Source organism: Lepisma saccharinum, chromosome 15 (genome assembly GCF_977018435.1).
Source record: "Lepisma saccharinum chromosome 15, izLepSacc3.1, whole genome shotgun sequence".
In the NCBI taxonomy this organism is placed as follows: Eukaryota; Metazoa; Arthropoda; class Insecta; order Zygentoma; family Lepismatidae; genus Lepisma; species Lepisma saccharinum.
The window spans coordinates 67,496,591-67,568,679 of NC_139243.1; the positions used below are offsets into that span (position 1 = coordinate 67,496,591).

Sequence of the window (72,089 nt, forward strand, 5' to 3'; positions counted from 1 at the left end):
TTTTACCTTAATCATACCAGCATAATTCCAATGTATCATATCTACTTTACCTTTGGATGGGTGACCAAGGAATTTCTGGAATAATAAGTTATCTATGCTGTCATTGTCTAAAAAGAATAAAGGTGCTGTGTTGTATACCTTTATCTTAAGATCATCGTGCAGTGACATCAAATATAGATTAAAGTTATTCCATGTTTGCCACAAATGTTCATGAGGGAACGACATATACTTAGGAAGTGGCGGCAAACATAGTATCGATATCTCAGCACATTTAGTTTTCAGTGTATCCATGAGTCTACTGAAGGATAATTGCATTTGTTCGAAGCTACGTTTCCTAATTAAGTCATTGGTGCCTATCATGACCCATATTTTGTCTGACATTTTCTTAGCATTTGATACACGCTTATGGAGATCATCAATGGTTTGACCCGATACACACAAACCTATGAATCTGGAAGCAGTTTCATTCATATTCCATCTGTAACCTAAAATACTGTTAGCATACCTAACCAACATACTGTCACCCAGTAATTGGTTATTACCTAACTTAGGAATTAACTCGTCCGAATCACAATGATGATCATTGTTAATTTCGCATGAGTGTGCATTATAATGAGCTTTGGAGAAAGGAGGATTTTCAACTGCTTTGATGCTCGAGACACCTCCCGTATCAGGAGCATCTAACAGTTTTCCTGCCTTGAACCAAAATTTACTTTTCTAGAAATTTTATCATTGTTTACCAATGTCCTATTATTATTATAGGATTTACGAGCAGATCCAACATCATTCTTATACCCTAAGTTTCCTAACTCACTTCGGTTAGACATACCTTTATCATTGTGCTCTTTAACCATAGTTACATTGGCTATTTTAGATTTGTTCTTCTGGTTTCCATAAACCTTACTAGAATCCATATACCTAACGGGATTGCTCTTTAAAGATTGAAAATTTTCTATAGCCTGTAACGTTTGTCTCAGCGTGTGAATATTATTCACCACCAAGTGTTCATTAATTTTATACGGTAACAACGAAGATAACTGAGCAATAAGATGTGCTTCTTCTGCATGTGGTTGTATAGATTTCAACGTTTTGTAACTCTTATTCGCAAATTGTAACAAATTCTCGTGGCTATCTTTGTTGTAAGGTGTATTTAGAATTTTGGTCAAATTTACAGATTTCCATCTATCATTTTGATAATGGGATAAGAAATCTTTCTTAAATTCTGAGTAAGACTTAAATTTTAATTTATTTTCAGCATACCAAGTACGTGCACAATCCGTGAGTAGCTTTGGTAAATAATTCAAATATTCACTTTCGTTTACATTATAAATTTCCAGGTTTTCCTCTACCTTTTCTATAAATTCAGATGGTATCACATCTGATGAAACACCATCAAAATGAGGAAAATGCCTCAAATCTTGTGGTTTAATTATTGGTTTACCCCTAGCCTTTAAAGTATCTGTCAATGGATCAACATCCGAATGTTTAACATTTGAAACATTTGTCGTTGGAGACACTTTAGAAGCATTGCTTACATGCCGTCCAACTCTACTGGTTGACTTGTCACCCTTTTGACTTGTTTCGCTTACTAGCAAGTCTAGTGTTACAATAAGGACCATCATCCACATTTGCCCCATAATGATCAGAGTTGATGTCGCAATCAGTTTCCGAATTAGTAATCGCATCTGAACTGTCTCTGTCATTACAAAAGTTGGGTGGAAGATAAGTAACACTAGGTCGACATTCACCTTCATAGCTTTTTACACCTACATTTACTTGTCTAGTACTAAGTTCGCGAAAAAACCCCTGCCTTAAATTTGCATTTTCATTGACCGATGCTTCATTCTCACCAACTGCAAGAGGAGTCAGTACATTATGGACCATAGTTGTTAAACTAGACTCCACTTGAGACAAAGCCCTTTTAATGTTATCATTTAAGTAAGAAACAGCATGATCCTTCAATATTTCACTATTTTGTACAATATTAGTGTCATGTAGGCAATCATGGATTTCGCTATTATTAGTAAAATTAGGTGAAGGTTTGGAAGACATGATAACGTGACATACATCATCGGAATCATAATCAACAACATACTTATTTTGCTGCTCACCCTTAGCTGTCATATTCGCAGATGGCCTAGTAACTTGCAATTGATCTAACGCAGTGTGTACATGTTCCAAATCCCTTTTGACATCACATATCGACAGATCATTATTTTCACAAGCTTTAAAACATCTATCAAGCTTCATGTCAAACAGCCTTGACAGATTCTTGATAGCAGTTTCAATTTTGTCATCAAAATCATCAGCTAACGATACTAAACCCAGATTTACTTTGTTGTCAAGCACCTGCATGTCTTTTACTACCTTTTCATTCCTGACCATACATTCATTTCTAAATTGACTTATTTCCATTTTGAGATCTTTAAGCTCCTTTGTGTGAGCTTTACTTGCATCTGCTTGTATCTGCAGAGCAGTCTCTAATTTGGTGTTGTGTGCATTCAAAATTCCCACAATGTCTGCGAGTGTGAAGTTCCCTTCGACAGTTTCAGTCATTGTTTATATATCAAGACAGACTTGTGAGTTAAATACAAATATACACAAATTCAAATATTTGACCCTCTAAGAATTAAAAGATAAAAATTAGCATCAGTAATCTAATTATGTGAGAGACAAGATGAGTCTCACTAATCTAATATAATCGTAAGTGAGACGATAAATACATTAAACAACAAGAGACAACATGAGACTCTTCAATCTAATATAATCGGTATCGATGTTTATGAGACAATAAACAGCAGCAAATTGAGTCTCAGTAATCTAATATATAACCGTAAGTGATCCTACAGGAGCCACAAAATGAGTCTCCATAATCTTATATAACACGACATTTTTCCTCGGCTATGAAATTCACAGTCGTAGTTATTTTTTATGTGAGAAGATTATTTAAAGAAAATAATATTTTATTTTTACATAAAACGTTGCCAAAAGTTCAAAACAAAAATTTATATGAATCAGCTTGCTGTACAAATAACTGTTTTAACTATCAATGAAATAAATGAAAATTACCACATATCAAGTATTAATGAACTATGTATTTTAAGAAAAATATTAACAATGTCGAAGCATATACTCTTACATATAATTCAGTAAACACACATATATCACGAAGCAATATCTTGCGTTAAATATCATATTACATCTTTCAAGTTTTTCTTCACTGTAATCACATCAAGTCAATTAATAACCATGTGTAAATACTTCCAATATTGCGAAGATTTTTACGAAATAATTTTCACGTAACACTCGACAATGACGAAGCACAATCCAAGACAATTTATATATATTTATAAGTTCAAGAAACTCTCCAAATTCAGAATAGACATTTTATGCTTATTAACAAACTAGGCCTTGCATTTTGTAGCTACATGCATGTCGACAATACTTATCTGAGAAGTTCATTATGTAGACAAGATGGCTGCCATTTCACGTCCTATGGACAGGTCACTTTTTAATGTCCTTTTGACCTTAAGTGCGCATTGCGGCTTATTTCAAGTTCGATAAGCAAACAAAATACTTGTTCGCAGATAAATATCACGTTTCACGGACAAATCTTCATGTTATATTGTAAATTGTTCCAACTTAAGCTTCCGAAAAATTTAGCGACTCCATCCTGTCAGTCGGTGATCTTATAGATGAGGAAGTGTATCAAAACTCACACTTTTACAACCATGAGCACAGAATACAAACTCGTTAATATTTTTCAAATGACAATTATGCAATTGTACAGAAATGATGCATGAAAATGATTGTAAAATGAAGTTGATACAATAAAACAGTTATTACAATATTTTATTACTTGTTTACTTATTTTCTTTTTACCATTTAAAGTTATTTTAAGTTTTATAATTTTGGTGGGAAAAAGGTTATTTACGCACACCTTGGATTTTTCCCTTTATGCGAGTTGGCTATGTTTCACAACTTTACAATTTTAGGATTACTCTTTAAGGCGCTCATTGCACCGAATCTTAATTTTATCGTTGAAAATCTACCAAAACTTATTTCAAATGGTTTGTACTTGTTGGTAATACGTAGGAAATACATGTACGTACCCATATACTTATGATAGACCAAGTAAAAGCTGCTAAAATCAAACTTATGTGCGTTTTTGCATTAAATGACAATCTACGGTATGTACTTTTCTGAACCAACACAAACTAAAATACATCGCTAACTTACAAAAATATTTTATATACTTGAAGTTTAAATATGTACTTCAATTAAAACAAATTCAAGGTGATGTAAAATTAAATTTGAGCAAATATAAACCTCAAAATACGAATTCAAATCGTACATTTCAACTGAAATAATTATTTCATATTTATATTATAATGGTACTCATTATGGTACCGTTATAATAGCATACACATGTATGATGCACACGGATTTCTATAAGAAATACAATTTCTATTATCGCGTACTCCACGAGTTGACGACACAACTCATACGGGGCGACCCAGTCCTGCAGGAACTGAAACGCATACAATCGGTCCTACTGAGGATGCACCACGAGCGAATGGCAGGTTTCGTGGTGAGAAGTCGTCTCCCAACAATTGACCCCCAAGAACAAGCCAGTATTGCCCATGTAAGCGCAGAACAGCGAAGTGGGAAAAGGAAACTCATAACGAGATTGCAACAAGGGAACGAATGCCTCACACAACCCTCAGACATTCGTGCATGCCTATATGAACACTATGCAGCACAATTTAAGGCACCCCAGGCGGAAGAAGAACACGTGACATACCCCGATATCCCCACGCTATCAGGGGAAGATGAAGCCATCTTAAACCAACCGTTCACTAAGGAAGAAGTGGAAGCGGCCATCCAACAAGCTCAAAAAGGAAAAACCCCGGGCATAGACGGACTACCAATTGAATTATTTCAAACATTTTGGCCTACCATGGCAGACCTGCTTATGCGGTGGCGCTGGAACATCGTGTGGAGAAACATAGCGGCGACCCACCTCCCCAATCGAGTGCGCTCCATACTTAACTGTACACGATGCTATCGTCACTAGAGTACGATTGCAGAGATACCTTATGGCAGACAACTCCCATTGTACCAAATGTGCACAGGACGACACCTTAGTGCATCGACTGACGACATGTGCGACAGTCGTGGAACATTGGAAACACCTTAAGAAGTTACTTGGAATCATATGCCGCCGTTCCCCGAATGACTTCACGGTGAACCATTTATTAACTCCAGAGTTTCAGTATTTTCCTCTCACAAGAACACGTGCAGTGCAATTTCTCATAGGACATTACGTCTATTATGTGCTTGGCAACCAACCTCATGTACAAAAACTGTCATTCAAATTCTATGCCAGTGAACAATATTATCACAATGATCAGATAACCTGTAAAGCCTTGTATGCAAATTTCCTACATGTGATCCTTTGAAATTCACGTCCAAATGTAAAATCTGTGTAAGTAGTAGCTTATTTCAATAAAGAAAATTTAAAAAGAAAAAAAAAGTCGGTAACGCGTCTGACTACCATGCTAAAGGTCCCGGGTTCGATCCCCGGCCGGTTTAAATCCGGGAACTTTTCTAACGTTGGAAGCGTCGAATAACATGGGTACCTGGGGGAAACCCTGGGGGGTAAAGGCGGTCAGGGGCGTGATGCTGATCACATCACCCCCACTCACGACCGGATCAAGAAAGTGTGGGGCGTTACCCCCACACCCCCTATACGCCTTCATGGCGTGGTACTAAGCACAGGGGAGCACTTTACCTTTTTACCATCTCACTCGATATATGCTTACCTGGGAATAATGGTGATAAAATTTCTCAATTTGAATTCTCCCTATTCAATTCAATTTTCAGAAGTGTGATTTTTATTAGCACAGATTATTGACCTAGAAGTAAAGAAAGATATCTGAAAACTTGCAAATATTCCTTCTTCTTCTTTTTTTATTGCAATCTGTGCAGTGTGTTGAATAGAAGGATAAAAATATTATTCAAACTCTTAAAATATGTTCAACTTATGGCTACTGTCAAAATCTTCCACATTTACACTGAGGTAATAATGTTCCCAGAAGCACAAACACACATCAAGTTTCGTTTGCATAGCCTACTCTGAAATACACGTTGTAGAAAACGAAAAACTACTGACTCCTAAAACAATTAAACAAGTCACTGGTTGGACTTGAATATTTATCACTCATTCTAATTGCTTGTGCACATAGCTAGATAAATGCAAATAATTTGTATACATGAAGGCTAAACAGATCTTTTGGCATGATCTGTAACATAATATTATACATTCGTTGCTTTATATTATCAGTGTCTTTCCTAAGGAGCAAAGGGTGGGGTGTATTGACGTTTTAATATGTAGACTGCTCTTTGACGTTTTAATATGTAGACTGCTCTTGCTATAGGCCCAAAGCTACACATGAGGATTTGACTGTTCGGTGGAGGGAAGGGACACAATTTGTTTCCAGTAACTATATTTTAAAGATGTTTACTCTGTACATCAAGTGATGATAATTGCTTATGTTTCTGCACATACAAACCTCAATAAAAACTTGTTTATATGTGCCGTCTTGCCTAATTTGTAAAGATGTAATTTTAAACCAGTTATGTTGTAAGTTAATTATTTATTGATTTTCTATAATTTACTTTGCTTTTTGTGCCACTAATTTTCAAAGATGGGGATGAGTGATGATTAGATGAAATTGATGAATGAACACTCACAAACATCCATGCCCAGGCCAGGATTCGAACCTGGGACCCCTGCCATCATAGCGCAATGTGCTAACCTCTCAGCCACGAGGGATGGCATGTTGTCAGTTTAAAATCGCTTGATAGTTTGTCATTGTAATTCCTAATCAATACATGTGCAGGGCCTCCCCAATGGCATAGCGGTAACATCGTTATCTCGGGTTCGATACTTGGTGGAGACACGTAGTGGTTCAGATCCCACTTTAATTTGTAATTCCAATCCACGATTAGAGTAAAATTACACGCATGTATTCATATTAACTTTACAGAAGTCATGGTAATTTATTTCAATGTTTTGAGAGAGAAATGGATTACGTCTCGGGGAAGCCCCGACCCCTCCACAAACATGTTATCACTCTTCTAAATGCCACTTAATATTACATGATTTTCATTAATTCTTTGTTGTGAATTGATGGACTGCGAACTTTACTTTTATTGCCTTTTAGGCCTCCCCGATGTTGCAGTTGTAGCATCGTTGGCTTGTAATCAAGGGGTCCTGGGTTCAATTCCCTGTGGAGGCCCATAGTAGTTTGGATACCACTTTAAACTGTAGCTCCAGTCCCGATTAGCCCTACTGTGCATAAAGTTTACTTTAAACACCAACTCAATCAATCAATCAATGGGGTAGGCTCTTTCCCTGGCATTCCTAGGGTGACCAGACGTCCTCTTTTATCCGGACATGTCCTCCTTTTTACGTGTCTGTCCGGCGTCCGGGTGGATTTTTTAGAAATCTGTAAATGTCCTCCTTTTTTGGAAAGAGTATAGCATCGACGAAAGCAAATGTCCTGCATAGAGAATGCTTCAACACATAACGATCATCATAACTAGTAATGTAAAGTGATATATTTAATCATTTCTCGTCGCTCAATACAATGTAAACAAAGAACAGCAGTTTCAACGACAAGTGTAGTCACATCGTTTATACAGCACGATTGGAGCACAATCGTTCGGCATGAATGCGTGTGCAGTGTGTTCGAAACCTGTTTCGAGGCAAGAACTTTTATCAAAAATACAGTGTAGCAACTGTGTTAATTGGTTTCATACGAAATGTGTTCAGCTGAAAGACGCAGATGTAGAATTTATAAATTCTACGAAACAAGTATGGTGGTGTAAAAATTGTGTAAAGGATAGACGCAGTAGTATATCTCTTGAAAGTGTTTCGGAACCAAGTGAAATTAGTCAGCCGTCTATAATGGATGTATACAAACTATTGCAAACGCTATCAAAGGAAGTGGAGGAACTGAGGAAGCAAAATAAAGAGACAGAGCGGGAATTGAGCAAATCATTGGATTATGCTCATCAAAAACTGGATGAAAGTGTTGATTTAATAAAAAAGCAATCCGAGACCATCGCCACATGTCTTGGACAGGTGGAACGGCTGCAAGAGGAGAACACTCAACTCAAGAAACAACTTCAGGAGACGCAGTTGCAACTTGATGAACTTGAACAATACGGGAGAAGAAATACAGTGGAAATTTTCGGCATTCCCGAAAACCCAAATGAAGATCCTTATGAAATTGTGAAAAATGTAACTTCTAAAATTTCAAAAACTCAGAAATATAGAAACTCACCAATAAATAGAATGTGTCACGGTTACAATATCCTTGTTGCAAACAATCAATGTGTGGATTTTTCACTTCCATTTGACAGATATAAAAGAATAATAGATTCAGTGCTATAGAAACTCTGATAGAATATAGATTGTTTAAAATAAATGTTACCATTTACAGTGTGCAATATTTGTGAATTACATATAAACCTCTTGCCTAAATGTATGTAGATAAGTATATATATATATCTCATGCGTTACGTATGTTGTATGTTGTATGTTGTATGTTATATGTATTGTACGTGAATGAATGAATATGTGTTTGTATATTTCCATGTAATTTCTATTGTATTAATCAAACACAGTGTGCGCCTTCTGTAATAGGGGGTTTAATCCTCTGTAGAAGTGCAAAGCATAAATAAATAAAAAAAAAATATATATCACTTGGGGCGCGTTAAGTATTTGAGCAATATTCACCTAGCATCTGGGAGCGGAACACGACCACTTTCCCGACTGAGTCATTCGTATTTATCTAACTCGTTGTTCGCCCTCCGAGCGCATTCCAGACTGCTGGAACGCATATAGTCTGTGCAGTTCCTTTTCGATCGATTGATTTGGTTTATTTTGCATCGCTTTTCTGCCACTTTTGGCTAATCGCGAAGATATTATGATTTAGATGGAGGAGCATTCACAAAAAACAACCATGCTCAGGCCAGGATTCGAACCCGGGACCCATGGTGTTGTGGCGGTGTGCTAATCACTTCACGGAGGTCGGCCAGTTCCTTTACGAGTTATACATAGGGACGTGAAGTTTTCGTTTTATTTTTCCCTAAATTTCGATGTTATTTTTTACTGCAATTCGGTGTAATTTTTCACGGTTTAGGGCAAAATTCGGTGTTATTAATTACTGTTCCTTTTTTGCTTACGATTTTCACATTGTCTTAGTTTTGGAAAATTGAGTCAAATTTTTGTTTTAATGATAAAAAAAATATGGCTGACCTTTGTAAGAAATTACCAATTTGCTTGTGTTTGGAAAACTATTTTATCTCATCAGCCAATAAATATGAAATGTTTATTGAATGATAACACCTAAATCTTTTTAACACAATCATACACATGACATTTCCCTAACAATGCCAGAAAATCCCTCTGCGACCTCATAATACAGTTTTGTGTACACACACGCGGGCCCTTCATCCCCAGAAGCACAACAGGTGCTTCTCCCTGAAAATTTTCCTTCTGGGAAGACCCCCCCAAGCGAATTCTATTTCAGGACGAGGTTAAACACTGTCAGTCGTGTCTGCGCCAAACTACAATAAATGAAGCGTGATAATCTCTTTTGAATCGAGCTATCCCCTGCTAGACTACAAAGAAGAGTTATCCCCAGTTTATATTCAATATTTTGCGGCGTTTTTCGCGTTAATGTGTAAAATTCAGTGTTACTCTGAAAAATGGAACAATTCGCGTTATTTCGCGAAAACTTGCCTCCTTTATCTACCCAAATACATTTTAAAAACTTTATTTTGCTTTCCTAAACTTTTCGGTGTTATTGTTAAAACGAAAACTTCACGTCCCTAGTTGTACATAATATGTGATACAGTAGCCGCGGTGGCTCAGTCGGTAACGCGTTTGACTACCATGCTAAAGGTCCCGGGTTCGATCCCCGGCCGGTTCAAATCCGGGAACTTTTCTAAAGATGGAAGCGGCCCCGGCGCCCACCCAGCGTCGAATAACATGGGTACCTGGCGGTCAGGGGCGTGATGCTGATCACATCACCCCCACTCACGACCGGATCAAGAAAGTGTGGGGCGTTACCCCCACACCCCCTATACGCCTTCATGGCGTGGTGCTATGCACAGGGGAGCACTTTACTTTTTTTATGTGATACAGAAACGTGTAGTGAGAATTTTGATTAAGTAATACTTACTTTTATGAAATAACGAAACGAAAGTGTAAATTCAACAATCATCTTCCAAGAAAATATCCAGCATTTAAAGGATGGAAGACACGAATATGAGGTAAAGTGTAAGGTGGCTGTCACTTTCCTCTGCTGTTGAAAGAGTGCTGGAAATGTTCGTGGCATTAAAATCATATTTCTTGACCAAATCTAAACTACCTAAAATTTTTATTAGTTTTTTTTTTTTTTTTGGAAATACGTTAAAGCGAAGCTTACTTGTTACATTTGCATTTTTATAGGGATATTTCATTCTAATATCCAAGACTTGGAAATGGAGTAAAATTCTGTGCTTCAAATTATAGCTATTCGTAGTTATGATTGCCATGTGTTAAATAATAGATTAGGAGATTGCTTTTGTTGCTTAAAGGTAAGAGCAAATTATTGAAAAAGATCATCGGAGAAGAATCTGTGAGCAAAGTGTTGGTGAGATTTCTACAAGTATATTGATTAAATTATGAGTAATGGCAAATATTTTACCATTTTTTGAGGTGTCCTCTTTTTCATGGCTTTGTCCTCCTTTTTCCCTATTCTCTGTCCTCTTTTTTGAATGTGTATGTCTGGTCACCCTAGGCATTCCTTACTTTTGATTTTCCACTAACAATGGAAAATTATACTTTGATATGATGACAGGAATAAAGAATTGATAAGGCAAAAATGGGAGATGATACCAAAGACACTTTTCGCTTGGTCACAATTATACGAGGGTCACTATTTATATTTTGAGCCTAACAATGAAAAAACAGGAATTTGGCATTGAAAACTGCTTTATTGTTTTTCGAAGTATTCTCCTTTATGGTCAATACACTTTTGCATCCGTTCGAACCATTTGTCAAAGCAGTTTTTCCAATCTTCTTGAGACACCTCCATAATATGGTTTTTGAACGCATCAACGGCGTCTTCCGCCGACGAAAATCGTTGTCCACGCAATTTATTCTTGACATTCGGGAACAAGAAGAAGTCATTGGGTGCCAAATCAGAACTGTACGGTGGATGACCCATCAATTCGATTTTTTGACTGTTCATAAAGTCGGTTGTTAGACGAGATGTGTGACAGCTGGCATTGTCTTGATGAAGAATGATCCGACGGCGTTTGTTTATTTTCCGTATTTGACCGAAGACCTCTGGCAAACAAATTGTTGTGTACCATTCAGAGTTGACCGTTCTACGTTCCTCTAAAGGCACAGTTGCCACATGACCAGTTTTCCCGAAAAAACAGGCGACCATTTGTTTCGATGTGCTTCGAGCGCGAACAAATTTTGTTGGATTGGGTTCATCTTGAAACACCCATACAGTCGACTGCTGTTTACGTTCTGGCTCACATGCATATATCCATGATTCGTCACCTGTTACAATCTTATATACGTCTTTTGAAGCACCACGATTGTATTTATTGAGCATTTGTTTGCACCAATTGACGCGAGCGTCTTTTTGAGTTTTTGTCAAATTGTGTGGGATCCAACGAGAACATACCTTTCTCACAGCTAAATGATCATGTAATATTTTATATATGCTGGTGGAACTAATGCCTATGGTTGCCTCAATCTCACAGTATGTCACATGACGATCTTGCAGTATTAGGTTTTGCACTTTTGCACAGCATCAATGTTTTCTTGAACAACAACTGATTTTGGACGACCTTCGCGAATCTCGTCGGTGAGCGAATGGCGGCCACGATTAAATTCGTTATACCAGCGTTTCACAGTGGCAAAGGATGGGGCTTCATCGCCAAATGTGGAAGTAAGTTGATCGATGCACTCTTGTCTTGATAATCCACGTTGAAAATCGTAAAAAATCATCGCACGAAAATGTTCACGAGTTAGGCAACATAAACAACACAAATGAAGCTATTGACAAAACATTTCAAGTACGTTATGGTCAATAATGCCAGACGATTCCGTGCAAACGTTAAATCGCGCCTAACTTCAATCAGTGTTGCCAAGACTCAAAATATATCCGATTCAAACCCGCCCATAGTTTGAACCAGAGACTAGTTCAATATGTCCTTAATGACATTATAGATTGTGATTGATGGTAGAAACATGATTGATTATTGCAAACCGAAATCTGGTTAGCTTATTAGTGTAGAAAGCATAAAAAGTTTGTGTCATAAATTTTATTTATTAGAATAATAATACGTAAATGACAAGAACATGTTGCACTCTATCTTCTCTACATTTCTTTAAATAAATTATATTATGAGCTAGGAGAGGCATTCAAGTTAAACCGGGAGTTTTGCTTTTTTAGAATAAGGGAACACATTTGGATGTATAGAAAATACTTTTATTTATCATGTAATCCTGCTCTAAACTAATGCACTCATTACAGCGTTTCACGGGCACTTGGATACCAACAACGTAGAAAGGTATGTCAATGAATATTTCTCGGTCATGATCAAACTGCTTGCTTCTTCATAACACATGGCAAAGAAATTCATTGACAAATATATATATATATATATATATATATATATATATATATATATATATATATATATATATATTCTGTGCATCAAACATGTGAAGTGTATTTTCCAAAATTCTGTTAGTTAGACTTTAAAGTGTGCCAATAGCTAACCATCCTTCGGAGTTTCCAACTTCTATAACAATTCCAGCTAAAAGGATCTACATTTGTTGCAGTGATCATGGACACACAATTGGTGACGTCATCTTAGCATCACGCGCCCCATCTAAATTATGCACTATATTTATTCCATATTTTAAACCCTCTTGTGAGTCTCCGTCTCTAAGCTCCTCAGGAATCTAACCTACGCAGTGTTTGAAAATGTCCAAACTGACCAAAATTTATAGCTATGTGTGTGAAGGTTTGTTGGCAGAAATTTGCTCCCAGCAAAGCAAATTCAGTCAGGATTTTAAAGTAACGAAAGTAGTTACTTTGTGAAACAATAAACTGTGCCTCAGGTTACATTTTCGGGTAAGGAACATGGGCGTCGGGAGGGGTTTGTGGACTTAAAACAACAATTCAATTCTATATTATTTCGACTATAGATGGCCTCAGCCCTCCCCCATTCCCTCTCTGTCACAAAAAAATTCTGGCTACGCCCATGGTAAGAAGTTCAATTGATTTACTCAAAGTTTTTTTTTTTTTTTTTAAGTTAATAGTTATGTGTATACATTTGCAATGTGGGTTATTTTGGATGATGTGGTTTTTCAGGTTCACTATCAATTTCGTGTCTATTTTCATGTGAGTTTATTATAATTTTTGAAAATGAATGTTCACTGTTGAGGATAAAGACGAGGAAAGGCTGTCTTCAGTTCAAGCATGTTACATGTTCTACGAGGTTTAGCTTATATGCAAATAACATCGTTACTCTTTAAAGTAATGGTAAACTATGCAAATCAGTTACACTCCATAAAATGTAACTGTCTTAGTCACATTGTGGGCAAAATACTACAACTGGCTTTCTTTTACAAAGTAATTTTACAAAGTCTGAATGCAAAAAGCACTTGATCTGTCTGTAATCTGTCTATACGTGGGAGAGGACATTTTCAGATCAGTTTTCAATAATTCATTTTCATTTCTGTCACACGCTTGGAAAATAGTTAACTGCATTAAAATTTATACGTAAAAATAGTCGTCCAGTGAGAATCGAACTTTTAACGAATCATGTTGATGAGTTAATAGCTCAAAATTTTGCATTTAGCAAATTTGATGAGTTATATTACGGGCATATGCTTAATGTATACTTTCTTAGCTTTGTGTTTATACTATTGATAATAAAATACTTGGGACAATAATGGAAATTAACAAGTGCTTCTCAAGTTGCCACTCCTTCCCTCCTCTTACATGGAAGGTAATTGTGTAAATTACTGTGTCGTGTAATCTGTAACCTTCCTTTCTAAACATAAAAACAAATTGATGATATTGAATATAAAGGATCATTTTCAGAAGATTCAAACTCAAGAACGAACACCTGTTTGGTCTACTGGCAGATGAGTTATCATCTTGACCTGACATTGCGCACTGTGGTGAAGATTTATTATTGTATATATATATTTTTAAAAAAAATAATCACATGTGCTTTAAAAGTAATAAATACTTCACTCGTCTCGAAACACTTACGAATGAATTACTCCCTATATATTTCCTTTGGAGAATGCTGTTAGAGGAGTGTTGTGAGCATGCAAAAACTGGTTTTGCAGCTTGCCTGTGATTAGAAGTGCACCAGGTGGGGGTGGGGAGAGGCTGTTCATTGCCGACACCACTTGGCTCGTACCCAGCGACAGCGTCCTACCTGTCTGCAAGGAAAAACTTCCCCACTGTCTGGGAATACAAATGATTCCCACTGTACAGGTTAAAGAGCCTGTTATGACAGCTTCCATCTCTGTTTTGTTCCTTGGATAAGGAATAAGCATAAAAATTGGTTTGTCAGTTAAAAATCAAATATCGGTATTATCTTTCAACTACTGGTGGCATGTTTGAAAGCATGGATGAGATCCCTGCTGGACATAGAGATGTTCCTCCTGATGTGCAGACAATTGATTCTGAAATGCAGATGTCAAAATCCTGAAGCATGTGAGATGTGCACAGAGTCAAGAGATTTCTATTTAAAAATCCATTTAGAAATACCGATGTTTGCAAAACTTCCTTAATGAATTCTGTTTGGTGTGTAATCTCCTCACATGCATAATAACTTTATGTTTGCAGACAAAATATTTGGTAACAGTAGGGTAAGCCGGAGACACTTAATACTCGGTTGTTTTCAAATAAAACTCATTGCTACTTACCTCATATGCATAGTGGGAGATTTTTCAAGCTGGCAATAACTTTTTTTCCATGAAAAACACGTTAATTTTAACATTATAATCATTTATTGGTCGTTGCTAATTCTGCGGGCAAATTTTGACTCACGTTGTCTGTCGTCAGCAGATATGCAGTATTGTCAGATGATGTGCAGTGTTGCCAAACGTATGAACCTATAAATGTCGCACAGGCTATTCACAAAAGGTTTTTAAGCGAAAATTGAGGCTAAACTGTACTTTACGTCCTTATCTGCATGGTGATTGCTTCTTTGCGTTCGCGGTGTGCCGATAAATGCCGTACAAACTATTCACAAAAGGTTTTTAACCGAAAATTGAGGCTAAACTGTACTTTACGTCCTTATCTGCATGGTGATTGCTTCTTTGCGTTCGCGGTGCGCCGATAAATGCCGCACAAACTATTCACAAAAGGTTTTTAAGCGGAAATCGAGGCTAAACTCTACTTTACGTCCTTATCTGCATGGTGATTGCTTCTTTGCGTTCGCGGTGAGCGATCGTGGTGCGTCACCCGGCATCTCTCCGGGAAAGTACCTTTTTCTTTTTACACTTTCTTTTCACGATAGCCCCACTATCCATTCACGGGGTCGAGGTATGCCTACGAGGTTAGGTTAGGCCTGTTAGGTTAGGTTCCATTAGCACTCATTTCACCCCTAAATATGTGCTTCATTATCTAAAAAATTCCTTAGTACGTTCAATTACGCATATCCGGACAACATCGGTTTTTCTCGATTTACTCTTTCAGGAAATTTTTCCTACCTTTGGGATTTACGTTGTTCAATTCCTTATAAAATAAGCTTTCCAACGATATATGACACGTATTCCTTAGGAAAAGGACGTAAACTAGAGTGTTACCTTAAATTGGAACAAAAAACCCGCTCACACGTCATCTTGTAAAACTACCGCGTGGTTGCTACACTGTGAGGGGGTTACATAACCAAACGCACGGAACATTTGATTCACGTAGTCGACGGTAATGGCGGCACGAGCTATCACACAACGGAGATGCATGATTGACGAAAAATACCTTATTTACGGGCAAGAAACGTAGCACGATTCTAAAAAACAATACCTCCGGCTTCGGAAAGTCCTCAAGAACACAATTCCGTAAGTACTTTCTCGTCTTTTCTCCTGTAAATTTTAAGAAATCCGTCTCCGGCTTACCCTACCGTTACCAAATATTTGATTCAAATTAAACAATTAATAGATTTTGTTTCAAGTGTGTCCCCATATGTACCCTGAAGTTATCTTTACAGGAAAATCTTGTCATAAATACAGTTTCTCTTTGAGATGAAACATCCTCGTATGTCTCTATTAAACTTATCATTCCAGCCAAAACATTTGTTACAAATTGAACAATTGAAAAGCTTCTCTCTAGCATGAATGCACATATGCGAAATAAGACGTCCTTTATTCCCAAAACATTTGTTGCAAATTAAACATTTGAAATATTACTCTTGATTGTCAAGCTTCATGTGTACATTAAGTGTACACCTCCAGACAAAACATCTTAGCAAATTGAACATAGGAAAAGCTTCTTTGTATGCTCACATGCACATTAAGTCGGCTTTTAGGAGAAAAACCTTTGTTGTAAATTGAACAGTTAAAGGCTTCTCCTTTGAGTGAACATTCATATGTACACTAAGATCTCTTTTAGGGGCAAAATATTTATTGGAAATTGAACAATTAGAAGGGCCTCTCTTTATTGTGAACCTTCACATGGTCCCTAAGATGTTCTTTACGAGCAAAATCTTTGTTGTAAATTGAACAATTGAAAGGCTTCTGTCCAGTGTGACCCCTCACATGCTTATTAAGATAACCTTTAAGGGCAAAACTTTTGTTGCATATTGAACAATTGAAAGGCTTCTCTCCAGTATGACGTCTCACATGCTTATTAAGATGACCTTTAAGGGCAAAATCTTTGTTGCAAATTGAACATTTGAAAGGCTTCTCTTTCGTGTGAACAGTCATATGTACACTAAGTTCTCCTTTACGGGCAAAATTTTTATTGCAAATTGAACAATTGAAAGGCTTCTCTTTAGTGTGAACAGTCATATGTACACTAAGATCTCCTTTCCGGGCAAAATATTTATTGCAAATTGAACAATTGAAAGGCTTCTCTTTAGTGTGAACATTCATATGTATACTAAGATCTCCTCTACGGGCAAAATTTTTATTGCAAATTGAACAATTGAAAGGCTTCTCTTTAGTGTGAACAGTCATATGTACACTAAGATCTCCTTTACGGGCAAAATATTTATTGCAATTTGAACAATTGAAAGGCTTCTCTCCAGTATGACGTCTCACATGCTTATTAAGATGACCTTTAAGGGCAAAATCTTTGTTGCAAATTGAACATTTGAAAGGCTTCTCTTTCGTGTGAACAGTCATATGTACACTAAGTTCTCCTTTACGGGCAAAATTTTTATTGCAAATTGAACAATTGAAAGGCTTCTCTTTAGTGTGAACAGTCATATGTACACAAAGATCTCCTTTCCGGGCAAAATATTTATTGCAAATTGAACAATTGAAAGGCTTCTCTTTAGTGTGAACATTCATATGTATACTAAGATCTCCTCTACGGGCAAAATTTTTATTGCAAATTGAACAATTGAAAGGCTTCTCTTTAGTGTGAACAGTCATATGTACACTAAGAACTCCTTTACAGCCAAAATATTTATTGCAAATTGAACAATTGAAAGGCTTCTCTCCAGTGTGAACCTTGACATGCTCATTAAGATGAAACTTACGGGCAAAATACTTGTTGCAAATTGAACAACTAAAATGTCTCTCTTGTGTGGGAACACTCATAAATGTATTATGCTCAGCTTCATGGACAAAAGTTTTCTTGGAAACTGAATCCTTAAAAAAACATCTGTGGTTCATGGGTTATAAAATCACCTTTGTCAGGGAAAGTGTTGTTGGAAATGGGGGCTATACGTTGCTTTCTCCTGTTATTAGGCTTGGAACCTTCAACATGTGCCTTGCTTGCAAGGGTTTTTGTTGCAGGTTCAGCCTCTAATTTTTCATTTGTACTAATACATTCTGCAATTTCTTTTGGCTGCTCTTGTTCTCTTAAGTTTCCTGCAGACACTGGCAAATGTGGAGCTGACCTTGGGACATCTTTTACTTGTTCTTCCACGGTGTTCTTGATGACGTAGCTGAAAAAAATATGATACAAATGTAGTTTCACTTTCTGAGTAAATAATGAGAAAGACTGACATGTATAAATCAATGGAAAGAAAGGAGAGTAGAATAGACTGTTGAAGGTGACGTACATATTATTATGTAGAACTTTCAGCAAAAAAATGCAGGCTGGACCAGGATTCGAACCCAGGTCTCTGGCATTCAATGCCATTGTTCTACCACTGAGCTACTGAGCCGGCTTGACTTTGAATGAGTTTTCACTTAAAGTTCTATGTAGTAAATCTTTGTGTGCCTAATTTAATGTATATTACTCCTGCAAGAATAAATACATAATATTTTTTCTACTACTTAGTCAAAAAATATTCATATCTTTGCTTTAATTTTCATTAGGTTGGCCATAAAGCTTGGTACACATCAATAGTGTGACAATATGTTGTCATTGTCTCGCATAGTTACATTCATTCAATCTTCCTTTTCTTCTTTCTGTTGCGGGGTAAAAAAGAGTTACTACAACCATATCTACTTGTGACCTCCATTTGACTTAAGGCTGCCACTGCACAGTGTCAAAGCTCAAGGTCAACCTCCATCCTCACATGCCCTCAGCCTCTGAACTCCATCTAGGTCTCATCCCTCTCTCAGTGCTCAAGGTAGGCCCCTGGTCTTACATGAACTCACACTTGTAAGTCTCTTGCAGGCTGGGGACCAATCTCTGGAAGCTGTATATTTGCAAAAGTAAAACATTCACAGTAGTCCTAATTGGGTGATGGCTCAAGTATTTCAGAAAATGATTTAGGTGTTGTATTCAGTTGACATTTTCAGCCACACTATGTCCACTCCAATAAAATTTATTAGGCACAAGTACATGTTACCTTTCAACTTTCTCTTTTTTACAATGCTTCCAATTTTTTTTTTTTTTTTTTTTTTTTTTTTGATTTGGTGTTTTAAGTCCACTATATGCACAGTAAGGCTCACTGGGACTAAACCTAGAGTTTAAAGTGGGATATGAACCACTATGTGCCTCCACCGGACCCCTTGATTACAAGGCAACGATGCTACCACTGTGCCATTGGGGAGGCCTACAATGCTTGTAAAGGTGAATGCCACAGAAATTATCAATTGCTTCCAAAAATATTCTCTACATATTTACAGGTACAAGTATCCTGGGTAACTGTAACAACTTTTCTCATGGGATTTCGACCAGAGCATGGGACCATGGCCACTCACCATCGTGGGAAAATTGGGGAGCTATGAATAAGTAGCATAAACCAGTCATGGATACCTACAACAACGACTGGGGGTTTGTTGTGCTGACCACCTCTGCTGAGGCATATGGGAGTGAGACAGGCAGTCATTTGGTAGACCCTGAACCTTACGGGCTGTTGCACCACAGGTTGAAGGAGGAAAAAACAACTGCATTCAACGCAATTTTTATTGGATAAAAAAGTCCAAATTATATCATTTTGGAAGATATTATCAATGTACATTAATATTTCGATTTGGTATCTATTGCCACTGAGAGTCTCATGTTAATAATAATGGAACCTACTTTCTAGTAAGTACAAGTGCTAAGCAATTATTTTGAATATCCATATGGTTGGTTTATTTCTTATGCAGAAGTAGTAAAGTGGCCATTATCACATAGAAGGAAGTGTATTTTTGGTAAACATAGATGTAGCTGTAACAAAGTTACATTTTTGGAAGATTAACTGTAGCTGTAGAGAAGCTACTTTTAAAGTGTAGCCTTCTGATTACTGCTAATATATTTGCTCAATACTGGTACAGTACCAAAGCACAATGAAATGCTGTCTACTCTAACTTTTATATTATTGAGATACAAATAAATTATGTATATAAAAACTCATAAAAATGAAAAGTGTGCTGCATTTGATGAAAGGATGAACCTAGATTTATAGACCAGTGCAGGTGCGAGAGAAAATAAGAGCTTTAGCTTGGACAGTCAAAATTTGAGAGGCCAGACTCCAGACTTATTACTGAACATAAATACTGAAACCAAAAAGCCTTGGAATCTTGCCACCTTTTGGTATGGTGATACTCAACTTTAGGCTAGGAAGAAGTAAATGAGTCGCTTGGTGGGGTTTACTGCCTCTGTGTTCTCTAAAAATTGTTCTTAATATGCTGAACAGTGACATATGTTGAATTATGTAATCTGATGAAATATGATCATGTGTACAAACAACGGCAAAGGTAATAGTAGACCTCACGGCGAAGTGGTATAGAAATCCTGTATGCTTCAGGACAGCTTTGATAAGGCATCTGAATTGTCTCAAGCTGAACCAGGAAGATGGCGATCTTTAATCCTCAAGGCCATTCTGCAAAACGAATGCCAGAAGAGGTTAGTGTGTCGATTTGCTGGGTGATGATAAGTAGATATGTTCTTGTTTTCTGTTTTCGTTATTTTACGTTGCTTTGCTACTTCTGGAATTTGAATGACGAATAGAGTGATTTGATGAACTGAAAACCAACCCCGTGACAAATTGGTTAGCGTAATGCGCTTCAAAGTCCAATAGCTGGGTTTTGAACCTGGTCTTCATCCTGCCTCCACCTATCACATCTTTAATCTTCATCATCGCAATTAACGGAAACTGGTAGAACAATGGCGTGAAATAACAAAAATCTAAGTTTCGGTGTCCGCTTTTGAGCTTGAAGCATTGTTGTTTCGTCAATCAACAAACAGCAACGATAGATCGTGAGAGTGAAATGAAATAATTCTTATTTTCTAATGAATAGTAACAAGAGAAGAACGATAGGTATTCCTCGTATTATTCGCAAAAAAACTAATTTCCAATCTGTGGTGATAATGAACTTTATTTAGTGTCCGAAATATGTTTAAAATGAATTTACGTTAATCCATGCACATGTAACCCATTGCGGAGGGTCTTCAGGATGACGTAGTAATAACGTCAAGCCGTGTAATCAAGGGGCCCTGAATTCCATACCCGGTGGAGACATATAAAGGTTTGGATCCCACTTTATACCGATTAGCCTATCTGTGCATAAAATGGACTTGAAACAAAAGCCGAAACTAATTAAGAACTTATTGTAAAATGAAGAATATTTTAAGAGTATATCAAGAATGGTAACAACAAAAATTATTTCGAAAAGCAACAATACGCAAAGCACCTGAAATCCCCACTGGCTTACAACATGATACTATTCGTCATATAAGAATTATTATTTGAGAGTTCAAACTCTGACATTTGCAGAAATTTGCAGCCTTGAAATTCATTGCTACTCTCAATGATTAAGTGCTTTCTTAGCTTTGCATTGCTCTGGTTCGCTCAGTCGCTATCTTTGTGTGAGCTTAGATTAAATGTGATAGAAGCTTATAGTCAATCCTTCACACAACTTTGCTGTATGCTTGTCACAGGTTTGACATCTTAACATAACATTAGCGTCGCTTTTCTGCCAGTTTTTTTGAAATCGCGACGATGAAGATGAGTGAACATATGATAAATAGAAGATTCAAAAATAACACCAATGACCAGGCCGGTATTCGAACCTGGGACCCCTGACGTAAAAGCATCTAGTGCTACTACTCAATCAATTTTCACATAGAAACTTACACTTACACATCTCTTCCTTACATATGTATTTGTTTTACCTGCTGCACTTCTCTTATGGTGAATACTAACCCCTCTTTTCAGGTTTATCTCATGTTTATAGCTATTGCTTTGTAGTCGAGTTGATGTTTTAAGTCCACTTTATGCACAGTAAGGCTAATCTGGACTGGACCTACAGTTTAAAGTGGGATCCGAACCACTATGCGCCTCCAACGGGTATCGAACCCGGGACCTCTTGATTACAAGGCGACGACTCTACCACTGCGCCATCAGGGAGGCCCTATTGTTTTGTAGTGAATGATACTTAGTTCTATTAAGCCCTCGCGAATCTCATTCCGAAGAAAACCCTGTTAGAGGATTACATGTGCAGTGTTATTCATAATATATAATAAAGTCTGCTTTGGTCAGCATTTTTAGTGTATCTAATGAAAATTGCATTTTCATTTCGTGTTGAGGCACATTTTCGTCAGCCAGACTTTGCATTTAAAAAATGTAGGTCAAGTATATATTAGTCATTCTGAATTCGAGTCAATTAAAACATTTTGCGTTCCGAGATTATCCATTAGGATAAAATTTGGACGTAATGAATGTAAGTAGAGAAAATGCAACTTCAGGGTGGCTACAAACAAGCAGAAATGAAATTCCCTGACTTTTCCAGATTTTCCAGGACAAAATTTACATTTTCCCCTGACAATTACAAACTAAACTAAATTGATGTTTTTGCAAATGGAAATAATAAACTCATAGAGAGCCACGTATGGTTTTGTTAAGTACCAATATTATCTTCTATGAAATTGACTTAATTTCTTTATTCTCTATGATTTAAATTCAAACTGCAAAATAGTGAATTTGGAAAATTGTTACAATTCACAAGCTAGGGAAAGATTATGGAATTTTGTCATACGCAGTAAGTTTAAAATAAAATACTTGATTATTTTTTAAAGTTACGACTAAATTAGATAACAGAGAAGAGTGATTGTTTAAGATATACAATTTGTAATTTATCAGTCTCCTTATACATTCTCGGTATAATATGTTGATATTTCCAGTGTCCACTGAGATTTGGAACCCTCTGCTTGCAAGAACCGTGAGTGCGGACTCATTTTTCAATGCATAAAACTACTTCTCTCTTCTCTGTAAAGCAAACAACTTAACTCTTGCATATGAGTGAAACAACTGAATCGAACAAAATAAAGTGTCATATTTCCTTACATTATCAATGGGATTTCTGCTTCAGTACAGTATATCCAAATGAAGTACTGTGAAACTGGCAACAAGCAGTTATACCATTAATGCTGATGAAAAGGGTATATAGGTATTAGAAATTTAACACAAGGAATTTATAGAATTGCATTGTATAGGTACCTTATTTGGCTAACCACACATTAAAACAGGAACACTCTAATAATAATGGTCGGAGAGCGAGACACACACATGCAGGCAGGAAGAAGTGGCATGTAGCTGTAATCTGGTACAGTTGCAATGCAGCCGTTTTAGGACAGTTCTAGGTTAAAGATTGCAGCTCTCATACAGTCTCCCACCGACTGCGATGTAGCCTACATTGCATGCTCAGAATTTGCCACAGAGACACCAGCAATCGTGTGGTGTGCAGACCAGACGTCGTGAGTGATAGTATGGTCAGACGATGGTGCAGACAATTCACGGAAGGCCAATCGAATGTGCACAACCCCATACAGCTGTGTACACACGGGCCCTTTGCATCACTTCAGGTGAGAGATCTTGGACCACTCCCTGTACAGCCCTGGCCTTGAATGTACCAACTTTCATATCATTGTTTAACTGAAGAGGTTTCTGGCAGGGCAAGGATTTGACAGCTACGCTGCGGTAGATATAGTTGCAGTCTTTGCTGTCACACATATACCATGGGCATATAAAATTTAGTGCCATGCTACGACAAATGCCAGAACAACGGTGGTGATTATGCCGAAAATTAGGTTAGGAATCACTGTTACGAATGCAATAAATTACAACTGATATTCTTGTTTTATTTATGCCTAATCGGTAGGGACCTTGATATTTTGACTTTCTTTTTGAAATTGGTGTATTTTCTTACTTTTTTAATTTTTTACTATACGGTGTTATTTTTCCCAAAATTCACATTTTCATTTTAGCGCATTTTCTGGCAAATATCTGAAATTATACCTTCATGGTGTTTTAAAACTACTGTTTCAAATTGTAAGTCGCATGGCCTATGCCTCTTCGTGAGAGTTTCATATCTTGAAAGTGATTTTGGGAAAGTTATTTTCCATACCCCCTTTTAAATTTTAAGGACGGGTTTTAGATAATGGAATTTTCGACTTGTATACTGAAGGGTGCACAATGACCATAAGTGGCGACGCACCAAAAAAAAAAAAATCATTCAATCTCACGTGACAGATATCGATATATTATGGCACCAAAATTGGCATTATCTTTTTTTACTTGTTAGTGTTAAGTTTCCGAAAATTCGCGTTTTGGTTTTAGAACATTTATCTGCCAAATATACCAAAACTTAATACTCCATTGTGCATCTAAACTATTATTTTAAATTGCAGGTCACATGGTCTATGTATTTTCGTGACAGTTTGATATGTTGGAACAGATTCTTGAGGAAGTTAAAGTAAAGTACTCCCCTGCACTTTTCCATGAAGGGGTATAGGGGTGTGGAGTTAGGGCCCCACACTTTCTTGATCACGGCTGAAGGTGGGGTTGATGTGATCAGCACCATGCTCCTGGCTACCTTTATCCCTAAAGTTTCCTCAAGGTACCAGCTTCATATGATACTGGGTGGGTGCTGGAGCAGTTTGAATAGGTGGAAAACATCCCGGTTCTCCCCCGCAGGGGATCGACCACGGGTCTCTCACATAGTAGTCAGATGCCCTAACGACTGAGCTCCATTATTACTCGCTCGACAAATGCCGATGGTGTGCACTTAGCGTGGTAATTCAAAACATATCTTGTGTGACAAATACGAAGAAGTGGCTCCCGTGTGATGTTAGATATCTCTCGATCTCCTGTTAGAACCCTGCCACTTTGCTGTGTGATGGAAATGGTTTTGATAGAAGTTGAAAAAATCGTGGGAAATACATGATTTAATGTGGCTGTCGGAATTATTCCATGCACGTATAACTCTATAGTAAAATGTTGGAAAACTTGCATGTTCTATGTACACAAACATGGCCTAGAAAAGACAAGAATGTTGGATTTCATGGAATTCTTCGTTGTTATAGGGCATTTCTTTTTTAAAAAAATCGCTAAAAATGCCAACAATTCGCATTTTATGCCAAATTCGCATTACTTCGATATTTTGAACGCTAAAAATATGTCCAGACATCACTGGACATTCCTAAACATAACTTCGCAGCAATTGCTTTTTTCACGGTTTTGGCGTTTGCGAAAAATTAATGTCCCTACTATTCGGAAATTACTTTCTGACCACCCCTCGTATAAATCAGTAGATGGAAAGTGAAAATTTAGCAGGGCTGGCAGAGAAAAGTCAATTCTTGAAGAAAGTGATTTGCTTTTATGATTGAATGATTCGAGTAAATATGATATTAAAATATTTACGTATTTATTATTAGTAAAGGTTGCAGAAATTATTGGAAATAAGAAAACCTGAATATATTCAATAGAAGGCAAATTAAAATTTATTGTTAATAAGATAAATTAGAACAAAAATGAAAGTTACAGAAAACTACCAAAAAAAAAAAGAGAAAAGGAAATCTTACCAATATTTTTTTTAATATTGTTAACTGGTACTGGTGGGGTATATAAGCTGTCTAGTAGTGGGTGTTACCTCCCCTGGCATCAATTACAGCTTGTAACCGCCGTGGCATACTTCAAATAAGGTTGGTAATCACTTTTTGGTCCAATTGCTCCCATTCTTCTTGAATAGCAAGTCTTAGCTCTTCAATTGTTTCTGGAACTATTGCGCGGTTTCTGATATGTCGTTTCAGTTGATCCCAGACGTGCTCTATCGGATTTAGGTCTGGACTTTGTGGTGGCCATTCTAATCGCGTAATCGCAACTTCGTCCAAGTACTCTGTGACAATATTCGCAATGTGAGGACGCGCATTGTCATGCATAAAAACAAAGTCCGGTCCTATGAATGGTGCATATGGTACTACATGATCTTCCACACATTCTGTAATATATCTGCAAGCTGCCATTGCCCCATTCTCTACAAGAACCAACTCTGTACGTCCTTGTAAAGAGATATCTTCCCAGACCATGACACCACCGCCTCCAAAGGGTGATATTTCAAAGAAACAACATTGCGCTTAACGCTCATTAGGTCTTCTATACACGTGTTCACGCCCGTCTGATGAACGTAGATTGAATTTTGACTCATCGGAAAATAAAACCTTTTCCCACTGCTCCACATTCCAATGTAAGTGTTTTGTAGCAAATTCCAGTCTTTGCTTCCGGTGACGTGCTAACAACCTGGGACCTGTAACCGGCCTCCGAGATGATAAACCACTTTCATTCAGTCTTCTACGAACTGTTCGTGAAGAAACCACAGGTCTATGAACATTTCTCAAACGCTCTACCACAATATTTGAAGTCGTACGACGGTCTCTTAAGACTATGATACGCATTAAAAGATCTTTCCGTGCTGTTGTGCATCATTTCTGACCAGAACCCAGTCTTCTACCATAGGAACCAGTTGAATCATACCGTCTGAGAGCTTCATGGATAGTACTTTGTGCCATATTTAGCACCCTAGCAATACAGTGTACACTACGACCATCATCGCAAAGAACTACTGCTTTTACTATCTCTTCACGTCTCATTTTCAAGCTAGCAAACTTACAATACACTTGCAAGAAAAATACCAGCAATGACAATGTCAATAATATCTGTTACTATGGTTACTATGAACCAAAATTCATGGCTCTCTAGACATTAAACAAAATAACATCAACAGGAATTGAAAATCAATAACTTAAAACAAAATTTCATTAAATTGATTTTGAGCCTACTAGGTGTTCCAAATACGTAAATACGAGTAAATAAATAAATAAATAATAAACGGAAAAACTATGGAAAATGTTCAATAATGAATGTTCAATTGTTCAATACTTAACTGAGAGCGTAATTCATAAGTAATTGCAAAATAGATGTCAAATATTAAGGTGTCCGTTTTTTTTGTCCAGCAGTATATATCCCGTTTGGTTGGATTCTTCTTGATATCTAAGAATAGGGCAATGTCATTGTAAACGTATGTTAACTTGTGCAAAACCAGTAATATGTCAGGATGATGAAAGAAAACCTTCGTAAGCACTGCTACATTAAATAAGGTGAAGTGAGCCAGAAGAGTAATAAAATTCCAGCAGCATATTTGCAGTCTAAAGCTCTTCTTGTTTATGCATGCGATTTTTGTTGGATGTTGCAGTCCATGCAATTTCTGTCGCATGTTGTAGTGAGATACTTTGTCGGGTGGCGATATTCGACAAAAATCGTATGTATCAATGGAACCTATTTGTTTCCATGTTCCTTCAGTTTGACCAACAAAATTCCTTACTACGACGTCCGACATCTATCGGACGGCACCAACCGCTCTTATCCCCTCCATCTGTTGACAAGTCCCCTTACTACTCCCATACGGACAAGAAAAAATGATACTTCAATGCATTTTCCACGTAATATTTAGAGACTTGACCTTTACTCCCCCGATGATACCATACGGTATCATGGTGCTGATTACGAAATGAATGTGCTTTTTGGACCTTCATACTCTTATGTTTGGGTGGAAACTCAACACAGGTCTGGAGCAAGCCTGGGAAATTCATTGATGACCAACCTCCTCCCTCTCCGCAACATATCCATGCCATATTTCCGAACAGAGTTTCACATCTTGGCTCATTATTCAACTTGTATGGCACCCAGGAACATGAAACATATTTCAATCTCTTTGGAAACGTCCATTCTTTGAAAATAATACTAAAGTTCGCGCCTTCTCCCCAAATAGTGGAAGAAGAGGGGGGGGGCAATCTCCAGATTTTTGTTTTTTCCGTTGAAATTCGAGGGTCGCGCCCCCCAAACCCCCTTCATTGTTCGGCGTTCTGAATTGTACACGGTTGCATGCTCTGATGTTTTAGCTGCAAAACAAAACTTATCCGAAGTAGATTTCTCCCATAGTGCCCGAGTTATAACAATTTTCCTTTAAAAATGCAAATTACATATTTTTCGTAAGAAAAAAAATTCACATTTTCGCTCATTATTCAATTTGTATGGCACCCAAGAACATGAAACATGTTTCATTATCTTGAGAAATGTCCATTCTTTGAAAAGAATGCTAAAGTTCGCGCCTTCTCCCCAAAATAGCGGGAGAAGAGGAGGCAAACTCCAGATTTTTGTTTTTTTCCATTGAAATTCGGGGTACGTGCCCCCCCCCCAAGCCCCCCTTTCTCGGTCCGGTGTTCTGAATTGTACACGGTTGCATGTACTGATGTTTTACCTGCAAAACAAAAGTTATCCGAAGTAGATTGCTCCCATAGTGCCCAAGTTATAACAATTTTCCTCCAAAGAGTGTTCGAATTTAAAATTCCCGCCGAGAAGACCGGGCAAGAGATTCTCTCTCTCTCTCTCTCTCTCTCTCTCTCTCTCTCTCTCTCTCTCTCTCTCTCTCTCTCTCTCTCTCTCTCTCTCTATCTCCTCCTGCCATCACTGGTTTCTGGCGCCGTGGTTGTGTTGCGCATAAAAAGGACCTAAAAGTTGAGGCCGAAACTTACGAACGAGATTTCCTGTTCCTGTGCAGATATCAACAACGATATCTTTAAATAAATAAATAAAAAAAGTCAATGAAGACGATATTCCCTGACACTTCCCTGACTTTCTTTGACACCTCAAATTCCCTGACTTTTCCCGGTTTTCCAGGTCTGTCGCCACCCTGAACTTGTATATCGAAATTGACATGTCCAAATGATCTGTGAAAGTAGTATTTAGCATGTGCCTGCCACCGTGGCAGAGTGGTTAGCACATTGCGCTTCGATGCCAGGGGCCCCGGATTCGAATCCTGACCTGGGCATGAATGTTTGTGAGTGTCCATTCATCAATTTCATCATATCATCATTCTTAGCAAATCAGATAGAAGTGGCACAAGAAGCGAAGTAACAATCAATCAATTCAAGTATAGGCCATGATTGGATCTGGTAGCCTGTATGAACGAGATGTGACCCTCCTCTCAAACAATACGTGCCTTGTCCCCACTGAACGAAGTGTGGATTAATGTCAGTTGTAAATTAATTGTCCGAAAGCACGTATTAGGCATGAACAGAACAAAATATACTCCTGAGGAATTACAAATGTTATAAGCCAGTTCATGGCCGGGAGCATGCTGTCTGTCTATACAATTTCCTCAAAAAATGGGATAAAACCCGGAAGATTGAACCCAACATCGGTTTCCACGTCACTCCAGAAATTATCCAAGCTGCTCGAGAAGAACGAGAATTCACGTTGGATTTGTGACGTGACAGTGAGGGGGAAATAAGAAAATGAAGGGGAGAGGAAAGCGTTCCTGGAAGAGTGACCTTCACGTAGATTAGGAAACACAGTTCAGCAGGAAAAGCCGAACCTGCAAGTTGTACATAGTGATACATACTGGTTTTTAGTCTTTTAACATTCTTAACATGGGAATAGGGTAATTGTGCAAGTTTTTAGAGAACTACGAGTTTTTCAAATACGTCTAGAGGGGGTATATAATATCATAAATGTATCCACACCAACCCTTGTCCACTATCCTTTTATTACATTTCGACGTGGTACCATGTTATGTACCTAGTTTTTTATACGAACCTGAAGAAGGGGATAGTTAGTCACCGAAACGTAGTTCTAAAGAAAGGAAAATACGAACAACATACTTGCATACATAAGTACAGTTTTTAACGTTAATTTTTAACGTCTTTTTTATAACTATTAACTTAGTTAAACTAAAAATCCCTTGTTGTTCGTTATCCTAAAATAACATTTTGTTTCTTTACGCTAACAAGATTCTATGATTATTGAATGGGTTCATTTCATGTGTTAATTACGAGGCATTTTTAAGTCAAGTTACTAGAAGGGGTGATTTTGTGTTTCTCTTTCATTTAGTGTTTATGCCGAGGATTGTGCATGACTGGTGAATGGATGATTTCTGCGTGATTGAAAATTGACAAGTTGCATTAGAGAATTTGTTTTTGAGGGTACAGCAGTGGCATACATTTTCAATTGCCCCTATAGATTGTTTCTGGGTCTTGGTTCTCGTTAGAGACTGAAGCAACATGCAAAAGTGCATCATTAGCTTCCTACTTAGCGACTTTTGTGATTACTATACTGAAAACAACTCCAACCGGTGGCTGACCTTGAAGGCTATTTCTGGCCCTTTCTGTCCCCCAATCATTTTTGGGGGAGTGTGATCCAATGGGTGTCCACAAGCTCAGTTGCGAAGTAAAACTGAAGGTGACGTTGCCAAGTGTAGTTCTGATTTTGCCAGTTGTCTTTATATGACTGTGTGTCCGCCTGCATTCCAACCTGTGGGTGGTCCTTCCGGAAACTTCATCGCTCAGAACCGCGTGTTCAGTTCCATTATAAATTTATATTGCCCACTTAGAACATAACAATTTGCTTTTTTCAGTCATAAAGATATTGTGTGTACCCTGTAGAATCCCATAATAATTTACTACAAACAATATTTACGATCTGCTACAAATGGCCATGATTGGCTGCTGCTACACATTCATATGATGTATGATTTATTTAATTCTGTTGACCATTGTACAGTGGTTGTTTTCTACACATGGTATGGAACATGTCAGTACATAATTACAGTTAATAATCATGTTCAAATACGTACAAGTATATATGTGTGTGTAAAGATATTATACAACATTACTATATAATTGTTTGGTAGGTAGATCAGTGTCACCGATTGCTTGATGACTTACTTACTCCACCCACTACCCTACATATACCTGCACTGTGGCCACTGAAATCCTACTGGCCCCATTCCAGTCACACACAACAAACGAGAGACAAAAGATCAACATTACAACACCTCAAAGAGTAGACTAAAAATGAGCATGACAGTAAGAAATTAGGTTTGCTTTTATATTCAAGAGAGCTCTTCTAGCGTGCATGGACTGTTACAGTGTAAAATCTCACTAAGTGCTGTCTTCCTGGTTTGTTTATGATGAAAGGATGATACCAAATGCTTCTCAGTAATTATAACTCAGTCGGGCTTGGCAAAATTTACTGAGATTAAACAAAGAAAGCCAGCATTGAGGGGGAGAGGAGGAAGGGGGGTTGAGTTTTGATGCACAATCCATGCAGGTCACTCATAAAAATAATATCAACCTGAGGCAAATGTTGAAAAAAAAAAAATGTTTAGACATCATTTGACATATTATTTTTGTAATGCAGGGAGGGATCACGATCATCTATAATCCAAGGGAGGCCGGAGCCTTCAATTTGGCAACCCTGTAAACCATGACATCAGCCAGCCAATGTTACTCTCAAGAAAAATTAGAGAATGAACGTCCAAGCGTAAAAAAAGTAAAATTTTCTCCGTAATCACTTCATTCGCTCAAATTGTATTCGCTAGTTTATTCGTTATTTTGCATAAGTAAAGCAGTATGTTATTAAGTTGTTAAAAAAATGCATTAAAGTTTTTGAGATGCATTCCAGCATTTCACGGAGCATTCCGTACATTTCATATGTGGTGAATCATCAAATATAATAAATATCCAATCATTATGTCATTATGATTTTTAATTATGTGCAAAATAAATCAGCTACGTCAAAAAGCTATAACCGTGACATAGAGAATAATTTAAAACATGTTTATGCAAAAAGCAAATTCCACTCTGAGAAAAGTTGTGTGCATGAGGCACCACACGCTAAGCTTTAATGTTACTTATATTAAGTACAAGGCCGAAACTAGAACACCCATAAAACAACAATTCATATAACCTCTAAGAGCATAAAATTTAACAAGCCTAACCTATCGAAAACAGTATAACACAACACTCATTCCTTCACTGCAACATATCTCCACAAGACAAAAACAATGGAAATGTAAAACTAATTCCTAAACCATGCAAAATTATCCACTTTCTCTCTGAGAGTATTTAGCCACCAACATCAAAAATGCCACTTGTTTGAAAATATTTATTTTAAGCTAATTAATTTCGTGGAAGGCATTATTTTAGCCTGTACATATGTATGCATTAGGGTGATGACTTTTTCATTTTTTTCTCAAAAATTATTTCCTGTAGCACAAATGGATGAACTTTTGCCTATTAATGACTAAAATGAGGTATATTCCATTGAAATATTGAAAAAGGTCACGCACAAACCATTTTTAAATTTTATGTATGCCATTTTATCATTTCATAAATTTGTATTAACAATATTTATATATAATATAATTCAGCAAACGGAGTTATGTAATAATTGATGCACCAGAGAATTGTATCGAATATTCCAGAAAATCATAGAACGCTGTGCACCATCCGGCCGGACTGAGACGTCAAGGTGACGTAATTACTCGGGAAGCTTCTGTACAGTACTAAAATTTTCTTCAGCTGTTTCGCAGTGTGGTATAAACTGCTATATAAGCGAGGTGTTGAAAGCGGATAGTTGAGTTTTAATTAGATTAATTTGGTGTCAATATTATTATTGCCTTATTATAACTATTGTGCAATATCCAGAGTATATTATAAAGAAATCCTTGTATTATTTGGTGAGCTACATTGAACTCTCTCACTAATTATAATTGAGCATCTAATATATTATTAGTGTCTGTCTTTTTTTTATTTTCTATAATTCTTTTTTGCTTGTTTTTAAATAAAATATATGGAAACTCAATAACAGTTTCTTTAATTTGTTAAGAATTTAATATTTACATTAAGGCCTTTTCTATTTCAGTTGCTGAGTAGAAGACAACATGTCGTTCAAGAAGAGCTCTTCTAACATGGAGAAGAACAAGGAAACCTGGACAAAGAACTTAGTCCAGTTTCAAGTGCCATCAAGAAGAGGCAACGTGGCAATTTATGAAGCACCCTTGAGTGAGTCGCATGCCCCTGAAAAGCCACATCATTGGATGCTTCAAATTTCTAGAATCCACTGCCAAAAAACGGAGAGAGAGAGGATTGGTCTAATTGCTGTGGTTAAAGCCCTATGGAGCAAACATTGAACTTCCCGCATGTATCTGATCAAGCCATTTGTGCAAAACTAGCAAACCTTCTGAAAGACTACAGTATGAGCAATGCAGAAAGAAACAAAACTTTGATTCATTGAATGAACTGTTTGATGTGACCAAGGTGAAAGGCGAATGGATGTGCAAAGAGGATGAGAACCTCTACAAACTGCAAATTGAGAGCAAGGGCCAGGTTGGCTATTTCAGTTGCAAACGTGCTAGTGCAAAGACCATCCACCCATTCAAGCGAAAGAAGGCAATGGAAGCGACTGTGCCAACACTTACCAGCTCTGCGCCACCTAATTGTTCTGGCAGTTACACGGACTCATCTGACAACAGCAAAGACAGTCCTTGGGAGGATGAGAATGAAGCATCAACAAGCACAAGGAAGCATAACCCAACAGGCATTGCAAGACACCTTGTTACAAGCTCAAAGCTGTTGTTCCACGGAGCAGCAAAGGTGTGCCGCCAGCTTTCTGGTGAGGGCATTGAAATCCCAACCCATATGTCAGCAACCCACAAGTCTATCTACACAAGAGATGCTCAGATGAAGAAGCACTTGGTGAGCACGCTTCATCTGGAGAAGTGGAGCATACACTTTGACGGCAAACACATTGATGGCTTTGAATATCAGGCTGTGGTTCTCAAGAATGAAGCAAAATAAATTAAGTTGTCTGTACTCAAATTGAAAGATGGGAAAGCTCAAACAATCACAGAAGGACTCCAGGATTTGTTAGAGGAGTTCAACCTGTGGGGATCAGTTCTGACGATTGTTGCCGACACCAGAAGCATGAATACCGGCAAGAAGACAGGCATTGTTGTTCGGCTCCAGCAAATGTTCGAAGAGAAGGTCACCCCAAACCCAAGTTCATCAGTTGCCAGCACCATGTGCTGGATCGTGTTCCTCACGTTGTCATGGACGATGAGCTCCATGGCTCGATGAGCAATTATGATAAATTGACAGCAGCCTTCAGCAACGGCAAAACTGAGATTAAGGAAACAGGCGGCTGGAGAGACGACATGAAGTTTCTCTACCACCTCACTCGTGTCTTCCGTCACTTCACTGACAGGAATGAGATCCCCTTTGTGAAGTTTCAACAGATCCCAAACATCAGCAATGCACGGTGAAACTCTCGTGCCATTCTAGCCCTTCTTGCGTTTATTCTGATGCCTGAAACCCGGAACAGGGTACGTAAAATTTGTTCATTCATTTCCTGCTCATGGGCTGACCATTGGATCAGCAGTCAATTGTTCTGCGCTGAAGATTTTGAAGAACTATCTGCAGTTCTGAATGACTACCCAACAGGTCTCAAATGCTTGAAAACCCGATGGAAAACAGATGAATCTCCAATCAACATTGCCCGAAGCAACCAGTGCTGTGAGCATGCGATCAAAGTTATGCAAGATTTGCACGACTCCTACCGCAACAAGGACAACCTCCCACCGAGATTCATCCTGTCCAATGACATTATCGTGAATAATTGACTTCCTTGTGTGTTTGATGATCCTACATAATGCTGTATATATGTGGCTCTAAAGCTTGTGTTCAATTTTATATCTGCTTACAGTGACTTCAAAAAATGGGCAAAAAAACTCATAATTTTTTTTTTAAATCATTTTGTGCGTGAGGTTTTTTTATCTAATCACCTTGAAAGTAAGATTTTATCTTATCTTTAATGAAAGCTCATCAAATTATGATACAGGGAAATGAGGTTGTAAAAATGTCATCACCCTAGTATGCACACAAAACAAATATATGCTCATATGTACATTGTAATTACAAATATTGGCAAATTATTGTAACAGATTGTTAACAGAACGTTCCGGGAAGAAAGAAGCAAAAGAAATCGAAACACCCCTTTTTGAGATAATAGACTGAGTCCGGTACACAAAGGGAAGTAAGCGCTCATGGATTTGCGCGCGGAGTAGTTGAAGCAGTTGGCGCGGAGATTTTTACTGGAAGGTGGTCGCGCAATTTAGTGCTCTGTCTGTTGAGTTTTGCATACCTCCGGTGACATTTTCTTCTGGCGAAATGGTAAAGTAGTCTCTTCAGTCGGAAGACCACGCTAGTCTGCCGTTGTATGCAGAGGTACAAGAAATGTTAAATCGGTATTAAGGCTCTCCGGAAAAGAGATCGTCCGGGAATGAACTTTGTCTGTAGCAGTTTAGCAGATTTTCATTCAGTGAAGCCGAGATTGCAGAGAAGGATTTTCTCCAGCAACAAGACACCGAGGATTGTCAGAAAAAGAGGACGGAACAACGAGGATTTTAGTGAAGTGGTCCCCAGTGACAAGAGCTCTCGTGTTTTAACCCCGACAAGCTTGATCTTCTGATGAAAAAATCCCACTAAAGTTTGAAAAGTGCTAATTCTTTCTAAAGGCCGGCCATGTAATCGTGAGTAAAAAGGTTAAATTTGTTCTTGTTTATAAATATATGTGAGAGTAATTTTTCTTATATTTCTTTTACCAAGATAATCTAAAGTACTGGTGTGACCTCTTGTATTGGGTTTACTCATGTAAACCAAGAACCACCAGTGTGAACCTTTAATTTTTGTTGTGAAGTTATTTCTTAGTTTTCTTCTGTAATAAAAGAAAGTAAAGGTAATTGGTTATTTTTTCCTTCAAACATTAAAATTTATAATAATATTTGAAATCAGTTTATGTCAACCAAACTGTAGCTAAGTCTAATACTAATAATAATAATGACATAATCACGTTTTATCATTATATTATGTCATAAAATATGGAGACGCTGTACGGAAATATTATGTTCAAGATACATTTTACACTCTGTAATACTCTCCCATGCTGGTTTATCGCACCCAGAACTACTCTTACGTCTTACTTTTAAAACTGTAAAACCAGTGTATTAGACCTTCCATCACCTAAATATTTAGTTTCTAAAGTCATTCCGACTTTCTAGCAAATAAAATAGGTTCAAACAACTGTACACATTATTGGAAAGTTCCATGCTGCATACGATATGTAAAGTGTGCCATGCATTTTCTGTATATTTCCAGTTATTTAACAATAATTTTCCATTTCTATTGTTAATGTATGTTTTCCACTTACATTGTAATGTCAATCTTCTGTCCAGGTTTGGAAAGGGAAAAACATTTTACACAGATCCCCATGTTTCTTTAAAAGTCAACCGCAATTTTGCTATTCGCGGCCATACCTTGTAGCTTGATTTTTAAGCTGGCGAGACAGCATTGCCAAATTTAAGAATTCTGGCCTAAATAGAACTGGCCGTGGAGGGATGCAAATATCCACAATCATTTTTTCACCTTGCAGTAAATTGTATGCTTTTGTGTGCATCGTGTAAGATACTATTTTACCATCTATATTGATTAATTACCATCCTCTAAGAAGTCTCAAAACATACAAGTTGGGTTTCATCGCTCTCAGCAAAGATAGAAAATGTACATTTTGTGTGTGTGTATAATTTAAATTTGTGTAGATTGAAATTTAAGTTTAGTTGGAAAATAAATCTTTCTTGTATCCTACAAATGATATTTAAGGATAACAATTTTGGAACAGTAAATTATTTTTAATGTCAGATAGACAGAAGATAATGTACAAGACAAACTTTTAATGAATCAAATAAAAACATGTGTATGGTCAAAGTTAAAAATTCTGTTTAATATTATATGGGTATGATCTTCCTCTGCATTTGCATATGATGAACTTTCATTGTAGCTCCACAGTACAATATTTCTTCTCTTGTAAATTTACTGCATTACGGGCAGTTTGTTATTTTAGTGCAAGGGGGAAGATAATTTGGTCCTATTATTGTTAATCTCATTGCATATCACGTGGATTGATTTAATAAACTCTAATGTAAATAACAAATCTAGACTCAATTACAATAATGAAGTATTAAATAAGATTTTTAGTGTTACAATTGAAATGTTTCTTGTCTTGAATTTTATGAAAACCATAAAATGACCCAATATCATATATATTTAGTAAATATATAACAAATTATAAATTTGCCAGGTATTTCCTTTGCACAAGACAAGATGCAACAATTTTAATTAATCCTTTTTTTAATTTATTAAATTCCAATGAAAAAAGTCGATTTGCTTTCTAAGTATTGAGCTCAAACATCGATATGTGTATTAATTGATAGTTCCTCACTTTTCGAGTATGTCTTCACCCCCCACATGGTTCTGCTTGTACTGGATATGTATAGTCTGTGGTTTATAAGGCCTTAGAAAAGTGTTCGCACAAGTCAATAGAGAATATGTTCAGTGTCCCATCCTGTAATAGGTAATCCTTGATAGCACTTTAGTTACCGGTCACTTCCTCATGTGGGAACTTTGGCTGCACACCATAGTGGGCATGGGTGGAGGGCAAAAGGGATTTACTACCATAAGTTTATAATCAAATTAGTGCATAATATATGCATACTATTCCACATTTTCTATATACATGGTTTGGCAGGAATTTGTAATTCAAAATGGTTGGGCCAACTTCACACTTGCTTGACCATTAGCTCAAAATGGACCTAAACCAGTGCCAAAATTGAGTGCACAATTTTGCTACTTTGAGCATGCTACCCTGGAATTTGCACACACTCCTATCAGGCATTCAAAGTATTAGAAACTATCAGATCAATTTCTAACCTGACCTGCATGACCACATCAAACGAACCAAAGTTAGTGCATAATGTGTGCATACTTCTACAAGGGATGTGAAGCATTAGAAATTCTGATAGTTCACCAGCATGACCACTTGTTCCAGAGTTTGATATCTTCGAGGAAGTTTATTTAATTAAGAGTTGTTGAATGTTGTCCATAAACAAACACTTTCGCAATCATCAATAGCTTGACTGATCATTTTGTCAAGTGAAGAGTCTGTGATGGGTATAACCTAAAAAGGACTGCTGTATTCGTATTCCTCGCATTGTGGTCGGTGGAAATTTTGTCAACAGACACAGATCAAATGTACTCAAGTATTGGCCATACACAGTGTTTGAATTGAATTTCTCCAGGGAAATTCCCCCTTCTACTTTTTCCATCCCCGGCTCTATATTTATATTTTTATTCCCAACCAGAGAAAGAAAATTCCCTCCTCTGGATGTGTATTCTATTATTAGTTTGGATGTCATGACAGTTATTCACTGCTTGAGTCATAAATTCAAGCTTGCTGTTGTGAAGAAAAGATACAGCCATTGCACTTAAAATCTTTTATGGGTGTACTTTATTTTTGTATATTCAGTCAAAACAGCAAAATCAGAGGGATCTCTTCGAGAGTTGTCAAGCAGTGGCAACAACAATAATGGAAATTAACAAAATGTTGAACATTTGTTGGGTGGCATCTTATCAATTTGTGTCGGCAGTAGAGTCCTGAGCTCAGTGCAGCTATCAGTTGAAAAGAAAGAATAGATTTCCTCAAACAGTTTTCATTGCTTCCTTCTACAGGGTGCAAGTGTATTTACTGCACAGTAGAAACTGGTTGTGGAAATGAAATCACTAACTTCAATGAAAGAGTACCTTGGAGAAAGTGTAAAGATGCAGAATTTTAGTTTTCTCAAAACAAAGCATTTATGAGTGTACCGCTAACCGAAACATCTGAATACGTTGAAAAAAAATATCATATTTTCAGATCATCATTTCCTTTAGGGACTTGCTGATAAACATTAATTCCAGATTTGAAGATCATGAAATATTCGAAGGAACTACTGTTTTGAACCATGAGAAGCAGCCAGAGAATGAAACAAAATATATATTTTACGGTGACAAAGAAATCACTTTGATGTGTGGTAGGGTTAAAATAGAAAGAGACTGGTTAGTTGTCAATGAATGCTAAAACAAAGACAAGCTCAATAGGTGCTTTGCTGAGTGAACATTTTGTAAACTACAGACCATTCCAATATCAACAACTGATTGTGGAAGAGGTTTCAGTAAATGTATGTGGCTCTTACCAAACAACGAAATCGAACAAAGGATGGAACACTATGAGCATTGTTATTTATCGCTGTGAACATGGTGTAGGAACATATCGTGAGGCCCTGGGTGAGATTAGTATGTGAGGCCCACATCCGTTCTTTAAATTTGACATCTCAATGTGAATTGATACAAAATCTTCAGGGATATGTCAGGAAATTTTCATATTTAAATAATAATAAAAAATTACTGACGAAAATTATATATAATAATTTTACTCACTTTAAAAATGTCTTTCTCTGTTTTCCGCAAGCTGAAATCTGAAGCTGTAGGAAGGAAGGAAGAAACTAATATTATTCAAATCCTCCTTGAGTTGAAAACAATGCAAGCATTTAAATGCCTCACGCTTACTTCGTGGCAGTTGGTAGTGCTTTATTGTTATCATATTATAATTGGGAATGCAAGGTCAAGAGAAAGATGAAAAGACAAGACACACAGTTTCTTAGTCAAGAAAATAATGAATGGGTATAAATGTCCAAGCAAGCTATCGTGAATTTTTAGTAAATGTTTCGCATGAGAAATACGGCAATAATTTTTACTTATTTCTGGCTTCCTTACACTTTGGGACTTCCTGCCTGTATGTTATGCCCAGTGGCGGCAATTGGGTTCCAAAGCTTGGGGGCAATAACAGTTTACCTTCCCTAGATTCATTAGGTTTAGCATAGTGCAGGAGCGAAAGTAGCAAAAAGGGGTTCCCCCTTAATCGACATCACTAGTTACTCCTGTATTGATGTACTCATTCAAATTATAACGTTTAACTACAATTTATGCCAGATAAAAACAAAATGTTTTAATATTATTGCATTCAGTTTTATTTCCTTTTCCATCTTTTTTTTTCACTTCTATTTATTAAATTTTTTGTATAAGCTCCATGGGATGCGAGGCCCCTTCAGGCACGAGGGCCAAGGCGGTTGCCCACTTTGCCCACCCCTTGCTACACTACTGGCTGTGAACAACTCTAAAGTCAGTTGCAAAAAATCCAGATTTTTTTGAATGTATGATTTTTTTTCTTCAAACTACAGTATTTCACTTCCAGCTTTAGTTGTGAGTTTTGAGGTATGTAATGACAAATTTTGCAAAAGAGGTAGAAAGAAAGCCAACAAAAAGCCACAGGAAAAACAGATTCCCCCACCTCCAAAAAAAGCCTATTTTCCAGGTAATTTTCAACTCTACCTTCCTGTGACAAAATTTTCTGAAATGAGGCTACAGGAAGGAGACCATACTGCAACACATCATTTACACATTAAAATCAGTAGCAGGGATTGGGTGCCAAAACTGAGGGGGGGAGGGGGAAACAAAAGGAGTTTAATTTTTCCGTGTAAACAAGGCTTAGCATTAAGAGGTCATAATTTAGATCAAAAACTGGCTGGGAGGAGGGGGCAAGTGCCCCACCATGCTCCCTTAGTCCTTCCTCCTACTGATCAGTAGTTCTGAAGTATTTCCCCTCTCTGCATTTTCTTCAATTTGAACACTGCATTTAAATAAAACACCACAAATCCTGTATTTTGCACCAAAACTGGGAATCCCAAGTGGATTGAATGCAACCCTTGCTACACTACTGGACCAGTAACACATGACTGCATTTAGCAGACCATATTTCCAAAACTATTAATAATACTTCTAGATCTGTTTCTATTTCATTAATATACTATTGATTTTATGACATGCTCGAATAATGAAATACATTGTAAAAATGATTTTTCTGAAGGATTTGTGTTACAGAAGTCAGGCTCTCGCATCGGCCCTGTGAATGCAAATAGTTTGAAATTTGCAGGTAATCATGACAAAATAACACTTTTGAACATGTCACCATCATATTTAAAAAGTACCTGCCTGGAATGCCCACTTCTCAAAAGGTTCATTGGAAAAGCACGTGTGCATTCTTAGAGCATTTTCTGTACTACTTGTCCTTAAACTTGTATGCAAGAGTTTGTTTGAGTTCCTTGTTTTAAATCCACTTTATGCATATTTGGGCTAATTGAGACTGGACCTACACAGTCCGGGTGCCAAATGGAAAAGTTTGACTTGAGATATGAATAAAATATTTTGACTGATTTTGAATGCTTATGTTAAGTACATTTGAGATCCGATGGATGCCACACTGTAAACCTTGAGCGATTTGAGTAATTCAAGATGGCGTCCAATATCTCAGTAACCAATGGACATAAACAGAAAATATTTTTTTTTAGTTTTGATCGTCATTAGATGCACTACGAAAAAGATTCTGTGTAGTTTTTTGCTAAATTACCATAATTAAAAAACTAAAACTTAAAATATGTAATTTTTCTCGCACCTTTTGAACTTTTTGCCTTGTAACTTTTGAATAAATTAAAAGACTGGAAATTGTTTTGAATAAATGTGTTAGCCCAATTAATAACCTTTACATAAAATATGTCCCAAAATGGAGGATAGTGCCAAAAAAGTGCTTCATTATAACAGGCCGGCAGCTAAGTCTCAAATCATTGACTTCTTGATAAAAGCAAGAGACTTGGTAGGATTAATTGTTAAATCTAGACAATTTTCACTAGTTTTTTATCATAAATTACAATAAAGATGTGTTTTTTCTTTCAAATAATGCAACAATTTCATATTGTATAAATTTCAATGACTCTTTTCTTTTTCAGAAATTATGTTGACTTGTTTGTAAATTTATTTCTCTTAAAATGTTATTTAAGGTAATTTTATAAATCTAAAAAAAATAGGGGTTCAGTTCATCTAAAGACTTCTAACAAACACTTTGTTAGAAGTCTTTAGATGAACTGAACCCCTATTACCAACACTTGGTAATCTTACAAAATAGAAAATACCATCGTTTGGTTCGCTAATCGGGAAAAGAAGAAGCACTGAAATTAGTTGTGGAACAGAGTGCAGCAAGTGTGGAAAAGTTGGAGAAAGTGGGAGTGTTTTTGGTGACAGTGAAGGAAAAGAGAAGTGAGGTGAGGAAGAAGGAAGAAAGACTGGAGGAAGAATGAGTGGAATGAATGAGCTGTTAGGGGAGGGGAAAGAAGGTGTACATAGGGGAGAAAATAAGAGACAGCATATAAGATAAACTAGTTGCAGAAAATATATATATGTATGTATGCATTGTAGAAAAATATCCAAATGTTATGCAGTGCGTAGAGCTTATGGCTTGCACTTGAAAAAATAAATCTAAATAAAATAGTTTCTCTGCAAACTTCTACTTCTTATTTTTAAAAAAAATGATTTATTGATTTATTATGAAAGTTTACATTATTTGGAACATTTCTGAGAAAACCGGACTTTGGTAGGGGACACCATTCCTGAGATATGACAAACCAAAAATATATCTGATAATATGACATTTAATTTTGAAGATGGCAGCCGTCAAAGTGCAGATATCGATTGGCTACTCGACTGAAAATATCTTTAATGATAGAATTAACAATTAATCCTACCAAGTCTCTTGCTTTTATCAAAAAGTCAATGATTCGAGACTTAGCTGCCGGCTTGTGATAAAGATGCCCTTTTTTGGCACTATCCTCCATTTTGGGACACATTTTATAGTGATTTTTTAATCAAATGCATGAAGTCTTATATTGTTGTAAAGGTTATGAATTGGGCTACCACTTTTATTAAAAAAAACAATTTTCTGTCATTTAATTTGTTCAAAAGTCACAAGGCAAAAACTTCAAAAGGTGCTAGAAAAATTACATATTTTAAGGATTATTTTTTAAATTACTGTAAAACTACTGACATTAGCAAAAAACTACACCAAATCTTTTTTGTAGTCCTTCTAATGAGGATAAATAATAATAATAATAAAAAAATCTTTTTACAAACATTGGTTACTGAGATGTAGGTCATTAACTGCATAGTCCGCCATATTTGGATGCCATCTTCAATTACTCAAATTGCTCAAGGTTGACAGACTGGCATCAATCGGATCTGAAATATACATAACAAAAGCTTTCAAAAACAGTCAAAACATTTTATTCTAACCTCAAAACAAGGTTATGCCACTTTTTGGCATTTGGCACCCAGACTAACAGTTTGGAGTGGAATCCAAAATGCTGTGTGCCTCACTGGGGAGATCCTTGCATGCAAGTGTGTTCCAAGAAAACATGTATGTGGAACTGTATAAATTTATTGACTCAATGATAGCGTACATCATTAGATTGAAGACTTAGTTGGCACATTTAATGGCCAAAGTGTACTTTTTTTAAAAGGAAGTCATAGAGATTAAAATGAATACCAGTTTGCAATTTCAAAACAAGTTACATCATCTGGCATGTACTGATAGCAATGCCAGGTGTATAGAATTTTACACCTAGGTGTGAAATTTCAGTGGGAAATTATAATTTATGATTTTCCTTGTAAATATATGTTCGCTCACCATGGCTGTGCAGTCTAAGGTGCCATGCTTTGCACTCAGACTATGAGACCTGCACAGGTTTTGAGTCTCCTAGGGAAAGCGCAGCAACAGATTTCGGCCTGTGTGTGGGACTGGTGGCCACCCACCATGGTGAGGAAATTGGGGAGCTGCAATTGAGTAGCATAACCCAGCCACGGAAACCTACAACAAAGACTGGAGGTTTGTCGTGCTGACCACACGAAACCCTGTAACTGGTTGGATGATCTGCCACCTCGGGCGAGTGAGTAAGCAGGATCAGGTGGGAGTGAGGCCAACAGTTGGTGGTAGACTTGGGCCCTCATTGGGTTGTTGCACCATGGGTTATATAAATATCTGGCCAATATTAGGCACATGATGCTTCTTTATGTTGACAAAACTTCGGCTCTGTAGTGTTGTCTACAAGTACTAATACTAAGTCTTGATTCCCCAAATGGTCAAAGAAATATTTTTCCTCCCTGCCAACTGGGTGCATTGTAAAATATTTCACTGCCATCTCAATACTGTGGCCATATGCTTTGTTTGTGTTCATTATCAACATAATTACACATTCATTGCTTGTAACAGTTACTCAATTTACAATTTTGAATCTGGACCGTAGTTTCTTTATTGTGTTACTGCTAACATTCAGTGATTACGACAATCAGTGCTATAAGAACATGGCAATAAAATGTACTGGAAGATAAAAACATTAATATTATTAAAAAAAAAAAAAAGGCCACTGAAGTGCGAAAACGAAAACTGTGGATGATATTGGTCAGTGTGCTCTGTCATTCATGCAGTACTTCCCTTGTCTAACACACACACACACATATCTCGAAGATAAAGGGTGTTGTAGATGAATATAATTTGATCAAGAAAAACAAATCATGAGAGTCACAAGCACAGAGAGACAGGGAGGAAGTATTTTCAAAGAGAATGTCAAAAAATTTTATTTTTGACATTGCTCATAAAGAAGCAATGACTTTGATCAAGATTGAAGAAGACAGACAATTCTTGAAGGATCAGTGTGGAGAAGCAAAAGATGTGAATGGCTGGTGTAGATGTGCATTTGGCAAAACAGGAAGAAAGGGCAAAATTATGGAAAGAAGCAGATGAAAATTGAATGGAATGTGAGAAACGAAGAAAAGAGGAAATGACACCCATTGCAGCAGTTGGCATTTCCAATAGCAGTGAGGAAGACAATAGTGGTGATGCAAATAGTGATGATGATGCTTATGATATTCAGATACCACTTTATTATATAAAAAAAAACGTGACATATCTCAGGGTGAATCATGATCCTGGCCCAAGTACCTCCAAGAAGTCCCGAATTTTACAAAACATGCTGAGTCCCCCAGAAGTTTCTTCAACATTAGATTGTATTAATTTGTCAGACACCAAATTTACAATTTTAGCTGCAGCTATAGCAAAAGCAGATTGTCAGGATCTTGCAGACGCTCCACTCTCACGTTCAACTGTGCAACATAGAAGGTCAGCTCATCGTGCCAAAACCACAGACAAAATAAAGCCTATTTCACACAAGCAGCGAAACCAACCCTTACTGTTCACTGGAATGCAAGAATTATGAAAAACAGCACAGCTGATGAAACTGCTACCAGAACAACTAGTTTAGAGAGACTGGCTGTCATTGTCACTGGCCATATCTTGGAAAAAATACTCGGAATTGCCAAAATACTACAGGAGAAGCACAAGCAAAGCTACTTATGAGCTGCTTCAATTGTGGGAAGTGTGTGATGACATTGTAGGGATGAGTTTCGACACTACTGCATCAAACACAGGACTAAGAAAAGGTGCTTGTTCACTTCTCGAAAATAACATCGATCGTAACTTGCTATATTTTGCTTGTCATCACCATATCCTACTAACTAACTAACTAACTCTCTAGCCTTCTTAAACCCGAAGGTTCATGGCTGCAGCAACACAGACCTTCCATCTGTCCCTATCTTGAGCAAGATCTATATACTCTTTTCCATCCATACCAATTTCCTTTAGGTCCATCTCAACGTTGTCCCTCCATCTTCGTCTTGGCCTTCCTACAGGTCTTTTACCATCAGGTTTCCCAACAAGAATCCTGTAAACTCCTCTTTCCTCTCCCATTCGTGCCACATGGCCTGCCCACCTCAGTCTTCTTGACTTAATCATTCTAATAATATCTGGACATGAATACAAATTATGTACTTCTAATTATGTAACCTTCTCCACTCACCAGTCTCCTCATCCCTTTTAGGTCCAAATATTTTCCTAAGGACCTTGTTTTCAAATACTCTCAATTCATGTTCCTCTTTCAATGTAAGGGACCAAGTTTCACACCCGTATAATACTACAGGCAAATTACTCTTTTGTATATTTTAACTTTTAGTTTCTTAGATATTAAACGAGAAGACAAAAGTTTATGAAGAGAGAAGTAACATGTATTTCCTGAATTAAGCCTACATTTTATTTCCTCTTTAATATCATTTTCATTTGTTAGTATTACTCCTAAGTAATTGAATTTAGAAACTGGTTCAAACGAATTGTTATCAATAATTAGATTTTGATTATTACCTAACACTTGGTTTCGGCCTGTAAGCCTATATTTAGTTTTCTCTTTGTTAACTTCCAAACCTATCTCTTTAGCAGTTTTGAAAAATATTTTAGCATTATTCTTAATTGTATTTATATCATCCCCTAATAAGTCTACATCATCTGCATATGCTAACAACTGAGTCACACCATTTAATTTTAGTCCTTCTTTAGTTTCTCTTACCTTCCTAACAGCATATTCTAACGCAAAAGGGTCATTCCACAGAATATCATCACAAGGTGGTTGCTCGACCATTTTTGATTTTCTTCATATTTGGTATGTTGAACCCGTTAGAAAAGAGAAGTCAAAAACAGTTTTTAATTTTTTTTTATCTGTTGTGGTTTTTAAGTTACAGGGTGTCGAAAATCGCAAAATTGCGCAATTTCACGAAAAATCAGCTTTTGCAAAATATTTAATATCTTCATAACGAATGAAGATATTTTAAAAATTCCAAGTTTATTGGAATCTGCATATCCTGCAGTACTAAAAAAGTTACATGGTTAAGTTTTGTAATAAAAAGCAACCTATGATCAGTGTATCGGAAATATCAGAACAAATTGTGTAAAATCGCTGAGTTTTGTTTTTTTTTTATTATGAAAGGGGGACAGATAACATGTTAATTTTATTTTTATGTTGTGATAGTATGTTAGTTAATTAACCATAAAAATAAGCAAGTTGTTAACTGCTCCCCTTTCTGAGATACAAGAGCTTAAATATCGGGAAATTAGCAAAAAGCAGCTTTTTGACCCCCCTGTAACTCAAAAGGGGGAGCAGGTAGGATTACCAAATTTTGAAGATGCTTCATATGAGTGAGCATGTTCAAAATCTCAAAATTTGGTGTTGTTATTCAAACTACTTATGGAGATACAGGCATTTTCCTTTATGACATTTCAACGTCAATTCGTTACATCGCTAGAGAAATAAAACTAAAAAAAATTTGTTAAAGTACAAATATTTTTATTATTTATTCTGCTCTGACACAAAGAAAACATATAATACAAATTTCATTAATATTTTAGGTGTTTTTTTTAATCAGCCAGTTCAATAAGCGCTCATACTCTACAACTTGGGGACTTATCTCAATTTAATAAAATAACCATTTCGTTAAACAAAAAAGAAAATGTATAATAGTGTTTTTTTTATTGATGAGTAGGTAGGCTGAGTTGTGTACAAAATTGTGATAAGCCATAACTAATGGTAAAAACAATGTATATTTCCTCATTAACAAAGTAGGGGGCTATTATTTTATGGTCTTGCATTTAAGCAACTCTCAATTGCTTCACTCATCTCTGGTTGGATGTTATGTAGGTGCTGCTACCTCTAATGGTGATAAATCCTTCAAAATGTTTTTTGATTTTACCCACACATAGTCATCCTTGGATAATTTGAAACTTGTACTTGGAAAACAAGGATGAAAAAAGTGTACATGGAAGTCCTGTTCATGTTCACATATATCTTTGACGACTCCCAGCCACCACTTTCCATCATAAATACATGCCACATGGCTGCCTATTTTAACAGACTCAAATAATACATTGCAACCACAGTCTTCCTCAATAGAAATTCTCATATCTTCGAAGTTTGCAGAAAATTATGTCTGACGGACTCTGATAGTGGTCTTATTAACAGGGACAAAACTGTGGAAACCTCGAGTATGCTTTATTGTAATAGATGAATGAAATCTTTCAGCTAGGAATTCAGCTGTTTCTTCAACCTTTTCTTTAGTAACATATGAATATTTTACCCCTGGTATATTATCTCTGCAAAAAGTAAACATTTCTTTTGGTGTTGCAGAAGCTTGCGTTTGTTATAGCGGCATCATTTTCCTTTTTAAAATACAGAACAAATGGATGAACTGTAGCCTGAGCATTTACCCAATGGTAAGATTGTATCTCATCCTGAAGGATGAAGGTGAAGTTCTCAGCGAAGTCTCCTTGTACTATGCATTCATGTGGTTTGAGATTACTTTTTCTGTCTTTTATGTACTGTGACTGCCTCTTAGCAATATAATGATGCATTCTAAGTTTCATAATCTTGTTTATCCGACATAGACAGTAGCTCACAACGTTCAGTTGTGGTCCACTGTTTGTAGTTAACAGGTGAATCAAGCAGTTCATTGTCAATATCTATGGCTTCACGCAGGTACTGGTGGAACAACTCAGTCCCTGGACAATTAGGACAACCACGAAGCATACAGTCTTCATTCTCTATACTGCATTATCTTGTTATTGCTGCTGTTAATGTGAGTCAATGTGTGATATTATTTCTTAAAAATCCATCCTCTAAGGTGTGAACATTATTTTTAGAATTTTTCCTGTTTCTTATACCAGGAGGCATATGACGAATTGACGTTGAAATGTAATAAAGGAAAATGCCTGTATCTCCATAAGTAGTTTGAATAACAACACCAAATTTTGAGATTTTGAACATGCTCACTCATATGAAGCATCTTCAAAATTTGGTAATCCTATCTGCTCCCCCTTTTGAGTTACAGGGGGGTCAAAAAGCCGGTTTTTGCTAATTTTCCGATATTTAAGCTCTTGTATCTCAGAAAGGGGAGCAGTTAACAACTTGCTTATTTTTATGGTAAATTAACTAACATACTACTACAACATAAAAATAAAATTAACATGTTATCTGTCCCCCTTTCATAATTAAAAAAACCAAAACTCAGCGATTTTACACAATTTGTTCTGATATTTCCGATACACTGATCATAGTTCGCTTTTTATTACAAAACTTAACCATGTAACTTTTTTAGTACTGCAAGATATGCAGATTCCAATATTCTTGGAATTTTTAAAATATCTTCATTCGTTATGAAGATATTAAATATTTTGCAAAAGCTGATTTTTCGTGAAATTGCGCAATTTTGCGATTTTCGACACCCTGAAACTTAAAAACCATAACAGATAAAAAAAAATTGAAACCTGTTTTTGACTTCTCTTTTCCAAGGGGTTCAACATACCAAATATGAAGAAAATCAAAAATGGTCGAGCAACCATTTTTATTTTTTTGTGATGAAATTCTGTGGAATGACCCAAAATTAAATAACAATGGAGATAATGCATCTCCTTGTTTTAACCCATAATGAATTGTAAATTTGTCAGACACATTAATACGCACACGAATTTTACTTTCTGTTTCACTGGTGCATACTTTTATCATACTAACAAGCTTCTTGGGTATTCCAAACTCGACTAATATATTATATAATTTATCTCTTTTGACCGAATCATATGCTTTTATGAAATTAATGAATAGCTGATGGATGATTAATTTATTTCATGAACAACACATCTACACACTCTTACTTCAATATTTTAGATTAATTTCTTAGTGTCTAAAAGCAGTTGAGATATAGATAAAATACATTTTCTGTAAATCAATTTAGTAGTAGTATTTCGAGGTTGCTGAGCAACCTCTAAACACAAACCGATCTTCTTGAATTTTGGTAGGTATATCCTCTAATGTGAAAGCAACAAAATAAGCCACTATGTGAAATTCCACCTGACAATATTTTTTTTTCTGAACACCCCTACTACACACGTAATGCCACAATCTGGTATCTCATCTCAAGTGTGCACATTTTTGCTTAAAACATTGATAACATTTATGTTGCTTGGCATGGTGATATGCATGCTGCATCAAACTTAATTTTTTAACTATTTTAAAGGTAACAGTTCCGACTGTTTTATGATATTTTTAAAGTTCTCCTAGCAGAAAAACTAATTATCGTAGAATTTTGGAAATCATTGTCACACGAAATTTGAAACTTTCTTAAAGAAGCACTGCTTGGATTCTAAAAAAAGTTATTTATGTTGATTGATTGATTGAATTGTTGTTTTAAGTCCACTTTATGCACAGTAAGCTAATCGGGACTGAACCTACAATTTAAAGTGGGATCTGAAACACTATGTGCCTCTACTGGGTATCGAAAAAGGGACACCTTGATTACAAGGTGACAACGTTACCACTATACCATAGGGGAGGCCCTTTATTTATGTTGAAAAATAAAACTTAAAAATTACCTTACACAAGCATGTGTGCTTCCCATGGACAAGGTATTCTTCATTAACAAGTTACAGTTTGTATGGTAGACTAGTGGGAATGAATGTAGAAGCAAATCAGAACCTTAGTAGAATGCATTTGGGGGACTTTATTTTAATGCTAAGAAAACCAAACCTAATCTGCCTAACCTAACCACGAAAGCATATATTTAACAAAATCATAAGTAATTGCTAAAACTCCCCAGTATGTGTTAACAAACATAAATCGAAAATGAACCATGTAAATATTGCATTCGTAGCATGATGAAATCGCAATAAAACAAAAGGAACCTGGGCCCAAAATATTTACATGCTGTGTAACCTTAAGGGGATGGGAAAATGTAGGGGACATATCTCCCCTTTGGCCCTCTATTCCTAAGAAAAAATTAAAGCCAGGAAAAGACGACAAAATGAGGGCTGACTATCAAAAAAGTATATATAACCCCCCTCCTCCTTCCAAAAATCCTGGATACACCACTCTACACACGGCTTGATCTCATAAAAAAAAAGGCGTCAAATGGCAGGAAATTTTAGAGGACTATAAATTCCAAACTAGAGTTGATATTCCAGAAGCAAAAATAAATATATGGGTTCTTATACACGGTGACTACTCTAGGACCATGATAGAATTCAAGTATAATTCCCGGATTTCAAGGCGAACTTTCCAAAAATTCAAGCAGATTTTTTTTTCTATTTTAACTTTACGTATATTAGTGTCTCTCAACATCCACACACAAATATCTTAATAATATAAAGGGTCTATGTGATTCCAACATCCAAAAATTCTGATACAATTAAACGGTATATGCAATATAATTAAAATATTTAATTTAAGGTGCTGAGTTTCTATTTACTATCAGAGGCGCAACCACGAATTTTATTCACAGGGCAAGTTCCAGAATAAACTAACAATAATAATAATAGTGTTAATAATAATGTTATTATTATAACATTATTACTATTATTGATTTGCTTTATTTCACTTCGCTTCTTGTGCCACTTTTGACCAATTTCCAATGATCCAATTTTTTGCAGGCTGAAATCAATATTGATTTAATAGGGCGCAACTAATTTCACAGGACGCCAATGCATTCTCTCTTTAACAACTTTGGTGCTCCCCGATGGTGTAGTGGTAACATCGTCGCCTTGTGATCAAAGGGTCCCAGGTTCGATACCCGGTGGAGGCACATGGGACAGCAGTTCGGAAGACTAAGAAAAACAGGAATTGTGAGAGAAGTGAGCAAGAAATTTTTACGAAAGTATTTTTATTTGCATAAAAGGTGAAGTTGTGGGCGGTAATAAAAATTGTAATTGTTTACGTCTATGGAGAAAAATTCAAGTAGAATTCACACATAGGAATTTCCGGTGAGTAGCCACCCTGCTATATATGTCTAAGTATATCACGTAACAAATTTTATCCCAATCTGACATGGTGGGGTGGACACTTCTGGAGAATCTTGTATTGAATGACCAGTAACCCTGCAGCACTGGTGGCACAATACAGAATTACATGAATCATAATCTACAAGCAATAAGGTCCAATTTTGAACCTTAGTACTGCCATGCTCAATTTCAATCCTCCTACTAAAATTTTCTTCACCTACCTATCTGCAGGATCTGCCATTTTGCCTTCCACCTCATCAGGATTCTTCATGTCTTTATCTTCACTTAAAATTAATTCACCATTGTCACTGTCCTCAGATGGCATTTTTTTAACAAGTTGTCCATGATAACATGGATAAAATCCTTCACTTTTATGAACATTTTCCTGATTTCTGCCTTCAAATTGAATCCAACTATCACCACTCACATTTTCCACTTTACAAACTGAAGTTTCTTTCATGTACTCACTCGATAGTTTGCTGTCAACAGAAGCATCCTGTATGCACTCATTAGATGGTTTGATGTCAACAGAGATATCAACATCAAGAGGCTCCTTGAAGGATTTTGTTTCAGTCTTGACACATGACTCATCCGGAAGCCACACATTCTCCAGAGATGTTTGTTCACAAACGAATGGATTGGCACTTTCTGATTCAGACATTATGAGCACTTTCATAGGTGAGAAACTTGTGCCAGACACTTGAAGAGCCAAATTTACTTCACAATCATCAGACCAGGATGGAGAAGCCTTCTGAAAGACAATCACAAGCAGTGTGGATTAAAAATGATGTTTAATTTAAATGTCTTTTTTACTTTTTATAAAAAAAAATAATCAGATTTTTTTTATTTATGAGGCTCAGTCAATAAATAACAAGGCCGAGGATATTTCACAGTACTTATGTAACGTCCCTCAGAAGTATTGTCTGCCACTGTTAGGTATTTATCCCATTGTGACACCAGTCACAAAATGGCATGCTTGTAGAACTCCTTTGGCTGCTGTTGGAACCAACTGGACACGTACTCCTTGATGTCATCGTCCAATTGAAACTGTTGTCTCCTCAGTGTTTTTTTCTTGTTTTGAGCTCACCGAAGATATGGAAGTCACACGGGGACAGATCTGGACTATAGAGAGGAGGGAAGGGGCTCAGGACTTCCCACTTGAATGTTTTCAGACATTCCTTTGAGAAGGAATGAGAGAAAACAAGATGGTGCCAGTTGAGTCGGTCCGATCCTGTGTAGTGCTTTCAAAAAATCGTGTGATCACTGATATTAAGTGTGTTAAATGTAGAAGAACTGTTCGAAATGGTATCTTATGCGATTTGTGTGATTTGTGGAACCATTTTAGATGTGTAGGCATAAGTGACAACGAGTTGCCAAGTGAGGGAACTGAATGGATTTGTCCGAGGTGCGTATGTCTACAGTCCAATATGGACGATACACATGTGGCGAGTGCACAGAGTGGCGGTGGTAAGGGGGAAGAAGGCACTCTTCTGGAGATAATATCTGTGCTGATATTGAAACATTGCAGGGTGAGAATGCGCAGTTAAATAAAAACCTGGAGGCATGTGACTAGCAGTTGGGCAAGGGATTATCTTGTGGTGAAGTGGTACTGAGGGCTGAACTTGATGAAAATGTGTGGCAAATTGTTTCACATGGGAAGAGAATACACTCTATGAGCCAGAAGAGGAATCATGTAATGGGTGATGGTGATGTTATTAGTGATAATAGATATGCAGTCTTGGGGAGAGGATGATACATGTGGGGATCAGGTTGGTGAACCAGGGCTCACTGGGAAAGTTGAAATAGGTGAAGTGCAACCTAAGATACAAAGAAATAAGAATAAAAGAATGGGTAGGATCGTGATATACTCTGATAGTCATGGGCGTGGTTTATCTTCAATGCTAACTTCTTCAAAATGTGCTGATAATCTAAAAATTGAAAGTGTTGTGAAACCAGGTGCAACTTTTGAACAGGTGGTAGGGAACAAAGAATATTCAAAATTATCATGTGATGACTTTGCCATATTACTTGGTGGATAAAATGACGTAAGCAAAGATCAAACATTTGATGCTGTAGCTACACTGTGAAAGACTTTGGGGAGGCTGACTCACACAAATGTGATTGTAGTAAATGTTCCACACCGCCATGATCTCATAAGCTGGTCTATTGTCAATAAAGAAGTAGAGAAAGCTAATAGCATGTACAGTAATGTATGTAAAAATTTTGAAAATGTAACGGCTATGGATAGTTCCATACTTGCTAGAGAAATGCATACCAGGCATGGCCAACATTTGAATGCAAATGGAAAATTGGAATTGTGTAAAATTATACACAGGATTATTCAGGATATGCTAATTGTTAGACAACATATGAATATTGCTGTAACTGATCATACGGAGCAGGGAATCCTGTAATAGTGACCAAGTGTAATACTAGTGAAACTTGGCCTATATCTATATCTACAAACCAATCTAACTTAAGTATTCCTAACAATATCATCAGTAAACCCGAATGTATCACTTCCTCATATTCTGAACAATCAGGTGTTAATTTTGGTTTTGAGAATTCTCATGGGGAAGTTAGCATGTTGTTCTAACTCTCACACTCCATTGGATTTAAAGATAGGTTATCTCAATACACAGGGATTCGGCAAAGAACATGAAATTTATTAATGATTTTGCTAATTAAAATAGTTTTGATGCTGTTTGTCTAAGTGAGCATTGGTGCCATAAAAGTGAAATTTCCTTTGAAACACTAGATGACTTCTATCTGTTTAATAGTTATAGTAGGGAAAAATTCAATATGGTGGAGTGTCTATATATGTAAAAAATGCATTTGTACATGGTAGTCATAAGTTATATTTTGAATTCCTCTGTAGTGAATTAAACTTTGAAGCCAAAGGTTTATTTATTAGAGACTTGAAACTTGTAATAGTTGTGCTTTATAGATCACCAAATGGGGTTCCTACTGTTTTTCTTGAAAAACTTGAGGAAATGTTAGATTTTTTCAGTAAGTCTCAATGGAAACACTTTAGTATCATAATTGGTGGTGACCTAAACTCTCATTTTGATGTAACAGGAGATAAACAAAGTGTGATGATGTAAAAATCTGTTCAGGCAATTTAACTTTAACTATATGAATAATAAACCCACTAGAGGTTCAGCATGCCTGGATAATATACCGTATTTACTCATGTATAATGCACACTTCCTTCTAACATTTTTGCTCCCAAGAACTGTGATGCGTATTATTCACGGAATAATTCTGACAGCCAACGTGACACCGTACAGAGTCATTCCATGATTTTGGGACACTTGCATTGATTTTTCATGTTTATGGAACATTATCATGTTATATATCGTTGTAAAGCTTAAATCCTGCAGTTTCTGAATATGGCAACAGTATTCAATCCAAGATAATGACACTAATGTGAAATGCGGTTGAAATAAGTTCATCACAAAACGAAGGAACGTTCTGATTTCTATGGTGCTTTGGATGAAAGAAAACATAAGGAAAAATAAAACAATAATTAAAATGTATTATTGGCCAAATAATATATGTATATATATATATATATATATATATATATATATATATATATATATATATATATATATATATATATGGAGTGTGTAAATTCCTTAATAGAATAAATCTTGTTCTGCTAACTGTTAGTTTGAAGGTCCTGAATGTGCCTTGTATAAATGTTACATTATTCATGGTAAAAGTATATATTTTGATGTTATTTTAGAAAAATTAAAAAGGAATGAGCAAAACCACGTATAAAATTTTGAAGGTCATTTCACACGATTTTTCACTTTGAAATGATGCAATGTTCTACGACACCAAGAAAAGCATTGCAAGTCTGGCAGAATTACAGCCTGCACCTTCCCTCACATGGGATGCATATCAGCAGTATTTGTTGGGCGAGAAATAATAGAAAATAACTTCCTGAGCACTGCAAATCCATAATGTAATTTTGATCTCGCTTTCTACTATTACAGAATAAATAAGGTGGTTAAAGAGTGAAAGCTTTGGGATGCTAAACACAGTGGAGGGAGAAGGGGGAGGTGGTCTGTGTTGGAGACTTACTCTTTACACAAGAGGATATTCTCCTCTTGGTCCACATAGCAACAGGTGACTCATTGAATAGGTATGATGTTATTCACTCTTGATCAGCATAGCAACAGCTCTACGACCTACAAATAAGGAATCCATTTCTTGAAACTGGATTGTACTGCACATTATAAACGAGATATAATTTTTTGTAACTTTTACCCATCAAAAACAAGGGTGCCCATTATACACTCATAAATACGGTATTTACAAACATAAAAACATCTCGTATAATATGTGATGTAACTGTATTTGCATACTCAGATCATGATTCTCCTTGGCTAAAAATACATAACTTAAAACCATGTGATTGTAACTGTAAGGAATCTAAACTAGAGATCTCAAGACCAATAACGGATGATAAAATATTAAACTTCAGGAACTTGCTCTGTAATATAAACTGGCTACATCTGTTAAGTAAACCTCTAGTCCTTGGATACAGAACACACATTGGCTGATGTAACATTTGAAAAGTTTCTAACAGTATTTTTAGATATTGATGATAGGGGTATTCCCCAGAAAAAGTGTGAAGTTAGTCTTAAAGTTAATAAGAAGAAAATACCAAAAAGAATGCTGGTTGGTACACTCCTAAGTTTTGTTCCACTCCTGCACTCTTGTCCGGGACATACAGTGCACCCCATATACCCATATATCATTTCCATTCGTCGATGGATTTCACGAGCCCCTACACCGTCTGCTGCCAAGAAGCGCACAGCCACCCCACTGCTCCTCTTTGGATGCATCCATTACGCATCACAGTCAAACACGGAATGACTGGACACGGCCGCTGCTCAGTTAGCAGCCTTTGCACATACCTTGCCAGACTCGTAACATCATCTAGCTAGAAAACATGTGCGAATCAGTTTTGTCACACCTGCACCTCGATTTCAGGCCCATCGACCCATTTCTAACTACCATAGATTTGGTGTAATATCCTCTGCCTCATTATTTATTGACTGAGCCTCAAAAATCACAGGTTGTTAAAAAAAAAAAAAAACCACAGAAACGTCTGCACACTGCATGCCTTAAGACTTTCTAAAACAAAGGGGGTGTGAGTTTTGATACACCCTAGTGGATACAAGGGCAAAGAAAATTAGCTACAACCAGATGTAGCCTCCTCTTTTGAATGTCAATTGTGGCGTGCACTATAATAAAAGTCCCCCATGCATATTGCACCGTGCCATTAAGGCACATTTAGGGGAAGGGGGTGTGGGGGATAGAGCTACACACATTCTCAATCTTGGTTCACTATGGAGGTAATGTGATCAGCACCATTCTCCAGCTGCTCTTTACCCACAGGTATCTATTTATTTGAGGCTGGATGAACCTCAGAGGTGCTTTATACACATGGACAAGGGTAGAAAAATTCTGACCTCAGATCACCCACTTGGGCATGAAACATGCTCTATGGTTTCTGTAAAAAGACAGATGGGAAGAGACTTGAATAGACAGGCAGAAATACTTGAAATAATACAGAAGACAGTCAGCATGTTCCAATGGAGCAATCTAATATAACAGTGGTAAATAATTCTTTGGTCCATTTTGTCCATGCTGTATCTGAATGCTGCTCCAAGTAAGAAAATGCATAACAAGCATTACATACACTTACAGTGTAACTTAGAATAAATATTCCTCAAGGGGTAGTAGCTAAAAAGGTAAACTAAAGTTTGGGGGGGAGAGAAACTTGAAATTGGGGTTCCAGTGTGTGTGTGATTCGATTTTGTTGTGTAAAATATACAAAAGCTATGAAATACCTTCTATGACTGGTTATTAAAAGATAAAATGCAGTGTTTTGATCTTCTAAACAAAGGTTTCCATCAGGAATGTTGTTATATGTTATTATACATTTGTCCTACAAATTAGCCTTTCAACCTCCTCATTTTACAAAGTTCCTGATGAACACTCATGTCATAAGATTGAAAAGTTGGATGTGGTGATTTCATTATCCACTCTAGGTGCGACTTTCATTACTAGTATTTTATTATGATCAGTGCATTTACATAGACATTTAACAAGAATGTATGGTAAAATATAATGAACACATGCAACTCTTGCACATTATGTAACTCAATTGAGTTTTAAATATATTTTTTAACATGGCAATATCTTGTTCTGTAGATATATTCCATTCCTCGTGTATTTTAAAATAGTTTTATAATGAGGTCCATGCCACACACAAAATTGATTTGCTGTGCCAAACAGGAGAGAATAGTGTAATATGAAACACAATTTTATTCACAAGAAACCTGATACTAACATATCCCTTTCACAGTGGTTCTTCAAGGAAGTATACATGATTACATTATTAGTAACAGCAGGTGTAAAAATAATACTTTTCATTTCTTAGAAATGCATCTATTACCACCCCAAGAGCAAATAAGAGTTGACTGTATTTTTTAGTACATCACAACTCCTTCAAGTAAAAAATAGTAACTTTACCTCAAAGCCCATCTCCCTTCTCTGCTTCTCTTCTGCAGATGCTGGGTTTTCATTCAGAAGGTTTTCCGATTCAGAAGACATCTTATGGAAGTCCTGCAAGATTGTCTGGATTGTCTATGAACGGATAGCACACAAACTTTGGCAAACTGTCATTCTCTGAAACCTAGAATGAAGAAAACTGAAGTCATAAGTAGGGTAGGGTTGGGACATGGGTATTTAAACACTGAGTAGCTAAATAAAATTTGGGTAACTGTAGGGTATTTATGAAAATTTTAGTCATCTACCAAGAACAGCCATAGCTCAGGTTGTAGAGCATCTGACTATGACTCGGAAGACCTAATCTCACCCCGGGGCAGGTGATCTGCACAAGGGAAAATTTTCCCTGTTTCTGCATGGCTCTGAGGTTCACCCAGACTCATATAAATCAGTACCTGGAGGGTAAAGGCAGGATGCTAATCAACATCACAACTATGGCTATGATCAAGAATATGTGGAGCACTATACCTTCACACACCCCATGTGTGCACAACAAACTGGGATACCTTTGCCTTTTTTTTTTAAGTTATCTACCTCAAAAGTAGATATTTATTACAAATTAAATGTTCCGTTTATATTTTGTCTTGAGACAAAAATATGAACATTCCTCTTTGCAATTGTTACAGTTGAACATCTGGATTTCCTGTAAAATTTAATGTAAACTGCATTTTAAAATTATACAAAGCTTTGAATATTTCTATTCCTATTTATATTTTGCTCATTCCAGTTATATATTGTGTGTCCTCACTTTCCTAGCTACATTCACATCTCTTACTCAGTATGGCCACTATTGGACCATGATAAAATACAAGTATAATTCCTGGTTTAAGGCAAACTTTCCAAAAATTCAAGGGTATAAACAGACGTTTTCTCTATTTCAACCTTACATATTACCACCTCTCACCCTCCCACAAATATAATTAACAATCTAAAGAGTCTGTGTGATTAAAGGCCAACACACTCATCTCTGCCGTGGTGCAGATCTCAATTTTTGTTTCATCTCCCTGCCTCTTAGCATCACATGCTCTACCCTGCTCGCTAACCTTCGCAATTGTTGCCAATTCTCATTCCATTCCTGGACACACTCATGCAAACATAATTGAAAACAATTGAATAGAGCTCCAGCTTACACTGTCCAACAGGGACATTCATTTGGAAATATATCATGACGTAATGGTTGCTTCTTTCATGCAGTGCATTTTCATTGGCTAGTTAGCAACTAGTGTGCCAACTGTATTAATGAAGCACTTTTCTATCATGGAAGGGCAAAGACAAAGTGACTGTGAGTTTTGTTGGATTGGAAGCACCATAATATTATTTTAAGTACTTGACCAGTTTGATGTTGTGTGCATGTATTGCATGTGTATGTGGGTGTTTGGTTAGTGAACATTGAATTCCATAATGCCTCCAGTACTATTGTTCATACTTAATCACTTTAGAATTGCTCAAAAGAAATACATTATGTGGATGCATGAGCATTTCTGTGTTTCAACTCTCGGCTCCGTCACATGTTCTTGCAGGAATTGCACGAAGGAAGGAAGCTGGTATTTTTGCTGTTTAATGCAATGCATAGTGTTTTCTTTGTTAAAATTGGCATGCTTTGATGGCAAGTTCATAACAAAAGAGAAGCCCCATCCTTTGCCACTGTGAAACGCTGGTATAACGAATTTAATCGTGCCCGCCATTCGCTCACCGACGAGATTCGCGAAGGTCGTCCAAAATCAGTTGTTGTTCAAGAAAACATTGATGCTGTGCAAAACCTAATACTGCAAGATCGTCATGTGACATACTGTGAGATTGAGGCAACCATAGGCATTAGTTCCACCAGCATATATAAAATATTACATGATCATTTAGCTGTGAGAAAGGTATGTTCTCGTTGGATCCCACACAATTTGACAAAAACTCAAAAAGACACTCGCGTCAATTGGTGCAAACAAATGCTCAATAAATACAATCGTGGTGCTTCAAAAGACGTATATAAGACTGTAACAGGTGATGAATCATGGATATATGCATATGAGCCGGAACGTAAACAGCAGTCGACTGTATGGGTGTTTTAAGATGAACCCAATCCAACAAAAGTTGTTCCCACTCGAAGCACATCGAAACAAATGGTCGCCTGTTTTTTCGGGAAAACTGGTCATGTGGCAACTGTGCCTTTAGAGGAACGTAGAACGGTCAACTCTGAATGGTACACAACAATTTGTTTGCCACAGGTCTTCGGTCAAATACGGAAAACAAACAAACGCCGTCGGATCATTCTTCATCAAGACAATGCCAGCTGTCACACATCTCATCTAACAACCGACTTTATGAACAGTCAAAAAATCGAATTGATGGGTCATCCGCTGTACAGTCCTGATTTGGCACCCAATGACTTCTTCTTGTTCCCGAATGTCAAGAATAAATTGCGTGGACAACGATTTTCGTCAGCGGAAGATGCCGTTGATGCGTTCAAAAACCATATTATGGAGGTGTCTCAAGAAGATTGGAAAAACTGCTTTGACAAATGGTTCGAACAAATGCCAAAGTGTATTGACCATAAAGGAGAATACTTCGAAAAACAATAAAGCAGTTTTCAATGCCAAATTCCTGTTTTTTCATTGTTAGGCTCAAAATATAAATAGTGACACTCGTACAAGCACTAAATGTAGACAGGATGGGTATTTTTGGGAGTCATAATAGCTACACCTCTGTTTTGGATGTAATACAGAATTTGTGTAATAGTAAGATGGAATGTAGTGTCTCTTTCGCCCTGCTGAACTTTTGTCAATTATTTGCAGATTATCATGTGAGGCTCCTAGGGAGTTTTACGCTCAAGGCAAGATCAAGATGTGATCAGGTGTTAAAGGGGCATTATTCTACTGCTAGGAGACCTAAAGGTGACGTAAAAATGCAGTGGCCATGAAAGAATTGGCATTAAACAATAGGCACTTGGACACGCAGATGCTGATAATGATGAAATATCTTGCTGCAGCTGAAATTCAGTTGCTGGTGCTGAAAATAATTCTACCTTTTTTTTTTTTGTCAAGTTACACATGTTGGTTTAATTCTGTTAGAATTTTGACAATTTCTTGGTTGTATCACTCTTGATTTTCTGCCCCTCTTTACTAATCATGATGATGAGGATGAGTGATGATCAGATGTGCAAAATTTTGTTGATGGGATTAAAAGCCAACCAATTGATGTGCTTGGCCACAGAGCCAGCAAAATTTACCTTTGATACAAATTGGAAACAGGCTTGTCATGAGGATGCTGATATATTCAGGAATATCATTCAGCATATTGTTGCCATATACCCTATAGGCCCCTACATGGCTGTGTTTGTAGTTCATACGTGATTCATGTGCATTTACGCAATGCACAATTGCAAACACATTCTTGAAATTTGCATATTTTTGCATTTCTTAGCATTTACACATGGTTCTACACATTTTGAATGTGCATGCAACTGGTTCAGACACATAAAAATTGTGGAAGTATTTCACGATAGAACTATGTGGGAAACATATCATGACTAAATACATCAGATATTCGAAATTCTGCATTGTGAACAAATTTTATGTTATGTAAAACATGAACATATATTAATTGAAAATGAGAATCAACATAAATTTAGAGGGGTATATTTGGTCACCAGCCCTACATAGGTAACGGTTTCATATGTTGAATGATTTTTTTCCATGTTTTTACACGTTGTACAATGTGTATGTATAATATGGGATGTAGTTACATTATTTATGAAATGGGAACTTATTATGTGCAGACAAAAATGATATGCTTTCTTTTCTTTTAATATGAAATATATAATGATTAAATAACAAATATTTGCTCACGCTCTCTCTCTCTCTCTCTCACTCTCGTATTAGTAGTGTTTTATTTAAATATAGTTTCTCTTGGCCTCCAATGAAAACAATTGAATAAGCATGTATTTATTTGGGCAAGAGAATGAGTGTTCTTATTGTTGTTGTTGATTAGGTTTATTTTACTTCGCTTTTCTGCCACACTTGGTTATCGCGAAAATGAGGATGAGAGTGAAATATGATGGAAATGATGAAGGCTGGAATTCGAACACGTGACGAGCGCACATTCTTGTTCCTGTGTGTTGTACTCTGCAGTGAATAATGAAATGAAAAATTTATTTTACCTCCCATCACTTTTTCTAGCTGCATAGATTTAATAGCGGTAAGTACCTAATAAACTTAAGTCATGAGGGCAATTACAAGCAGAGGACCCTGGACTCCAGATTTCACAGTGGCCTGCAGATGCACTTGGAGAAAATTATTTGTATTTTCTTTTTGTTAGCATTGCTCTTCCATCACTTTACCTAACTTCTGCCATGACGATGAATGTTGATTAAAATAAATGGGTGAAGGATGGATACAAAGAGACGCTCATGCACAGGCCAGGGCTTGAACTCGTATCCTTTATTAACGAGATCGTGAGATGGAGAAATAAGGGAAATCAAGCAATGCAAATTTTTTGAAAAAAAGTTAATCATACACAAAGATGGTGTTTCAAAAAGCAATTGAAAATTATCACTGGTTGAAAATGCAGTTTGCTTTACGGATAGTTAGCCCTTTCCTCTAGGAAATGCAAGGCAGTGGATTTTTTATTTGCTTTATTTTGCTTGGCTTCTTGTGCCACTTTTGACTAATTTGCGAAGATGGGGATGAGTGATGACATGATGAAATTGATGAATGGACACTCACAAACATCATGCTCATGCCGGGATATGAATCTGGGGCCCCTGGTGTCTTAGCGCGATGTGCTATGAGGACCCGCGTTACACAGTGGGGGCACATAATGATTTAGTTCCCACTTTAAACTGCAGGGCCAGTCCCGATTAGCCTTTCTGTACATACAAGTGGGCTTAATATACCAAGTCAACCAACCGTGGGGGAGTGGTTATCACAGTGCACTATGACACCAGGAGTTCCGGGTTCAAACCCCCACCTGGGGATGGGTGTTGTTTGTGTTTGTCCCTTCCTTAATTATATCGTATCATCTTCGCGGTTAACAAAAAAATGACGCTAAGTAACAAAAATCAAATCAAATCATTGATTCATTGTTAGATTTGGTTTATTTTACTTCACTTTCCTGTCACTTTTGGCTAATCGCGAAGATGATAAATTGATGAAGGGACACACACACAAAGAACACCCATGGCAAGCAGGGATCTCTGGCTCAGTAGTCAAATGAAATCGTTTTCTATTTTCAAAAGGCGGTGGGAGTTACGTGTACTTTCTTTAGAAATACTGAGTGCTAAAGTGTGTGTGCGTGTGTGTGTGTATTGGGGGGGGGGGGTATCACCACACCAACCACCCTTCGGCACCTCTCGGATTGCTACCCCATGTGCCAAGGTCAGCGCACGTCACTGATGTTAACAGACGTAAATCTCAATTGAATCGAACCATGTAAAAATTGCTGGTATGAATGAAGAATATACAGAATGTCTCCAATTTTGTTAATATTTAGTATACTAACTACATTTGGCCTTCTAATAACGAATCTGTTGTTGAAATGCTGCGGTCACATGTAAAAATTGTTTACTTACGGCTATATATGTTGCAAAATTACATTCTTCATTACTGCATTCATTCTCCATACATAAACATAACAGCCATCTTTGATGATATGAAAATGTGACGTTCAACATTCGTTGCGCTGTCTACAGCTTTGGCATACTGTTCCTTCATTACTTGCAGAGCATTAGTTGTTGTCTTGCACTTGAAGAACAGGTACTACTTTACTATACCGGAGACACCTATCAATGATTTATTTCGCAATTTTTTACATTGCTGACGTACTATTCTGCACTGCGGAACATTTCTTTAGGTGAAATAATGAATTTCTAACGAAAATAATGTCTATTTCTTGTTCCTTATTTCCAACAAACCATCCACGGGTAGCCCCAAAAACCATTGACGTTAGCCCAAAAATTCACGATAGCCCCACGAACCATCACGGGGACGAGGTATGCCTACTAGGTTAGGTTAGGCCTGTTAGGTTAGGTTCCATTAGCACTCCATTTGTTTAATTTAGCATATACGGACAATACGAGAGCGTATTGTGTTCTCATGCAGAAAGCAATAGCACATCAGAAATAGATTTTCGTAGAAAACCACATGCATTCACATTAAATGGATCAAAACTATATTCCCAAACATCAACAACACTACAAAAAATGATTTGCGTAAGTACTTTCTCCTGTAAATTTGAAGAAATCTGTCTCCGGTATAGTAAAGTGTTACCGAAGAACATTATTCATTGAAGCAAGGCGGAGCAGAGGGGTGATAAAATTGTTAATGTGCAAGATTTACTTAGGTGGAGTGCGGAGGAGGATGGACGTGGGCTAATTACGAAATTGATGGATTTTGGTGTTTTACCCAATGAGGGGGTTTACATAGGTTTGGCAATGGTGTTTGAGCATTGTTCTAGAAAAATGGCGTTTTGCGCGGTGAGGAAGTAGACTTATATCTCCACGAAACTTTTTCCGGTAAACTTAGAGTAAATAAATATCTTGAATTTCGTTAATATTTGGTATATTAACTACTTTTTGCCTTCTGATCAGTACATTATGCATGGTAGCCCAACTAACTATGCACAGTTAGCCCAACAAACTATTGACGGATAGCCCCAAAAACCATTGATGAAAAGCCCCACGAACCATTTCCGGCAAGGTTAGGTTAGGCAAGCATAATTATAATTTTGTTCGCAAAACAATGCGTTACAGAATTAAAAATAAAAAAAAAAAATAATTAAATGCACTTTCTTCATGATTTCCAGACGTGACCACGGCATTTCAACAACAGATTCGTGATTAGAAGGCAAAATTTGGTAAATGTCTGTTATATCGGAGACACATTTCTAACGCATATTTTCAGTTTCAAATGGTTCGTACTTACCAATTGTGTATTGCGGAACCTATTTCAAGGTGCCGTTATGCTTCTTACACGAAAATAACTTCAATTTTTCACATTACAAGTAATTCTTTTAGGACCTTTCTTCCATTGCGGAGCATAGAATATTTCGCACGCAGCTGTGGATCATCACGCATCGTGCTTGTGTTTTGTCGACTTGGAGTGGGCATGCAGTGTTGCAACCTTCTTAACCGAAAAATACCTACTTTCGTGTTCATTATGTCATCACAAACCATTGACGGATAGCTCCAAAAACCATTCCCGATAGCCCCAAAAACCATTCACGATAGCCCCAAAAAACATTGACGGATAGCAGTAACAATTTATTATCCTTCGGACACCTCTAATTTTTGCGTTTCGTCAATTTTTCACATTCGTACTTACGTATGTGCTTCGCGGAACATTCCTGAAGGTGTATTAACGTTGTTTTCATAAAATTAATTGCAAATTTTCACATTACCAGTACGTCTTTTTGCTTGCCTCAGACACAATATCGCGAGTACACCTTCCTACATAATCGCGTGTCGTGCTTGTCTTTTGTCAAATTTTTGACATTCGTACTTACGTATCTGCCTCGCGGAACATTCCTGAAGGTTTATTAACGTTGCTTTGATCAAAGTAAGAGCAATTTTTCACATTACGAGTACTTCTTTCTCCTACCTTTCCGCTTCCCTCACACACAATATGGCGCGGACACCTTCGTAAATAATGACGCGTCGGGATGACGCATTGGCCTTGTCTTTTCTCGATTTTCAATTTTTATGCAGTGTTTCAACCTTCGGAACCCAAGAAATGCCCGACACCAAAATTTAATTATCTATCTCAACCTAACTGAACTAACCTATTCACGCGCCAATGCTTCGTGCGGCTATCAGCTTCGCGGAACATTCCTTAAGGTGTATTGACACTGTCATGACTATCATGACGCGTCGTGATTGTGTTTTGTTGATATGTAGTGTTTCGAACTGTCTGCGTTTGCGACGAGAGATAGAACGGTATTGTGTAACACCGGGAAGGTGTTTTGTGTAAAATTCAGGTAAGTTTTCCGTATCCTGGAAACGGATTTCTTCAAATTTAAAAGTTTGGGACTCATTTGGGGGCAGGTGACTCCGGCCAATTTCTAACATGCCCTTAACAGAGAGTCTATAGATAGTTAAATTTTGGTGTCGGGCATTTCTTGGGTTCCGAAGGTTGAAACACTGCATAAAAATTGAAAATCGAGAAAAGACAAGGGCGATGCGTCATCCCGACGAGTCATTATTTACGAAGGTGTCTGCGCCATATTGTGTGTGAGGGAAGCGGAAAGGTAGGAGAAAGAAGTACTCGTAATGTGAAAAATTGCTCTTACTTTGATCAAAGCAACGTTAATAAACCTTCAGGAATGTTCAGCGAGGGAGATACGAAAGTACGAATGTCAAAAATTTGACAAAAGACAAGCACGACGTGCGATTATGTAGGAAGGTGTACTCGCGATATTGTGTCTGAGGCAAGCAAAAAGACGTTCCAGAAAGACGTACTGGTAATGTGAAAAATTGCAATTAATTTTATGAAAACAACGTTAATACACCTTCAGGAATGTTCCGCGAAGCACATACGTAAGTACGAATGTGAAAAATTGACGAAACGAAAAAATTAGAGGTGTCCGAAGGATAGTAAATTGTTACCCACGTTTTGAAACACTTCTTCCTCTCGCGAGACCGCGTGACTTTCGACTCTCGCGCCATCTGCAGGTACATAATGGAAACAACGGCATTATGTTGTCGCTTCGCACAAAAGGCTACTTTTTTACATCAAAAGTGCTTATTTTCTGTTGTGCAGCATTTCATAGTGACAAAATACCTCCACGAAGTTTGATAAATGCAACAGAAACTCATTTCCGTAAGTAGTTTCTCCTGTAAATTTGAAGGAAAGTGTCTCCGATATAACAGACATTTACCCAAACTTTAATTACTCTACCAAATATTAATGAAATTGGAGACATTCTGCACATTCTTCATTCGCTCCAAATTGCATTCGTAGCAACTAAATCGGAATAAAACAAAAGGAACTTCGGCCCCTTTGGCTTTAGGCTCCGCTCTCTTCCAGCTTGAATTCAATGCTAATTTCACCCCTCTAAAGAACACACATAGATGAAAAATTCTACATAAACCCCTGGCACTAATATGCAGTGGAATTACATTACACCCAAAGTATATACCACTGATGGTACTAATTTTCTTACACGAGAACAAAATAACCAGCCTTACAGAACTCCATGTGTTCGAGGTAAACATAAACAAGAGATCACAGATTAGCAAGAGATGAAAAACAAAACAGTAACCAAAGCGCCAAAATTTCTGCAGAGTTGCCAGATCAAAATTAGAAAAGTCCTTTCTTCTGGATATGACGTCCGCACGAAAGTAGAATGGCCAAATCCCAAAAGGGCCGGTTTATCAATGTCCAGTTATTCTTTCTGTTAACTATCTGCCAGTTGGAGAGGGGGTGCGGGATAGAATATTTTTGGTCACGACGGGAATTTTCTTTAAGGTCGAGTCTGCTGCAACGCGCGTGTCAGCAGTAAGAATGAGCTTCAAATTTGCTCCTGCCACGTAATTCGTCTGCTAAGAGGATGATACAAATCTTAAGTACAGATGAAGACGAGAAAAATGCAAGTTTATGGCTAGTGGGAATGAATGTACAGGTAATTTAGATCCTTTTTCTTTACAAACTATTTCGCGATATTATTTTAATGCTAACAGAACCTAACCTAACTACGAGAGCATTTAGGTTTATTATTAGAATAATGCTGAGGGACCTAATCTTAAAACATTTTTGTGTAAGTAATCGCTAAAACTTCACAGTATGTGTTACAGACGTAATTGCATACATAGCATGATGAAATCACGATAAAGGAAAGACCGAGTTTGCTGCCACGCGCATGTCACTGTTGGGTTACAGCAGCAAAAGAACGTGGCAGCAGACACTACCTTTCTTTAATCCCGACAATTGGCGATTAAAATTATCCGATATGCCATCTGGTGAGATTTTCATGAACCACTCCACGTAGGACACTTCGTAGCGCTTCGCCGTGTTGAAGCCATTCAAAGCATGGGGAACAAGCGAAACATACTGTTCAGTTTTTTGCTCTAAATCGTTTTGTGGTTCAGGACAAGTGAAAAGCCTACATGTGTTTTCCACCCCGTGGAATCAACAAAATGAAATGTTTAAATAAATCAGGGAAAATAGAACTGATTGGCAATATTGGCATAACTGAAATGCGGCAAGGAAATTACGAAGAATGTACGAGTCTGTTCACTCTATTTTCCGAAATAATCTTTCGGAAAGATGATTTTATTGCCTTGAAAGTAAGTGTTAAAATGTTCTTTATGAATATAACTTTTTTTTCGAAAGCAATGTATTATGTATGTAATTTGGAACAGGTGCAAGTCGATTAAGTGCAAAGATGAAAATACTTTGAGAATTAATTAATGTCCGCAATCATAAAGGTAAGTCAAAAAACATAATTGACATGCTAATGTTGCTGTTTCATTCAGTATGTCAATTTTTAGTGCGAACTGAAAATAGCCTCAATGAAATTGTTGTTATTGTTATTTATTATTATTATCATTATCCGGTGTTGTTATTAAAACAGCCTGCTTCTTTGGGGAAAAAACTGCAACAGCATGTTTTTATTTATTTCATCCCAAGCTTTGCAATACAGGTGAATTGCTTTATTTTCAAATCATTTCTGAGAGCCCCAGTTAGGCATTTACAACCGAGGCGCAGTGCAGATGAAACAGCACTGCTTTGAAAAACCAGTGCGTATACATTAGTTTCGTGTGCGTTTCCCGTGTTATTTTTATTATCATATTTAAATGCTTCGTTCTCAGCACAGCTTCACCTTCGTTATAGTTCCTGGAATGCACATCGCATTCGCAATATTTAAATATAACGAGTGATTTAAACGTTTCTTCCATACCAGCAATGACAACACGCTGCTATTAAACTTTTAGGAGGGGGAAAATAATAATTGTCATCCTCGAAGATGGTATCATAGAATGGCATTGAGGCATCCTTTTAATGATTAGTAACATAATTGAAAAGGCGCTACTTTTAAAAGGGGGCAAAGTACATGTGAAAAAATGTATTTTGAAAAACCATATTCCTGAAACTTTCTGACCGATGAGCTACAAAGAAAGTTGCGTGTTCTCCTTTAGAATTTCGTCATTTTACAAATCGTAATATAATTTTAACAAAACATGGCATGCTAAAGAAGAATTAAAGAGTTTAAAAAAATAATTGATTAATAGACTTAGTTTATTTGTCACATATGGCTAATCGCAAAGATGAGGATGCGTGATGATATCATAGAGGAGTTAGGGAGTAGAGGATTACCCCACATTTAAACCTCGCTGCGCTTTGAAATTGCATTTCCATCGGTGGCCAGTAGATGGCGCGGCCGTCTTCTTTTGCTGTTTCCAGCACAAATTGGGGGGAGAGCTCTTTCGGTGACAGTCACGTGGGTTTCAAACGTCCTTATTGGTCAGATCTCTTGTATCCCATCAAGGCTGTTACCAATGGCAAGGGCTTCCTTTTTCGCTGGTTCCCTTCCAAGCACCGCTGTTAGGGGTGGGGTGAAGAGATGGGATGGGTGATGCGATTCCGCCACCGCAAAGTTCTTCGGAATCTTTTACTCGAAAGTAAGGTTGCCTTTCCTATGCAATTAACAGATTCTTTGAGTGTTTATTTGAAGGCGAAATTGGGAATGTAAAATGTAGGCATTTTCAACTGGCGCCTGAATTTTCAAATTCAGTTCTCAAAAAAAATTTTTTTAAAAATATTTCAACTTCGCTTGTGGAAATTTTCATTACCACTTTTGAAATAACGAGTACAGTGTGTGGGCCTCCCCGATGGCTCAGTGGTAGCGTCGTCGCCTTGTAATCAAGGGGTTCCGAGTTCGATACTCGGTGGAGCTACAAGTGGTTCGGATCCCACTTTAAACTGTAGGTCTAGTCCCGATTGGCCTGAGCAAAAAGAAAAAACTAATAGCTCATAACTGAAGTACAAACGGGGGGCGGCGAATTCCATGCACCGGCGCAACAATCATTTCTTGACTGCAACAATCTTTACTCGGCCTTGCCGCACAAGAAATGAAAATGAACTGAATAGCGTGAAATTCAAATAATTTTTGTTTCACTTTGCTCGAAATAAAATCGTTTCTTTAAGATAGGGTGACCATTCGTCTCGTTTTGACCGGGAGAGTCCCGTTTCATAGGCGTGTCCCAGTTGTCCCGTCGATATTATACAAGAAACACTATTTGTCCCGTTTTTTAAAAGTCTAGGAATTAGCTTGAAAACCAAGTCTAAATTTGAGAGATTCTTAAAAAGAATGACTTTCTGTGTCTTGGCGGAAATTCAAATGTCAAATCCCGCGTTTTGTGTTAGATATTAATATGTGATGCAACTTTTTCGGGGAGCTTTATTAACGGTTAGTAAAGAATAAAGTTGTTCTCAAGAAGATTGGTCCTTCTGCAAAATACTTCTGGCATAGTAGTCATACCGAGATTATAAAAATTAATAGCTCTTGACAACGAGAGATCATATTTTACATAGATATTGTTCATGATGTATCATTTATGTGATCCATACTATAATAAATAATAAAAAAAGGTAAAGTGCTCCCCTGTGCTTTGCACCACGCCATGAAGGCGTATCTCGGCCGAAGCTTGGAGTGATGTGATCAGCACCACGCCCCTGGCCGCATTTACCTCCCAGAGTTTCCTCCAGGTATCCACTTTATACAACACTGGGCGAGCGGCGGAGCCGCATAAACAGGTGGAAAAAGTCCCGGTTCTCTCAGCCGGGGATCGAACCCGGGCCCCTCGCATGGTAGTCAGACGCCATACCGACTTTTTTAGATATAAAATAAAGAAATTCCCCTATTCGGTGGTATCCCCCGTCATTCACACACATTTTCTCAACATTCGTACACATCAGTTTTTCTCTATATTCTCGGTTTTCTAAATTTACGGACAACACAAACATCCAAGTCCTAGCCGGGATTCGAACCCGGGACCACTATGCTAACCACTCCTCCACGGAGGCCGACCACCGACTGAGCTACAGCGGTTACTATAAATAATAATAATAATAATACGTTAATGACAATAATTTTATAGCTAATTAGGCCTAACCAATTTTTCAGGAGGGAGTAAAGTGACCTTTGGGTCAAAATATTATGGTCACCCTACTTTAAGAGCAACATCAAATCGTACTTGACCATGTTTTTATGTTTAAATTTTTGCAGCTTTTAAAAATTAAGATATACTATTGATGAAATCCTACGAGCAATATTTGTATTTTCCTCAACCACTACAATTTTTTAATTCACCATGCTCCAAAAAACTTGTAAAATTATTGCTTTTTTTTTTTTTTTTTTTTTGAAGAGTGACAATTGTCAATTCAACCTGTATGTGAAGTGAGTTGACGATATGTTCGGGGTCAGTTGACAATACTTGTAATTCTACCTTTGAAATGGTTTGGCATATTTTATTTCAAACAATATACTGCCTTAAAATTACAGATTACAAAAATGTGATTTAATGAACAGCATAATATGTAACATAAATGTTCCAAACCAAGGTGCGGAATCCCGGGGGGACGGGGGAATTCCTCCCACCAACGATCTTGTCTTGAAATTCCCCCCTCCCCCCACAAAAATTCTTCCAAGGGGGAAGAGTTTTTGTTTTAACAACAAATATAAACAATTAGTTTGAGATTCGAATATACATGACTGGAATAATATCGAGAACATACAAAAAGAACGGACAACAAAGAGCCTCACCTCTAAGGACACTAAACCCAGCAATCCCCAGAACACAGAAATTGGACCGACTTGTTACTTCTTCTCCATTTCTCATCGTCTTTCGTTTGCAACCACGAAGTACATAGATATATTAATAAAACACGTAATAGCATTTATATGTGAATTTTATACATGAAACTATATCATCTTAATATATCTTATTTTTTATCCCTCCTCCCTTATGCACATCATTGTTCATCTATTTGCAATTATACATTTTGAATGAAAGACAGTCGATATAATATATTGTATATATTATAAAATAATTTGAGACATTTAATGACATTATATATATAAATATGGGTCGGGTCATTCATTCCATGTCAAATCAGGCAGGAGTTGACCCTCATAGTCACGATGTTGATGATATTTCGGACACAGCTTTGCTTTGCTCCAAAACCTGTGAAAGGATTTTGCTGAAATATGATTATTACGAATTATAT

At 37.0% G+C, this 72,089-nt stretch overlaps 1 protein-coding gene across 1 annotated transcript; it reads right to left on the minus strand.

Moving 5' to 3' along the window:
- Positions 1–17,615: 17,615 nt before the first annotated feature.
- Positions 17,616–57,993, minus strand: LOC145999503 (uncharacterized). The gene is made up of 3 exons (XM_083136465.1): positions 57,841–57,993; positions 51,507–52,036; positions 17,616–18,225 (listed from the first exon to the last, which is right to left on the minus strand). The coding sequence occupies exons 1-3, from the start codon at positions 57,919–57,921 to the stop codon at positions 17,928–17,930; spliced, it is 909 nt and encodes a 302-aa protein (XP_082992591.1). The 5' UTR covers positions 57,922–57,993; the 3' UTR covers positions 17,616–17,927.
- Positions 57,994–72,089: the final 14,096 nt, after the last annotated feature.

Excerpts from the sequence above, each read along its gene's own strand:
- LOC145999503 (XM_083136465.1), bottom strand. The coding sequence starts at position 57,921 with ATGTCTTCTGAATCGGAAAACCTTCTGAATGAAAACCCAGCATCTGCA. Across the intron at positions 52,037-57,840 it reads GAAGGGAGATGGGCTTTGAG|AAGGCTTCTCCATCCTGGTC; the intron begins GTAAAGTTACTA and ends ATTGTCTTTCAG. Across the intron at positions 18,226-51,506 it reads ATGGCAGATCCTGCAGATAG|CTACGTCATCAAGAACACCG; the intron begins GTAGGTGAAGAA and ends TATTTTTTTCAG.